General features: G+C 40.4%; 4 protein-coding genes across 5 annotated transcripts in view; 1 reads left to right on the forward strand and 3 right to left on the reverse strand.

Moving 5' to 3' along the window:
* Positions 1–234, reverse strand: part of foxq1a (forkhead box Q1a) — a 1,224-nt gene extending 990 nt beyond the window's left edge. Inside the window, exon 1 of the mRNA XM_015956800.3 lies at positions 1–234. This exon is cut by the window's left edge and continues 990 nt beyond it. Within this exon, the coding sequence (XP_015812286.3) occupies positions 1–87 (87 nt within the window). The 5' untranslated portion in view covers positions 88–234.
* Positions 235–38,381: 38,147 nt separating this feature from the next.
* irf4a (interferon regulatory factor 4a) lies at positions 38,382–51,963 on the reverse strand. Its single transcript, XM_015956801.3, has 9 exons — positions 51,678–51,963; positions 50,921–51,120; positions 50,539–50,725; positions 49,821–49,900; positions 49,557–49,731; positions 49,063–49,143; positions 48,094–48,492; positions 46,679–46,791; positions 38,382–41,981 (listed from the first exon to the last, which is right to left on the reverse strand). The coding sequence occupies exons 2-9, from the start codon at positions 51,110–51,112 to the stop codon at positions 41,832–41,834; spliced, it is 1,377 nt and encodes a 458-aa protein (XP_015812287.1). The 5' UTR covers positions 51,113–51,120; positions 51,678–51,963; the 3' UTR covers positions 38,382–41,831.
* Positions 51,964–52,097: 134 nt separating this feature from the next.
* On the reverse strand, positions 52,098–57,223 carry LOC129164865 (dual specificity protein phosphatase 22-B-like). Its single transcript, XM_070541855.1, is given in 5 exon segments — positions 52,098–52,745; positions 52,809–52,926; positions 52,928–52,978; positions 55,291–55,365; positions 57,177–57,223. Coding segments are annotated over 5 exon segments (417 nt in total). The 3' UTR covers positions 52,098–52,619.
* Positions 57,224–70,356: 13,133 nt separating this feature from the next.
* Positions 70,357–72,089, forward strand: part of ripk1l (receptor (TNFRSF)-interacting serine-threonine kinase 1, like) — a 7,016-nt gene continuing 5,283 nt past the window's right edge. Inside the window, exons 1-4 of one of the 2 annotated variants that reach the window (XM_015956802.3) lie at positions 70,357–70,444; positions 70,763–70,925; positions 71,717–71,873; positions 72,018–72,089. The exon at positions 72,018–72,089 is cut by the window's right edge and continues 66 nt beyond it. In XM_015956802.3, coding sequence (XP_015812288.1) covers positions 70,765–70,925; positions 71,717–71,873; positions 72,018–72,089 — 390 coding nt within the window. In that variant the 5' untranslated portion in view covers positions 70,357–70,444; positions 70,763–70,764. Of the gene's footprint in view, positions 70,445–70,536; positions 70,926–71,716; positions 71,874–72,017 lie in introns of those variants that run through there. The other variant, XM_054740825.2, reaches the window with a different exon arrangement.

Genomic DNA, 72,089 nt, shown 5'->3' on the forward strand with positions numbered 1-72,089 from the left:
AGCAAGAGACCTCGGTTTCCTCTCTGCTTCCCCGGTCGCCTCCAAGTGTTTCACGTTATGACATCCACACAACACCTCCAACTTCATCCTCAGAGGTTTTGCAGCAGAAAACAATAACTAGCAGACTTCTGTGCGTAAAGCTCTTTGTGCGTCAGGACGCGTAGTGTCTAACGCAGTCTCCAAAGAAACGTGAATCTGCCGTCATACCTGCCCGAGCACTGAAGCCCGTCTCACCTAAACTGTGAGTGAGCTGAGGTTTATATGAGTCTCACCTTATAGGACCAACCCAAATGGGGCGGAGCAAGAGGGTTTAGAAACATTTGGAACGCCAAAAATCATAACAGCGCAAGTTATGATTGATTATTCGATTAAATTAAACATAAATTTTTAAAAAAATATTATTTGAAGCAATTTACCTGTAAAATGTGATCAGATAGGTTAGTTGTACCTGAAACAACCAGGGGGCGTCAATCCTCAATCTAAAACATAATCCAGGATGCAATATGACCACTTTATGGAGTAAAACTTCCTCAGATGACAAATTCCCTCATCAGGCTGTTGTTGTGAACATTTAAACAGTGCACTTCCAGTCCAGGTGAGAACCTAAATGGCCAGTGTCAACTTTCACTTGCTGCCCAGTGTTGCTCTGTTTTTACAGCTTTGTGCCAGGAAGGTTCATGCATCTATAACAAATCACCTGTCGGGATTTATCATCCGATTAAGATTATCAAAGTTTCATCAAACTCAAACTAAAGGGGAGATCCTTGTAAATGTGGCCAATTAACCAATTAGGCAACTTATCCATCTCCGACTGAACATGTTTGTGTCTAGCAGAACAAATATAAGCACCTTTCGGTTGTGCAGAAAAAAACAACAGAAAAAAAAACACTACCCCCATCCAACACCTGCAAGTCGAGGTTGACATCATACTCATACCCTGGAAACATTGTCACTGAGTGCTGTTGCACGTGCAAACTGTTTCTTTATTAAAGTGTAGCTTCTATGTGTTTGTGTTGGTGCTGCGTGTTTTGATTTTCAGGTAATGATGTGTTTTTATGTGACACAGACGCTGAGGTAAAGTCATCGTTTTCAACAGTGGCATGTCAAGCAAGTCCTTTAAGTTAACCACACAATGACAAGAGCCCAAACAGCAGGCATTCATCTGCTTCACCACAAGTAGCAGCTTGTGTGTGATCGGCTCTTCACTAAGCAGAGCTTAAGTTGTCTCTTTCGGCTTCATATTGGAATTATGAGTCCTGTAAAGCAGAAACTTGTACACTTTATACATACTTGGTATTTTTAAACTCCTGTCAACTCCCTTAAAGGACACAATGAATAACGTGTTTCTCTTTTTGCAAAAACATGAGTTCAGCTTACGCCCTTCCCTTTTCATGAACTTATTTTTTAAAGTGTGCACATTGCTGGCGAGCAATACAGTGAAAGAATGTTCTTGTCTGAGCTGAACAATAATGACAACTATGCATTCTCCGTGCAATGGATGTGAATGCACCGCAGACAAATTGATTCTGAGATTTTAGATTAAATGGTTTCACTGCAGCCAAGGCAGCTCTTGGTGTCTTGTTGGCACGAAGAAAACAATAACGCAGATCCTCAGATTTCTCTGAACAAACGATCAAAACTTGCAAATAAAAATCATTAGCACAGATGCTGAATCATTCCTCAAACTCGTGTCAAAGTAATTAACTGCATATTTGTTTTATTAACAGCAGGCATCTACGCACACAGTAGTCACATAAAACCAGTGTTATTGGCTCAAAGCCAGTACCTGATCTCTAAGTTTAACAACACTTGTTTGTTTGTGAAAACTAATAAATGTGTTTGTTCATTCAGAAAGGGTGTGTCAGTGCATGAACCTGAGCAGCGGAAATAAAACCAAGTTAGTATCTAACTTCAATAAAATGTATTGAAGAGACTGGTTGTTCTCAAATTATTAAAACTATCCAATATCAGGGGAAAATACTACAAATAGGAATAAAGTTTAAAGTTAAAATGTCTAGATGGGTTTGGTCACTTGAGTTAAACTGTTTACCTGAAGATCTGAGATGGAAATCCAGCTTAATCTCCTGTCTAATACAAAGTTCGAAACATTTCTCTGTTGTTTTTAGTGTTTTTTACAATTAATAAAAAAATATGCTCATTAGTTCCATGCATTTAAAAATATAAATATAAGAGCATTATTAAATCCGTTAAATAAACCTTCTCCTGTTTCTAACAAGGGACCTGTTGAATTGTGACGCTGTGTATTTTCTCTGGCAATAGGGGCAGAACATACCTAATTAACTGCAAGAAAGCAGTTTTTTGTGTCAAGTAAGACAATACCAACGGATGGCCATTAGGGTCAAAAATCTCTGGGAGCGAAACCTCCAGCTAAATAACAAGCACACGGACTCCCTTTCATCACTTGCAACAAGCGAAGAGGTAAATGTGTAAAACAACAACATTTATGGATGACTAAAGTTTTGTAACCGTTTGTCACGAATCAGTAAATGTGTTTTGTCCTCACAGGCTCCTGTAGAAGAAATCAGCAGGTGTAATATGGTGCCACCCAGAGCCTAACCCCGGTTTCACATCGGAAGCATCAGCTGTGCGAAACTGCAGCGGAATTGTTTACTTGTGAACTTCAAAGTGGTCCTTTTTGCACCGGGAGAGTCTTGGCCGTGGCACGGCTCCCTCACTGTGCTCTTTGCTGGACTTCAAAGGTCACGGTTTGTTTATGCAATCTGCCATTAAACCAAAAAGAAGGAAATGCACATTTGATGTAGCTGTTTGATGTAATTGTTTGTCTGCACTGCCAGGATTAGCGCCGTTAAAAACACACCGCTGCACTTCTGGAATGATTCCTGGAGTAAATAAGTCGCTGGGTTACACATGCTACTTATAAATGAAATTTCATCGCTGCAGTACTTTTATTTAGAGAACTACCAGGGATTTTACACCGTATGATTTCCTGTCCAGCCATATATTAACTGCAGAAATGGACATGGCCCAGAAGTGGCTGGCGGCAAAAATAAAACCGGATCCTGTCTTTAGTGACGTGGCGTGCTGCTTCTGGGATGCACCTGAAAATTGTCGCATTGCGGCTCCACTCCATAGACTATAATGGGTTCTATCTGAAGCAGTGCCATTTCGTACCGCTGATGCTTTCAATGTGAAACCGGGGTAAGACCCGCTCCCATGTATTTTATGGCAGATTTTTTTTGGTTATATTTTACAAAGCCACCATTATTTTTCAACAACTGGGTGTCATTTAATTTTTTTCAACAACACTTCGATGGATATTTCCAGATATAAAAGCTACACATTGTCTCTTTAAAGCCAAATAAATTCATTGAGACATAAGATCATTAATGAGGGTTTATATTTGGCTCAGTATGTCACATTTTGGGTCAAACCTGCATGATGATAAATCTGATAACACCAACCAAGTTTGAGTTTGACAATGTTTTTAATACAGTTGTTATTGTTTATATTTTATTTTATTGATGTATGTTACACGAGGCTTGGTTTAAACTCATAAAAACAATAAGATAATCAAGTGCATTCCTCCTGTCAATAGAAAAAAATGGTTTTCCAGTCAGCTGTTTACAGGTATGAGGAAGACAACGTGTTGTTTTAGATTGCAGCAAAACCTGAGCTATTGCTGAATTCATCTTATCAGGAGCTACAGAATCTGTCGGGACGTTTCGTCAGCTCAGTGAAAAGTTCTCTGATTTAACCCTCTCAGGCTCAAAATAAGTTTTGATAAAAGGACGAACAACTAAGTCCTTCAGGGCTACTTCTGAGTTAAAAAATGCTCATGAAATACGTATGTGGAGTAACCAGGTAGGTAGGTTCTAATGTTGCAAATCTGCAACGCCTGCCTCCAGAGGGTTAAAAGATTAGACATTTATGATCGATTTACTTTGAGAGGGAACTATTCCAGACGATTATTGTTTTATTTTTTCTCTACGTGCCCCTTTTCATAATGTACAGTTGCAACTGTCTGACCATTTTCTTCTAGGTTCAGAATGAAAGACGCATGTCTAAAATAAATGAGCTATTTAAACTTTGCCCAGAATTTCAACAATGTAAAACGTTGTGACAAAGTCTAAACAAAGGTCTAAAAATAACCCAGTGAACAAGTCAGCAGAGCCTGCTGCAAGCCTTACGAATTACTTTTTAAAAAAGGTCTTTGCATGCAGAGATAGGCCTTTTAGATTTTCTTCTTCACGTTTGAAACGTCAGTTGATTCTAACATTATTTTCCAAGTTTTTATCAAATCAATTCAATCAAAAATAATGTATCACTTAGTAATTTTCTAAGTTGGACCACCACGTGTTGTGCAAGTCTGACTTTCAGATTATCTGTGAAACTTTTGGGAAACTCGTTGAAAACTGCAACACACACACACAGTGTGGGTGGTGGCGTACTGGAAGAAGGTTTCCCACAGACATGGAAACACTTTCCAGACTGGATGCGGGTCTAACATCATAACAACGTGAGCGATGATGGTGAAAGCATAAAGAAAAGTCTTTTTGTGTTTGTTCTCTTTGAAGTTCTGACGTCTGTGTTTCAGTGTGTAAGCAGACAAACGCCCATAAGCTGTTACTGACAAGTAGCAGAGCTACAAGTCTGCAAACAGCATTGTGAAAGTCCAGCTAAACATAGTCTGTGTGTTTCAGTAACAGATGTAGGGCATTCACAGTCTGCTGAACTCTTGCAGTCAGAAAACAGTCACCTGACAGGTTTCCCCAGATCTGCTGCAACTGCATTTATTTGAAAGTTAGAACATTTATTCTGGGTTCCGCTGTTTCATGCATAACTATTGTTGTCTTGTTTGAAAAAATGATCTCTAATTAACATTTGTGTCTATGATATGTGCCATTTCTGTAGCCTGGCAAGCCATCCTATAAAGGAAAACACAATGCAATGCCACAAGCCATTGACAAAACCGAGTCATGAGCCATAATCTACGGTTGTCTTTCAAACTGTCACACAATTGGTCAGTGCTAGGACCAATGGGAGCAACAAAGTGACATATTCCTCCCTATGGAAATCAGTAAACAAGGCAGTCCACCACACACCTACAAAGAAGAATTATACACCCTTTCTTCCTAAATAGATGGCTTAAGTTCCTCTATATGCTCATGTCTCAAAGAAAAGCCCAAGTCGTTTCCCGAGCCACCGCCATCTTTGTAGTTTTCCTTCATGGCCGCTCAAGTATTAAGCCCCACTTATGAACTAAGAGTTCTGTGATTGGACACAAAACTGCTCAGTCTACTGGTAGTAGGGCTGCCAACTCTCAAGCATTTAGTGCAAGATACACGCATTTGACCTTCACACGCTATCACTCAACACCTCCAGTAGCTCACGCTGAAGAATCAAACCCCCCAGCGCTCTTACGGTCAGCAGACGAGGGCAAAACGGTCCACGTACCCCTCATGCTCTCATGCATTATTGAGACTGCAGTGGAGCGTAGATCGACCTGCAGAGCAAAATCTTTTGCTAATGCTATGGTTGGTCTAGATTTCTATGCTACTACTTTCCAATTCCACCTCGTTTTTACTACCTGAGCAGATTTATCTTCTCTTTCATCTTTTCTTATGTTTCAAAATTAATTTAAAGGAGTAGTTGACACTTTTATTCAATGGGAATGAATGCCTCGTTCTCGCAGGGAAAAATATACCAGTGCTCCATTTCTCTGACCTAAAAGTTGCCCACATCACAGCTGAGCTTCTGTTGGCAGGTTTTGGAGTCTTATTTTCTGGTAATTGGACATCTCGCCTTGGATTGGATGACAGAAACACCACCCTGCCAATGACTTGCATCACTGATGTTTTATCGCCACAAATAACACAAATCTGGAGGCCCTTCTGCCACGTGGTGATGTTGCTAACCGTTAGCTTAAACTAGCCAAGATGTCCGCCGCAGTTCACTGGAAGTTAAAACAACAACAGGCTTCCCCGTTGTGTGTCAAGGTTCGTGAGACTGTGAATGCTAATTCACAGTGTGATGTAGATCTGTCAGGCTTTTCAAATCCTAGAGTTTCACCATCTATTGTCTCTCCAAAGCTAATGCAGGAGAAAGGTGTAGGAAACTATTTTCATGTTCACCCTGCACAAAAATCTCAGTGACTATAATCAGTGATTATAATCAGAAAAAACATTTAAAAATGTTTTTTTCAGCCCACCACACCTTTAAGCATTGCCACATTTCCTGTTGCTACTTGGCTGATTTTAGACTAATTCAAGATGGTTACCATCCAACTTTAGTAAATACAAAACTTGCTAGAACTCTCAGTTTAGCATATATTGAGTTAAAATTTGATGTGGCAGTAGAAAATTCTCAATCCCAACACAGATTTCAAGCACTAACGCACTGGCCTGCCAGACTCCTCCTCTGTTTAATTCTGCACAGAGAAGGGTCTGGGAAGTCTCCTATTCAAATAACCCGCCCCGGGAGAATTCTAACTGAGCCAATCAGCGCTGAGTAGCGTACGTCACACACCATAACGCCGAGTCATGGCGACTGAAGTGGAGTTCACTGCGGCTCTTTCCTTTGTTCTAAATGACTTGGGCACGTCTTAAAAACAACAAGTAGAAGCACTAAAAGCCTTTTTTCTAAAGAAAGATGTTTGCGCTGTCGCTAGACGCTATTTTTGACCCAGTTAAGAAACTACAGTGTCGCGGACATCACACACAGCAACGCTCAGTTTCTCATAAACAACGAAGACAGCGGCGGAGTTCGCTGTGGCTCTTTCCTCTGTTCTAAATGACTTGAAAGTCTTTAAAACCACAAGTAGAAGCGCTAAAAGCATTTCTTCTAAAAAAAATAAAAGATGTTTGCGCCGTTGCTAGATGACTTTTGTTTACTACAGCTAAAATAAACTGCAGCATTGCGCTCTACAGTCGACAGTTCAGTCTTTTTTGTGATTGGATAATTTTGAGCTGCCTGGTCCCGCCCCTCAAGTGCCTCTCTGCCTGTGAGTTACCAAACTCTTTCTCTGTGCAGAAATAAACAGAGGACAAGTCTGGCAGGCCAGGCTACTGAGTAGTATCTTCGCTAAAACCTTTGCCATTAACTATTGGTGCCAACAATTTCTGCCCATTAACAAAATTATTCAGTGAACTGTTGGATGGATTTTAAATAAACTCTCAGAATGTAAACATTCTGCAACTTCGAGGTGGCTGCCACTGCTAATTAACCGTTGCCAAAACCAAAATTGGGTATAATTCCATCACCAGGTTTTGTACCAAAATTCCAATTAAAATACACACATTTTGTCAATTTTACTTAAAATTTAGCTTACGGCTACTTTCAAGGTTTGACAAAAATGTCTATAACTTTATTTATCAACAATAAGTCATCTTTGTAATAAAAGTTGGCATAAAAGGCTTAGGATGATCTGCATTCCTTCAAAGGAATGTCTTTTGTCTTGCTCTCTATTTTAGTGCAACAAAAACATCTTCAGAACAAGTTTCCAATGAACCTGAAACTATTTGCATGCTTTGACAAATATCTTTAAATACCAGCAGTTATGTCATCTCAGAGTCAGAGAGCTTAAAATTCAACTATGCATCAAGCAAGGGCTTAAAACGTAAACTCATATCATTTACAAGCACCGTGACTAAAGCCAAGCAGCAAAATAAAAAACTCAATATAACTTAACATCATAGCTTTTAAAAAGGATCAGACTTATTATAGTTCAACAACAAAAAACACTGAACTTTAACCTGCTGGCAGCCCACGCATGACACCTAATAGGTTTTTGTTTCGCCTGTCTACCGACTTTCACTAAAATCCATCATGTCATTGTTTTTAAAAGTGACAGACGAACAAACAGCAATAGAACCAGGTTCGCCTTTAAAGGTCAACCTTACTCATATTTTTAATACATTGCAGTGGTCTCTAGTAGGAATTAAATCATTTTCTGGGGAATAAAAGCTCCAGTGCATCTGTTTGAGGACATAGAAGTCAGCTGGTGGAGATAGTAGCTTCACACGCCTTTTCCTTGTATTTGGACATCTTGTTTCAGATTGGCTAACAGCAACGCAACTCTACCGTTGACTCTGTTTGCTTTGCAGCTTTGATGTTTTACCTCCACAAATAATTCAGGCCTGCAGGTATTCCGCCGTGTGGTGGAGTTGCTAACGCTAACGGTTAGTTTCTTCTAGTCGAGACGTTCTCTGCTGTTTCCTGGACCCTCATTCATCAAGCGTTCATAGAAATATTCCTATATATTCCTTCCTATGAATGGAATTTAGAATGTTCATACGAACGGTCAAAATCCTGATTTATGAAACAAGCGATGGCCTCTCGTACACATGTTCCTCCGAGATAAATCTCACCCGTGCGTACCCAGGTGCTTGTGTCCGTTCTCTGTCATTTACATACAGAAACACCCTCAATTAACCATATTTGGTCATGCTACGTCCTCAGCACGTGAGGGGATATCCTGTGTTCTACCCGTGAAAAAAGAAAACGTTGTTGTGAGATCGAGATACATGGCTGCCGAAGTGCAAAAAAATCAAACAAGTTGCAGAGGTTATAAACGAGGTCGGGACAGAGGAGAGGTTCCCATCAGGAATAAACAAAAAACAAACTGAATATGATCATTTGTAGATTAACAGGTCTTCATTTACATTTTACATTTAAGGAGTCGTTTGGTTTGGAGTTAATTTTATTTGGAAATGTTGTCTGAGTGTACAGCCTGTTCTGATCTGTCATTCAGTTTGGTTACCTTGGCAATGCGTGTATGACTGGGGAGCAGAGGAGGTTCTGGGGGGTTGTCGTAGCTGTAAAATAGAACATGGGCTGGAGTCGGATTCGTGCGGTTTATCTGTCACTCCAAAAGAGTCCCAAACCACAGTATAGTTCCAGACGGATCTCCCGTCAGTGCACGTTTACCCCAGAGAGCACGCTCTGACAAATCCTTAATAATAATAATAATAATAATAATAATAATAATTATTATTATTATTATTATTATTATCATTATTATTATTATTATTATTATAAGTAACAATCTTTTGTCTAATGCATCTCAAGAAAAAGCATGAAGCATTTCACAAAGACAAAAATATAATAAAATAAAATCAAACTCTAAATATTAATTAATATTAATTAAAAACAACGAAGAACATCATTAAAATAGGAAGAGTAACAATTTTGATCACAAAAATACACAAAATCCATTCTACAATGTCAGATTCACATCGGGTGTTTTAACACTAATTATGTGACACGGCTGTTTTTCCACCATGTTTTTTTATTAGGTTCAGTAATTTGTGGACGATTGAGACCTTCGGTGTTGTGGTTCCACCGTTCTACCACTAGATGCTGTCCCTATGCATGGTCTGAAGTTTTCTTATATTTAGGTACATTTTAATACAAAAGAATGAATACCACACAATGTGTAACTTTGTTCCTACGCACGATATACACACAGCTGTAAGTACGGTTGATAAATGAGTCCCCTGGACTCTAAATAAACAACAGCCTTCCCTTGTCGCTATTGGCGAGTCCATGAAAGTTAATTGACAGTGTGACGTAGATTTGTCAGGGTTTTCTGAACCAGATGTTTTTTCGTCTATTTTCTGTCAGAATCCAATATAGAAAATTTGGATAAAAGATTATGTTCACATTCAGCCTGCATGTTAAACTCAGTCACTATTTATTTTCTGAAATAACAAGTAAAACGTGGTTTCTCAGTAGACCTGCTCTTTTAAGAAAAGAATTGAATGATGAACAGAAACCGTTGATTAGTTTTTAGTGTGAAAATCCGGTGTGACCACTCCCCTGGAATCTACAACTTTGATCGTCAAGGCCAAGATCTGCGTGAGACCATGGTCTGGTGAAATGTACCTAAACATTTAAGGTTGCTTTCGTAAATCTGCATGTGGGGATCTTGATAGCAGTGGTTGATACCATCAACATTTTACTCACACTGTTTTTGAATCCTTTGAAGTTAAACACCAACAAAAACAGACATTTTACAGAGCCAAAAGTTTAATTTTCACACTTCGGGGTGAAAAATCTTGATGTTTCTGTGTGCCTTTTTTCACCTTGTATCTGCTGGTTGTTTGAAACTCACCGAGGAAAAGTTCATGACACCTCGCGTGTGTTTAACATGTGAAATCTCGTCAACCTGTTAACAAAACAATCTGAAAGTTGTTAACAGGATTTTACCTGCCCCAAGTGTGCTCAACCTGTTTTGATTGCCTTCAGGCTTCCAAGTCATATTTATGAAGACAAAAAAAAAAAAAAAAAAAAAAAATTGCACATTGGGATTCCCTTCAAATGAACTGTGCTTAGATAATATCTGTGTCTGCATTTTTTGTTTGGGTTACTTAAAATGAGCAAACAAAAAAAAAGGATGAGGGAAGAAATAGTTTTTAGTAGCGACAACAAAAGAGCCCTGCGTGCAAACAAGAGGAGAAACTCCCATTAGGTGAGTTAGTCGCTTTGCACGAAACTGACACAGTTATGCTAACACACACCTTCTTTCCACCTACTCAGACAGGAGTCATTTAGAGGCCAAATGCCATCTTGTCAGAATGATTTAATGTTATATGAATCCTGGATGATCATAATCATAATGATCACTCTTATTTTTTAGTGTTAGGTGTCAACGTTGTGTTTGTTGCCCTCGTTGCTAGGGGTTCCTCTGCTCATTTCATTGCTGTTTCTAGAAAACACCACAAGGCAATATTTACCATCATAAAACAAGCCATGAACCTGAATCTCCATTCCTGGGAGCTTTGGTTCTAAAGTACAACATATTCAGAAAGAAGAAAATGAAAACGCTGAGGGCCGTTGGCAAGGTTTTTTGATTTTGTCAGGCTACGTAAACCAATCTCTCAGGTGGTCTAAATGTGTTTTGATGTGTGATGTTCATGAGCCTGACTGAACTCATGCTGTTTCTGTGAGTTGATGGGTGAATGTGTCTGCTGGAATGAGAGGAAACGGCTAGGACCAGCACCTCTAGCGAAGCAGAGATCTCAGATGGCAGTGTGTGATCTGACAGCTGGGGATAACGATATTTACTTCCAGACATCAAATTCCCAGACCTGTTCCAGATCCATTCTCCTTACTGGGCTCGGCTACAACACCTCAAGCTTTGTTGGCGTTTACTCCTAAATGAATAAGGAATGTTTACAGCATGTTTGATGAAGTGTGCTAACTGTGTGTGTCTGCACAGCAGTAGATATTTATGATATTTTATGACAGCTTAAATACACAATAAACTGCTCCTACCTGTCATTCTTTGAGGATTAAACATCTCAGCTGCAGTTTGCACATTTATGTTCCTATGGCTGAGTGCCTCAGCACTCATATGTTAATGTTTATGCATCTGACATACGCTTTTGTCCAAACTGACTTGTCAATGAGGATGAGAGGCACATAGCCAGAACCAGTTTTAGGTGCAAAGCTACAACGCCTGCTGGTATTCTCATACCAGGGAGTTGTCGGTCCACCACACTAGTGCAAAAACAAAATGCTAAATTCCAAAGAAAAAAATGACCAAAAAGAACATCTAAAGCACTACAGGCTCAAGGCTGCTGTTAGAATCAATGATTCAATAGTAACAGAAAATGGCATCCATGTGAGCATTCCAAAGTGAGAACCTCTGTTGACCAAAAACCCATCTTGCACCATCTAAAGATCATCTTGATGATTCCAATGATTTGGGGAAAATATTCTGTTGACTGACAAGACAAAGTGAAATGTTTCTTGTTGTAACTGGTGTAAAATTAACTCTGCATTTCAGAAATAAAAGAGTACTAGTCAAACATGGCAGCGGCGGTGTGATGGTATGGGGATAATTTTCTACCTCTACCAGAAAACATGAAAGGGAAGCTCTAACCTTTGACCTCAAATTGGCCTTTTTTACTACAAACTCTTCTCTCTCTCTCTCTCTCTCTCTCTCTCTCTCTCTCTCTCTCTCTCTCTCTCTCTCTCTCTCTCTCTCTCTCTCTCTCTCTCTCTCTCTCTCTCTCTAAAACATTCAAATGACAAGAAAGCAAAAGAAATAGGAAAACAAATCACCAGGAAAAAAGTGCTTTTCCACAGGACTGTTGCATTTGAAGAGCTGACAAAAGATCACAAACAAAACTGTACAGAAGCAAAGCCACATTTGTCAAACAAGCACAAGTAGTTCAACAACACCTTCTCCACACGTTCCAACAGTTTTGAATGAAAAGTTGTTTTCAGTGTTCATAATAAAATTCCAAGTAATTAGCCGTACAAAGTTTTGTTACAAGTTGGAGCAGCGACTTTTTAACTTCCACCAACACTTATTCTAATATTACAAATGTGTTTCACACACTTTTGTGATATCTTTTCAGAAGCTTGACATCCAATTATTTTAATGACAGCACATGAAAAAAGCCTTCTCATCCTATCAGGATGATCCAAATGTGAAGCTGGTAGAATTTTAGATGAGGGTTTAGGATGATTACCTCACATACAGAGGGCAGCGATGGGTCATTCTGATGCCAGATGTTTACTTTGATTACGTGTTTAGACCACTGTCATCGTTCTCGGGTCTAGGTGAGTCCTCCTCCTCAATTAACAATCTTTGGGGTTCTGTGTTCCACAGGTGAGGAGCGGAGAGGTACCAGCTGTTCTGAGTTAATCATTTGGAGCTCGGGTTTAAAAGGAGGATGGAGACACTACTCGAAGCCGGATGATTACTCCAGTTTTGGTAACGCCTGCCACTCGTACTTGTTTGACCTCGCATGTTTGGATTACTTGGATTTTGACCTTGGACTGTTTATTGGATTACGGCTTTGAACTTGCTCCTGAAGCTCCGTTTGTTTGCCCTCCTAGGATTACCACCCCAACCTTCACCAAATTCTGCTAAGAACCACGGATCCTCATTCACGTCTCATCCTCCTCCACCGCTCCTGCATTTCTCCTCTCTGCTTCCTCACCTCCCGTCCGGCTGGATCACTACACTCGTCTCCTTGGCACCCCGCAGCTCGCTGAGCTAAGAACTCTGAACAATCGCCCTCGGCATCATTCACTGGATTTCAGTGCTACTTTAGTTCCCGTTTGTTTAAATAAAGACTTTAATTTCTTACCTCCTGACTCCTGAGCTGATTCTGCATGTCTTGGGTTAAACGCCTTCCACAAGCCATGACAACCACTAAGGTTCTTTTTAAAAACTTTTCCAGCCAACAGGGTTAGGATTTATCAGACAGCATGAACATCATAAAATCCTATGTTGCAATAGATTTTGACATTTTATTTTGTGAAAGTGTTAGTCTAATTCACAAAAGCATGAGAACATTAAAAAAAACTCCCGAGTTTATCAGTTTTCTTCTTGAATCACCAGAATGGTTTGCTGCTGTATAATTTTAGTAAAAATATTCAACATGGTTTAAAGTGGTCTTTAGTTTGTGAAATAAACATTTTATTTTTATAGACCTTTTGTGTTGAGATCACCTTTGCCACCTGTCTACATTACTTAGAACCACAGCAATCTAATTTTGCTAATATGCACAAAAAGTTTGCAATGAAGAGTACAAAAATCATAGATTATGTCCCTTGATGCATATCGAGTCAGTTGTACATTTTATGAACACAAACCAGCTTTAAAGGGTCAGTAAAACACTGTTTATTTACAACTGGAAACAGTTCCATTAGCATCTCTACAGCATAAGAAACTTTGTCGGGGCTCACAATGACCAAGGAGCCCCGGGGAAAATACTTGTTAATCCTGCCAACTTGGCCAGGATGTGTATGAAATAAGCTGGGGGAGGGCTAAAGTGAGTCTGTGTTTACATTGTCTTGGGCCAGTGTTAGCAGTAGCTCAAAAGTAGCATTGTTCTGCTGTTAGCATTATCGCGACCAACAGTTTGAAGTTAAAGTGGATTTGGACATACATGTTTAAGGGTGTGTGTCTTGCTATCGAGGTACTAAACCAGAATGAACCGTATGTCCATCACCTTAACAACATTACTAATTTTCATAGAAAAGCAGGTTGGAGATGGCACAGACAGACCGTTGGTCAGTGGCAGCTCATAGGCAGCTGCTAGGGCGCCACGTCACCTATCTCACAGGAAGAATAACAAGAAGAAAGGAATCACAAAACAAAAAAAACTTGGAAATTAAAATAACAGTCTTTGCATCATACAGAATATAAGTGTTGTGTATATTCTGCATTTAAGTATAGTTTAAAAATGTTTCCTCACATTTTTACTACAACTGAATCATCTTGTGACATATTTCCTGTTCCTTTTCAGGTGCAGCAATCTTTACCATAGACCTACGCTATAACTTGTTGGATCCATCTCCAATACAAAGAATAAGAGAGTCTTTGGTCGCAATTAGAACCAGGCTGAATCTCAGCTCAGCCTCTGGATGTCACCTGGAAGCTCCCCACAGTTCACATTTATTTATTTATTTATTTATTTATTTATTTATTTATTTATTTATTTATTTATTTATTTATTTATTTGTTTGTTTAGTTTTTAACTCATCACTGTTTGTAGTACAGAAACCAAGTACACCCTGTGGTGTTTTTACTTTTTATTATGGACAACCGTAAAATGATGGAATGGGGTGTCGGAGACAACACAGATCATTATGACCGTAAACAAGCAAAGATAAGATTGAATTGATGCTTTTGACTTCATGGAATTAGCTTTGTTTGCTTTTCATTCAGCAGCTTAATGACTACGCTTACATGCAGCCAATATCCGGGTTATGATCGGGTTAAGGTCGGCATTCGGGTTTCTGATTTGATCAGAATAACCCGTTTACAAGCACAAATAGAAAGAGTTACCCCTAACTTGCATAACCCAATGTAAATGCGGACGTTGGGGTAGCGTCAGGACGTATGGACTACGTCCAGACGCAATATGCGTCATTTCCGGTTCTTCTCGTTCCGGTATCCGTGAAAACAACAACATTTTTCCCAGTTCGGAAGAAATAGCGACAGCGTTTGTTTGCGCTTTAGTTTCCTCGTCACTCCAAAAGTGTGGTGCTGTGCTGCGACTCGCCATGTTGCTCCCAACTTGTTGTTTACTTCCGGTGTTCTGGCGCATACAAGACATCTCGCTACTCAAAAGACCAAGATTCCTTGCGAACAGAGCATGCGCAGAACACACGCTTTGATGGGGATATCCCGGTATGCGTTTACACGACCAAACATTCGGGTTAGAAAAGGGTTACCCCAGGTGTAGTAACCGGGTTTTTAAAAACCCGGTTATGAGCATATCCGGGTTTCTGGCGGTGTTTGCATGGACATGCGGAACCAGGTTATTGTGAATATTCGGGTTTTAAAAGGGTTACTGGCTGCATGTAAACGCACTGATTGTCAATGGGTGTTGTTGAAGTAGAAAGTGTGGATTCTATTGTTAAGATGATCCTCTTCCCGTTAAGTGCATGTGCAGTTTGCATATGTTGGTGAATATTTTCAAAGCAGTTTTGTTGCTGGAAGTGCTCATGAACCTGGTACTGGTCCGTTAGGTTCAAGTTGTGTGATGCATTATCTGGCGTCCCCTAGTGGTGATATGTGATTAGCGCATCTGAAAACAGACAGCAAATATACACCCCACCCTAAAAACAACTCATCAGCTGCCACTGCTGTTGGCATGCTACATTGACCATCCCAGGCTGCTTATATTCAACAAAACTACTTAAATGTGGTTTTAAATTCTACTGACCCTTTAACGATTACATTCACATGTGTTCCCTTGCTGCTTTTTTAATTATTATATCTTAAAATAACAGAGTTCAAAGGGTAAAACAAGGCAAACTTAGTGGAGAAACACATGTTCACTCAGCAACTCACAATCTTTGGGAATTTGTGGTTGTAAGTCTTCTAGAACAAGTATTTTGGTCAGTGGATATGGCTTATAAAAAGTCTCTACTCAAGGTAAAGTAATTGTTTTAATAAAATTTAGCACCTATGTTCATCCATGCATGACTATTTTCCCTCCAACTCCCTGGTGGCAACACCAGAATGTCAACTTGTTGGTATTTGGGTTCTAGTTTTAAACCATGACCCTACTGTCAAGCCTTGTAGGAAGAATATTAAAAAATCTCTAAAGCCATGAAAAAACATGTGCCTTTCTCACCAAGAAAACGCTCCCAACTCACTCTTCGGAGCAGTTACTATGAGTGGTATATGCAGTGAGGGGAATGTATGCATGTATGAATTTGAAAACATTAATTAAAAGCCAGTGTTAAAATATGACAAGTGACTGACTTTTCCCTCAGCAGTACTTGATATGGTAATGTGTGCATGTTCTTTTGCTGAATGTTTGAAAACCAACAGACCACTAGATCAATCGCCTATGGCTTTTAGATCTTTCGGACAAAATTTCATAATTATCTCATCAGTCGATGCCAGCTGGTAAGTGACGAACTCGGTTACACCCCATTTCCTACTCCAACTGATCAGCAACATAAATCAGGTCTTTATATAAACATTCCTGTTAGTGACTGGTCTGGGGAAGGTGCGAGATTTGAACATCAGCCAAGCCTGCTCATTATTCACAAGGGTAAGGCTGAAAGCTGGAGATGGTTCCAGGTTCCTGTGAGCCAGAATCTGTTCTATCTGTATAGAAAGTCATTCTGCTGTCAGTCTGTTACAATGACAAGGACTTGGGCAGAGTTTTGAAAGGTATTCTAACCTTTTATTCATTTTCTTTGGTTCTGTGTCTGATGTTGGAATAAGACACCTCATTCTCTCAGTGGCCACGCCTTTTACTCTAAACTGGTATTTTACTGATCCGTAAAATAACAAGAAACAAATCCAATAGTAAATGTTTTTGTGTTTTAGTTTAACAAGCAAATGGGTCTTAACTCAGAACCACTCCTGTTTTTTATTATTATTATTCTAAAGGTTTGACATTGGGTCATTTTTGTAAGTTGGATAAAATTGTTCTTTTACTTCTTTTACATCTAAACCAGTTGTGTCCAACCCTTGCCCTCACTGGCCCACTATCCTGCTAAATTTAAAGGGTTTGCTGCTCCAGCACAACTGATTTCAATCAGTGGGTGATTAACAGGCTTCTGCATAGATGACATAATGAACAGGTAATTAAACTATTGAATCAGGTGTGTTGGAACAGGGAAACAACTAAACATGCCACATGGTGAAGACCAGCAGTAGAGACCACTGATCTAATTCAGTTCTGATCACTGTGCTTTCCCATGACCTCCCATCCACCTGTGGATTCAGTTGGCCGAGCGCCACACAGGCTGCTCCCGCTGAGGAAACCAGGGTCCCAGCCCATCCCCCCAACCTACCGGGTCTCATGTTGTGAACTGTGACATTCGTGCTGATATGTAGAGGTGTTTTTTTGCATAGTAGAGCTACACCCTGCCGGTGTAACTCTGTTAATGCCTTTTTCTCCCTCCCTGAACTCTCCTCATATAATCCCATCTTCATCTATTGAAATGAGCGCCGTTATGGCTGCTCTCGTGGTCTGCCTGTATCTGTCCTGTCTATATGTGTGTGTGTAATCTTGGTCAGGCTGTTCTGTGGAGTCAAGTTCCTATGCTCTGGTTCGCTGGAGCGCTGGCAATAAAATTCTCTCTGATTCTGATTCTCTGATTAAACTCCTCCATATCTGTTTTTCAGCCCCAGACTTACCTGCCCCTCATCATGCTCAATGATCTCAACTAGTTTTCCTCTTCTGAACCTTTAATCTCCCACTACTTCTTAGTTTCGACTCAGATCCTGATGTTTTCATCATGGATTTCTGCCTCCTCTTTTACATAATTTAGCTGCTCCTGTTTTAAAAATAAATCCTAATCTTGTTTGCATCTTTATTTTTATTTATTTAGTAGATTATATTAGTGACTTTTACCTTTTAAGAGAACAGTGCAGTGGATTAATCCACACCAAATTAAGGGCTTCTGCATAATTTGCATATGGTTCTTTTCTAAACATGACTCACTTAAAGGTGCATAAGTAAGAATATTACAGTGAAATAATCACAAAATAGTTTAATGTCTCATTCATGTTGAAGGAAGATTACATTGAAACAGACTTCCTTCTCAGCTGGCTGGGGGTTGCCAGTTTTTCTCCTTTCAAAAAGGCAGAAGAGGGACACAGGCCCTGTTCCAGTACTTGCACTTCCACCAATTGTGCATTTCTGTACTGTGTGCAAGTGGGTTTCCCAAATCTTTGCACTCTAGATCTGCACTTCACTAAAGCCTGCTTTGGTACAGATTTCGGTGAAGGATGTTACCCACAATCCATTGCTGCAAGGGAATCTTGAGTGGTGGAGGAATGGCTCAATGCCCCTTCTGAAAATATGTATTTTCAAGTATATATTAATCGAAATGTGAAATACTTGTGTATAGTTATGATTGTACTCAGATGTTTCTCTACTGAAAAGATGCATTACATGTCTGTTGGAAAATGTAATCAATAGTTTTATTATCATTCAGTTTTAATATGATTTCAAGCAGCAAATGAGCACAAACAGCGACTAACATCCCAATTTAGGAAGGGGCAGTTGATGCCACTATGCCCACTGTCCCAATTTAGCAATTCTTTGCGAGCTTGTTTACTGTGGACTCAAAGCCTTACATGCACTTCCTCCTAGTGCAACTCAGAGAACAGCAGGCTAGAGTGGGAGTATTGGGACAGGAACATTTTCTTTGACACTGGTAAGCCTCCCTGGTAAGGTCTATTTAGGAGTTCTGGAGAAGAGGTTGCATCAGCTTGTCGGACCTCAGATTCAGGAGGAGCAGTGTGGCTTTTGCCCTGGCTGTGGAAGACTGGACCAGAAAGTTCTTTACCCTGGAGGGTGTGTGGGAGTTCACCCAACCAATCTATATGCGTTTTGTGAATTTGGAGAAGGCGTTCGACCGTGTGGGGAGTACTCAGAGGGTACCAGGCCCTTGATGTGGACTGTAGGTCCCTGTGTGACTGGTGCCAGAGCTTGATCCAGGCTCGTTCCAGTGAGAGTGTGACTCCTCCAAGGCTGCCCTTTGTCACAATTAGAAAAAAAGAAAAGAAACAAAGAAAACAATCTTTTATATGGTGCCTCTCAAGATACAAATTGTGAGGTGCTTCACAAAAATAATAAAAAATTAAAGAATAAAAAAGATTTTAAAAAATTATTGAAAATCTGTTTAAAATGAGAAAAAAATATAAATTGTGATAAAAAATTATAATGTAAGAAAAGGGAGAGAGGCGGAATAAGTAGAGTACCGTAAACCCTCTAATGCCTGTATTTTACTCAAGCTCATCAAGCCCCAGGCCTTTATTGGAAGGAGGACCAAAATTAGAGGCAGGCCTCAATTTCTATTTGAGCAAAATGAACTAATGGTTCGCTGGAGTTTTTGACAATTAAAATTTCGCCCACATTTTCAAAGTTAAACACATTTCTTTTAATAATGGTAGTTTCTGCTTCAGCCCTCTCCCCCCTCCCCCTGCGCAGCGGCCACAAACTCACTGATGCGCCTGCAGCCTCTCAGAGTTCCTGCTGCTCTAAACATTAAAATAATTATTTCATTTTCTGTTCCTCACTTCTGATTACCTTCAATGGTGTTTGTTGCAACCACCAGGTACAAAAACTAACTTGTTTTTATTTGACTATTTTTCTGTCCTGCCTGTTTATTATCTTCCTGCATCTCCTCTCAATCCTAAAGAAAAACTGCTACCTGGGTTCATATATATTCACCTTATGAGTTACCTTTGAACTGCAGTTCTAAAAGATCTACCGACCGCAAAAACAGCGGAGTGCCGCTGCTCGCCACATCAGTTAGGTGCGTCACCGAGGACAAAATGGGTGATGCGCCCCGCTCCACAGCAGCGAAAAGCATCAGGCACAAATAAAAGAATAAAAGACAGAAAACATAAAAGGAAATGAGCCAACATGAACGATCGCGTGTTAAATTAGTTTTTGAGGTGGCAACACCTGATTTGATAATGTTACTGTGGCCGTGCTCAGGACGCAGATGTCTGGAGCGCGTCAACGATCAGAGCTTTGCATGCGCAAGCTGGTTAAGGTTAGGATGGGGGTGAGGGGAAGGTTAAATTGCAAGAGGGTAAACGTCACAATTTGGTTAAATGTCCGTTTTACGGCGGGTGTCAGTACCGACGCTCTGGCACAGCGCGTTGCCTCCTGACGCGCAGGAGCTTGTCACCTGCTGACAGCAGGCTGCTGTCTTTTCCGAGGACTGCATCTTGCCGGTCATTATCACGTGACAGCGACTAGTCGATGACAGGCATAAAAAGTCACTATAGAGCGGTGAAGTCGACTAGTGACTAGTTCATACAACCCCTGCTACTGCTCCCCAGAGTGTTCTGCAGCATAATCAGCACGTTCTCTTTGAACTTGATATCAAATTTTCGCCTCCTCTTCGTCTCTGCACGGTTAAAGTTACCCTCGCGATCTATCACTGGCAAATCAAAAGTGAGACGGATGACACAACCACCCCCCGTACTTGCTTGTTACCACATTCCACCCGGCCACAATGAAAAACCGGCCATTATTCACCTCCGCCGACACCGGCCAAAATATGATACCCGGCAGTTAATTAAATACAGGCTAATATTAGAGGATTTACGGTAAGTAAGTATTTATGTTCATGTCGATTATGGTGAGGATTTCTAGGTGCAGCTACATGCTGAGGGGATCTGTTTTGTTGGCCTAAGGGTCAGTTGTCTGCTTTTTGCAGAAGATGTGGACCTGTTGGCTTCATCAGACCATGAATTCGAGACCATGGGCTTGAATTGGAAAAGGATAGAATGTCGTCTCCAGTTCAGGGATGAGGTTCTCCTCAACTGGATGAGTTTAAGTATCTCAAGGTCTTGTTCCCAAATGAGGGAAAAACTGAGTGATTGATCAATAGGTGGAATGGTGCTGTGTCTGCAGCATTGTACTGGTCAGTTGAGGTGAAGCGAGAGCTGAGCCGGAAGGCCACACTCTTGATTTGCCTGTCAATCTTGAGTATGAGACTGCAGATAGAAATAGTCTAAATTAGTTTTCACCGCAGTGTTTGTGCTCTCCCTTAGAGACCTAAAGGAGGACCAGGATATGCTGGAGGGACTATGTTTCTTGGCAGACCTGGACTTGCCTTGGGATTCCCCCAAAGGAGCTTGCCCAGTGTTGTTTAAAAAATGTTAATATTGAAAGAAAAAAGGAGAAAAAAATGTTGCCTGTAGAAGAAGTGTCAAACTCCAGTCCTCGAGGGCCGGTATCCTGCATCTTTCTGTTGTTTCCCTGTTCCAACACAGTTGATTCACCTGTGCAGCAGCTCATCATGCTCTCCAGAAGCCTGGTAATCACCTGCTGATTGAAATCAGGTGTGTTGAAAAAGGAAAAACACTAAAACATGTGGAAAGGCAGCCCTCGAGAACTGGAGTTTGACACCTGTAGTTCTCTTTTAACACAACATTTCCTTTTCTATTAAAAAACAGCTGTTTCTTTTTGGAAGCTACTTTCTGTTGATGGACAAACTAAATACATTTTCTTCAGAATTTTCTTCACTTTTTTGTATCATCAAATCTATTTTTGTTGGATTCAGGTGGGGACATCGTTGTGAATAATGACAGCTGTTCTGATTGTGGGAGGTGCGGTAGGACTACAGGAGATAATTGAATATGGCATCACTTTGACAATTACAACGCCAACATGGATTATTTGACTCCATGATTTCATTGTGTCCTTCAGGTGTGGACAGACTTTGGTTCAAGTTTTCTTCAAGTTCTGTAGACGTCTGTTGGTCATCAAATCAGGCGTGTAGGTGCTGCCAATTTAATATATTGCACAATTCTTTCTTTAAAAGCAGGATTATGGAAATAATTCAGTAAATTATCCAATAAAAATCCTAATTCAAGTGAGTAAAAGTGTACATTTCCAATATGAGGACTCGTCTGGCTTTTTAAGCTAGCATGGCTCAGTTCTAAAACATTCTTCTAGACTCTGGGTATACCTTATGGAAACAGGCAACAAAACTACTTGAAAGAATGTTTTCTTTGCTCCGCCCATTGTTTATCAGGTCTGAGAAGGGAAGATGGGTTACGATGAGGTCACAGGAAAGCTTGGGAGAATAGTGATTTCTATTTCAGTCCTATTGAGCAACAAAGATATATTTAGGCATGTGGTGTGTCTCTTGTCTTTCACCCAGGCGGTGGCAAAAGGATGGATTCAAAACAAGCAGGGATGGCAACGAGTGGAAACCAAATTTTGATTGTTTATTTCTTTCATATGTTTCTTGTCTCAAATAAAAACCTTGATTTCATAGTTTTGTGTCATCTATTTACATTTTGTCTGTCAAGGTGTAATTTACCTATAAAACTCATGACCTGTATAAGAAGTCAGGTGTAGTTGATGCATCCTTTGATGGTGGCGACTCCACCTGAAAATCAAAGTACACAAACAATGCAGGGCCACAGCAATAAAAGCGTGTCCCATTCATTGACTTTATCATTCCCAGCCCAAGAGGTCTAAATGTCTTTGTAATCTGATCCTCATTCAGCATCAAACAGACACCAACAACAAAGCACAAAACGTTGAGGAGAAGGGCACAAAATGTTTGGGAAAATTCACAACACAATGCCAGCAAGGAAAGAAAAACTAGACTGGGATTCTTTTGAAGTTTGACACATCCTGCTTTATTTCTCAATTCAGTTATTTGCAGAATTACACTGCCAGTTCAAAAAAGTGCCACACACACATACTATAACATTTTGTCAGACTGCCTTTAGCATTGATTATGGCAAGCGTTTGCTGTGGCAGTGTTTCGATAAATTACACAACTGTAACAAGATTTATGTCCATCCAGAGTTGCATTAATGTTTCCCCAAGATGATGATGATGATGGTGGAGTCTGACCACTGCTCAAAGCCCTCTCCAGCACATCCCAATGATTCCCAATGGGGTTAAGGTCTGGACTCTGTGGTGGCCAATCCATGTGTGAAAATGATGTCTCATGCTCCCTGAACCACTTGTTCAATCTTTGAGCCAGATGAATCCTGGCATTGTCTTCGAATATACCTGTGTCATCAGGGAAGATGGAATAACCTGGACATTCAGTATATTCAGGTAGTCAGCTGACCTCATTCTTGGAGCAAATCCTGTTGCAGAACACAGACCTGATCAACTGCAGCAACCCCACATCATAGCACTGCCCCCACAGCCTTGTACAGTAGGCACTATAGGCCTGATGGGTGCTGCCTCTCTTCTTACCCTGTTGCACCCATCACTCTGGAACTGGGTCCATCTGGACTCATCAGACCAGTTTTAATAATGCGTTGGACAGTTTGTAACCACATTTTAGTCGTTGCTGCATCTCCTTAGATGTTTTCTCTGCTTGATGCATGCCAATGATTTGACCCTTCTCAAAGAGACTAATATCTTTTTCACAACCCCAGACGTGTCTTTCCACATGGTTGTTTAAGAAATGAGAAGAAACTCATTGCACCAGTTGAGGTGAAATAACTTGTTGCCAGCTGAAAGAATCACCCATGCAGTAATGATCCAATAGGAGGCTCTTACCTATTTGCTTAGTTAAATCCAGGTTACGACTTATTTTTTGTCCGGGCGGTGCATCATCAGCTTTTAAAATGGTTTAATCTGGATGAGAATAAGCCTTTGATTCTGAGAGGACTTAAAAGGAAAACAGCACAACATTTTCTCTCAAATACTGATTATTCTAAAGTGAAAGTAAAAACAACTGTCTAATTTATTCTGTATAATTACATAATTTATGAAATAGCCTAAATCTACCTGGTTTGGTAGCTGAAACAGAGGCAATCTGACCCCAAACCTTTGAACATGTAGCATAAATCTTAAAAAAAAGAGACAAAGATTCCCTCCTATACTCCAACAGTTGAAAAACCAGCACACACTCCCCGATTGTGGGAGGTGATAATGTCCTTTTAGAAAACTGTAAACACAGGATGACTCATCGTGACTCATTTGGGTAACTTTAGAAAAACATTTTCACCTGGCTTCCCTCAGTAAACAGACCATTCAGAGAAGGGTGTTGTGACATAAAAAGAACAGAACAATAAAAGATGTGATAATAAAGCTGTTTTTAGGAGCATTGGAATGCATTTATTCTTTGTTGGATTGTTAAGTTTTATTGTTCAAATACAGTCCACATTAATTTTGCTTAGATGTCTTAAAATACAGAACTTATTAAAAACAGTGATCATATGATTTATATTTTCTAATTACTTGCTAAGTAACCAAATTTAGATTTTATTATTTTAGCCTAATTGCAATTTATTGCGTTATCAGAGGTCATGGTAACAATATATAAAACTAAGAAAATCACAAGTAATGTTAAAGTGGCTGTGTGTAGTTTCCTGGCGGGGGAAGTACAGACATGCATTTCAGGGTAGTTTTAGACCAGCATATTTTAGTTTCAACCCTGCTTCAACACACCTGATTTCAATCAGCAGGTGATTAACAGGCTTCTGCAGAGCCTGATGAGCTGCTGAACAGGTGAATCAACCACTGAATCAGAAGTATTGGAGCAAAGACATGCAGGATACCGGCCCTCGAGGACCAGGGTTCCCACGCCTGTTTTAGACCATACCGCTGTGACTGTTGCTAGTTTAAAAATGTCAGGCTAAATGTCGTCACTTGTGGAGCAGAAAGCGTGCAACCTTGGCGTGACTCCTCAGATTTTTATGGTTCTTCAGCAATGCTGATGCTAGTTTTATGGCGTTGTAGTTTCCAGATCTGTTCGGTGTCCTGTACCTGCCGATGACGTTAAACAACAGCAATACCGCTTAGCCAAAATATATTGCATCTCCTTTTTCGATTCTATTCTTTCACAAATGCTTTGGAAAGAGTTCAGCAGGTACGTGTTTCTTACTACCTAAATATTTTTGAACATGGTAACGTAAATTCTGTAAGTTGCACGTCCAGCCAATCATCTAGTGTGACATCAGTGTCCGACGCAGGACCCCAAGTAAACCAGAAATAAACATAGGGTCTAATATTGCATGCCCCAGAGACTTAGACCTGCACCCTATATATTTATATACAAAGCTGCCAATATTTTTCAACAACTGGACACCATTTTATTCATTACATTTCAATGAATATTTCCAGAAAGTAACGGTAAAAACTACACATTGTCTCATTAAACTAGAACTGCATCAATATAAACAAGCTTATGAAAAACTGACTTCTTTCTTCAGCATGAGCTCAACACGGCCTTGGACTTAGAACAGAACACAGTAAACATTTACAAGACGGAGCAGGTCAGATAGTTTTGTGTGTGTGTGTGTGTGTGTGTGTGTGTGTGTGTGTGTGTGTGTGTGTATGTTGATACTTGTAATTATGCAGAAGCAGAATAGGTGTCATGCAGTTCTTTGGAAACTTTAATTGCTGCTGTGCGTGGATTCTGAATGATGTTGTATCTCTGACTGTTAAATCCTTGTTGTCATAGCAACCACTTTCCGTTAAACTGAAAACAACGTTATGTCACCTATAGCTGCAAACACCTTCTCATTATAATTTTTTAGTCAAAGCCTGACTATAGTAAATGCATCTTTGTGGTGTGAAATTATATGATTCGTGAGTCACCGTTGTGTTATCTTTGTGAACAAACTGTAATGAAGAGAATTTATTGCCTGGCACAAATACATAAGCTCCCATTTGAAAGAAAGATGGCTGTAGAATGTTTTTTCAGAGAAACTGTTACTGATGTCAGTTGGGGTGAAGCCCGTATCCAAACAGTCAGATGGGAGTTCAGTGACGCACTCATTTTACAAGCAGTCCTGCAATTCTTCATTGCCATTCTTCTGGGGATTAACTTAATAAGCTAGCTGATGAGGAAGTTACAAAATAATGACTCAAACGATGCCCGTAGTAAACAGAAATGACTGTTTCTTTGGAAGGGGATTCTGTGCTTTGCAACTGGTGTTGACATAGGTGACTGCTGTCTGGCACGCGATGTGGGATTAAGGACATAAATAAACCTGCTTCTGACTCCGCCCAAGTCTCGCATGCCTGAACTCCCTCACACAGGAATGTCTCACCGGCTCAGCACATGGACTGGTTCTGCATGTTACCCAGCCGAGACCTTTCTAAACCCAAACATGCAAGGGTGTGAATTATAGCCAACTAAATGCAGTGTTAAATTATGTTAAATATAAAAAGATAAAACAACATGTAAGTGATCAATTTAGTCAAAATTACTAAATATTTTATGCCCCATCTGCACAGATGTCCTTAGATTCAGTTTTATTTAAAACTGTTAACATATGTATAAAATCAAATGAACAAGTTTCTAAATTACGAAAGATCATCTTTATGACTTTTAAATAAGTAACTTGTTTAAACAGGTTTTTGTGAAACAAAGGGCACACCCAGAGTAAGAAACTGTTTAGATGCAATTAAAATGAGTATAAATGAATCCAAAGTGGTTCGAAAGAAAGCAACTGGGCCAGTTGCTTTCTTTCGAACCACTTTGGATAACTGTGATCTGGATGACTGCGAACCTTCACCAGAGTAAAAGTTACATTAACAGTTTCTGGGTGGAAGGAAACATGGTTCAGAATGTTGATTTGAGTGAATGCATCAGACATATCCACATGCCATCTATTTTATTATTTTTTTAACTTCATTTCAACATGTAAGCTCACAAGAGACTGACTGACTTGATAAAGTAGAAAAACAACTATACAAGATTATATAGCTAGAAACTTAATACAGTTAAAAATAAACTACACCCTTAGAGATCTCTGGGAGGGGCTCAGAGTAGATCTGCTGCTTCTCCACATCGCCAGTTGAGGTGGCTCAGGTATCTAGTTAGGATGCTTTCTGGACACCTACCTGGTGAGGTTTTCCGGGCACGCTCAACAGGGAGGAGACCTAAAGGAAGACCCAGGACACGCTAGAGGGACTATGTCTCTTGGCTGGCCAGGGAATGCCTTAGGATTATCCCTGAAGTGCTGATGCCAGTGGCTGGGGAGAGGGAAATCAGGGCTTCCCTGCTTAGGATGCTGCCCCCCGCGACCCGACCCCAGGTAAGTGGAAGAGAATGGATGGATGGATGGATGGATGAAAGTTATGAACTGGAGAAGCTAAATCTAAGTAATGCTTTTTTGTTTGCTCTTTTAAATCCTTCAGGAAACAAACATTACCCTTGTAGTTTGATCAAAAACAAGGAAACTATTCCAGAGACTGCTTTGTGCAGTATGATAAATGATTGCACTAAAATGAAGCGACAAATAAAAATTGTTAAGACACATATTGAAAAATGCCCTGCAAAAAACGAAATTATACCAATGCAAATGTTTATAGAACCAACAAGAGCATATCAACAAAACTGACTATCAGAGGAAAGATGGTGGCAGCTATAAAGTTTCTCGACATGTAAAACAAGTAATTTCTGTTAGGAAAGTTAAAAGAACACGTGGCAAAAGATATTTTGCAGAGTGACCTGTTGGGTCTTTGTAAAGTAAAAACAACTCAATCGTGGTTTTGTTAGGATTTTGTGCTGCTTTAAGATGAAACAAAGCAAAAACAAAATAATTTTAAATCAAACAGCTTTGTCAGTGACAACAAGCAATTATGTCATAGGCATAAAGATGCTACAATTGATCCCACATTATTAAACCAATTGTAAAAAGAGGAGACCCTAAACACAGCCTTGGGGCACACCTTTTTTGATATTCAGATAACAGAGGAAGAGACCAATGACTTTCAAAGACTGCATATATACAGCAATCACTTTTGTGACATATGTGATCCTAAAATTGTGAAAAACGGGGTCATACTTTTATACTAAAAGTTTAACTCGCATGACCTAGAATGCTTACCGGTACTTTAAATCATGGCTCAAATTTTAAACATGATAAAAAAAAGAGAAAAAAAAACCAGTAAAACACAATGTAATACTTTATGCCACATCACATCACTAACGTGTTACAATTTCATACAGTTATGTTTTGTGACCAGTTGTTATATGGATGTACTCTAGACTCATTAACATTTTATTAGCACCGAGTTTGCCGAAAGTAATAACGCTGACTAACTGATGTCATTTAAATGTGGACAGGCTTTATAAGGCAATAAAAGTCAGATGATGGTAAAGCCCCTGGATTTCTGTTTGTTGGACCCGCTATCAGCATTTTGGATTGCTTGTGTGAGCAGTTACTTGTCAATCATTATCACTGCCTAGAACAAAAAAAAGTGTTTCTCGGAAGCTGTCTAAATAAACAATTGGTGCACGTTATGACTGTAATCAGATTTTGGCTTCTCGTTAAAATAATTTAGGTTGTTTAAAGATTTAAATAAACTTACTGGATCTAGTTAGAGATTTGCAGCGATGCACTGAGAGAGTTTTTGACTTTATGCTTTTTGATGGAGATATACAGAAACTTAGCAGTGTCGTCTTGTTTTGTGTTCTGCACATGTTGTGTTTTTTAATGTTTTTTTCAGCATATAATGTTTGTAGAGAAACGGGTGCTAATTAGAGATTAGCCATAACTAAGATTCTCCTAGCTTTGGTAACTGAACCAGAACTCCATGTCTCACCCTGTAGCTGTGCAATGACACCACAAAAGACAACTCACACCACCTAAATATGCATTCTCTGAACATGACAAAAGGTTCTGGTTAACTAAATCTCCACTGAAACAAATATGTGTATTATTTGCATCTGTGAGCCATCAGATGTCCTCTCCAACAAACATCTTAGGACAGTGAATGGGTGGGATTTAAAATAAAAATGTGTGAGATGAACATATGCTGAAGGAGGAGATTAGAAAAACAAAACAAATGAGCATTTCAGATGGTTTATTCTGTGTACATGTGGTGAAGGACAAGGTGCAGATGTAGCAAAATTATCACCATCAAAGTTTGTCTAAATGCTCTAAACACACACACACACACACACACACACACACACACACACACACACACACACACACACACACACACACACACACACACACACACACACACACACACACACACACACACACACACTAGAGCCCATTACTGAATTATTTTAATGATTGAACAGAAAGATGCATGTTAAATTCTTGCTCTTTGTGTAAAATGCATTTGACAGAATCTGCCTCCTATAGAGCTCCGGACGTCACGTGACTCTCAGAGAGTAGACGCCATGTTGTTAGGCAACAAAGGTAAACAAAATGAACGGGATCGGCTTGGATTTTACTACGTCGGAGTTTACTTCACACTTTAAAACCAAATAAATCGTTTTATATAGTCAGAAATTAAATAGACTAAACATCTCCAACCCTTACCGTGCTCCTGGGATACTTTTAAAAACGCCAGAAGCTGTCGTAGCGGACCTGGCCAAGGAACGGCTTGGGATTTCCCCGGAGGAGCCGGCCCAAGTGGCTGGGGAGAGGGAAGTCCCTCTCGACTTAGGCTACTGCCCCACAACCAGACTCCGGATAAGTGGATGAAAATGGATGGATGGATGGATGGACAAATACATGTAAGAAGTTTAAATAGAGTGCTGTGCTGTTTGAATGTATAAACTGAACGCCAAGAGAAATCACTAGTCAGATTTTTTACGTGAATAAAATAAATGTGTCAGGCAAGAGCGTCTCAGGATCTGTCTGAGATCTGTCTCGGTGAGACAGATAATAGCAATCCAAAGTGCTTTTTATGTGTGATCTGACAACTGATCAACCATTGCTTAAAAATTAAATACAGCTTAGCCGGTTAATTGCTGTGATCATAAGAAACGTAAACGGCAGCATGCATAAATCACGAGGCAACGTTTTACGTGATGTATACACAGTTGAGGGAACGTTAGTTTAAGTACCTGATATGAAGTAGTCGCTTCATAAGCAAAAACCTTTACTCTCGGGATCTCACAGTTTCATTTTAGCCTGGAAGCTAGCGCGTTTTATTACAATGATCCAATGTTTGCGGCGTTCCGGATCTTGGGGAATCCTTTAGATGGCTCATTCCTTATGTCGCCCGCTTCTGTTCTGCATCCTGGGGCACAACAGGAATCCACCATATTTCCCTTTTGATTGAGTTTTCTGACAATAACAAATAGCCCAGCTGCGGGCTTCTTCCTGCCAAGATGGCGCCGTTTCGATTTGAACTGTTGCATGCCGGGAGAAGTGACGTCAACTCCCGGAGCTCTATTGATCAAAAACAAAATTCAGAATCAGAATCAAGGGTTTTATTGCCATATGTGTGAGAATCACAACATTAGGAAACTGCTGCAGTACTTGGTGCAAAAAATGGAAGATAAAAATAAGAGATAAGAAAAAATTGAAGTAAGAATAAAACCATGACTAAATAATAATATAAAGTGGCAATACTTAGAGAAACGGCTGCTATATACGGTACAAGACATTGTAGGTACTAATTACATATTTATATTTTAAAAACTCAGTTCAGGTACAAACACAACACAGGGTCATGTGACTGGAACCAAGCAACCGGAGTGGGCAGCCCTAGGATTGTCATCCATGAGTCCGACGGGGAAGAAACTGTTCTTGTAGTAAGAGGTTCTGGTCCGAATGGATCTGAGCCTCCTGCCTGATGGGAGTGAGTCAAAAAGACTGTGTCCAGGGTGACACAGGTCAGCTGTTATCCGACCTGCAGGCCTCAATGTCCTGGAGGTGTAAAGGTCCTGTATGGAGGGGAGTTTGCAGCCATTGACCTTCTCAGCAGAGCGTACAACACGCTACAGTCTCTTCTTGTCCCTGGTGCTAGCTCCATTCACTGTGACTGAAGGTGAGGAGTGAAGGTGTGGAGCTTTACCTGCAAATACCTTTACCAAAAGCAATGTTGTCTTAATTTAACCTATTTGATTTGATTTTGCATACATTAAGAGGAAAAATCATTGGGTCACCAATTTAAACCTGACTTATATAATGATTGCATGTTGTTTGCTAAATCTTTCCTTCATTTTTTCTAAATGCACAAGTTGCATATCCATTCTATTGTATTGCTGATTTCTTAAGATATCATTCATGAAATAATTAAAATTTAATGTATATATATGTAGAAGGGATAACTATTGTTGCTTTTAAGCTTAATATATTACCTTTACTTATGACCAATAAGCTGTGATATTCTATATAAATATAGGATGTCAACCTTATTAGTCTTTGAATATTTAATCAGAAGGTTCTAGGATCTTTGCTTTTTCAGTGATCCAACACACTTCATATTAATTCAGACAAGTCAGGTTTATAAAAAGTAAGACATTTATTTTCTAAACAAATAAAAACAAGACAAGTTAAATAAGACGAGTGTGATGGACGAATATAAGTGGATGGAATGTGATGTATGATGATTGAATGTTGTGTGTTAATCAGAACCTTGTGTCAAGTAGAAACTATGTTCTGGGTGTGAAAGGAATTTGGTCTGCATTAAACTAACTAAGTTGGTTCTTATCAAAATGGCATCAGACGCAATCTTGCTGTGTTCTACTGAGGAGACTCTCTTTCGGATCTGAGATGTCGGGGGGTCGGGTGACCCCAAGGTACCGAAGTTCATAGAAAATACTGCAGTACGACCAGGTCGGTCCAGAGTCGTCTCCCGGATCACAACAGATGGACAAAATCATTTGCGTCTAGAACAGCTGATTCGGAATAGCAGAAAGAACCGTTTTGCTGTGTCAGCTGTAGCGTGTAGGTTTGACAGCTTGTCAAGAGATGCGGTGGTTAGAGAGTTTTCCCCCGGTGGCCAGTCCGGAGTTCTGCTCAAAATTAACTGAATCACTCAGCAAGTTTCTGTTTTAATATTTCCATATTATGATTACCTGGCCAATCGGGACGTGCCATGTTGAGAGGTGTTAACAAACAACCCTCAGAACATCATGCCTTCTTTCAGATAGAAGGTTCTCTGATTTGTGGGTAAGAGCATATCTATGTGCATGAAATTATTTTTACTTTATCATCTCATCATGTGTATAAGTGTATGGCTGATTAGCTTGTCAAGTCACGTACGCTGGTTATCAGACAAATGGATCATTGCAGGACAATATTCATTTCAACCTTATTAACTTAGGCACAGAATAATCGAAACATTTCATTTAACCATATTGTTCACTTCATTACATGAGTAATTAACTCATATGAGCTGAAAATGTTCACTTTATTCAGAGGCATGAGGAATCCTGTAGAAGTGATAAGGGAAGCTTAAGGCCTTGAAACGGGAACAGTTTGTTGACAATATGTATCATGTGTTCAGAGCTGCAGAGGCCCCGACTCCAGCTGATGGAATGGCAGGATCCGGCAGATTAAAGGTGACAAATATAGAGTCATGTCTCCATATGACCAAATACTGAAGAGGTCAAACTGTACATGAAAAACTGACCATTTCTGGATGATATCTATCTATCTATCTATCTATCTATCTATCTATATATATATATATATATATATATATATATATATAATACTTCTTTCAATATTGTTTAGACAACTTTTTCCTGCCGTGCACTGAAAGCATCAAGGTCATGTTTGAACTTTGTTAAACTCATGTTGCCACACAAATGCTCCTTTCATAATGTCATGACAGAAAAAAAGGTGTTGCTTCTCTTTATTATCATACAGTAATTTAATGTTGTCTCACTAAATCCTCATTATGTTTTTGTTTATGATCTTCAGCAGGTTGTTCAATCCCTCAATCTACTATTTTTCTGCTGTACTGGACTGCAGCTTGTTTTTGTAACCCAGGTTGTTAAAGCCAGTACACTGCTGTTAAGAACAAATCGCCCCAAGGATTTTGTGAGGACTCAACATCTCAGCTTTAAGCCTTTTTAACAGAATGTCAATATTAGTGTATGGTAATAGTGAGTTAGTTTGTTTGTTTACCTTGAAGGGTGTGATTTTGTCTGAATGTGTGATTCAGAATCGATGTCTTATGTTTGTTTGCAACTTTATTTAAGTATTAAAGTGTCTTAGATTCGGTTAGAACTCTTTAAATATTTGACTTTGTGGAATTTAAAGACGAAATTTTAATTTCATAATTTATTTCCACCTTTACAAAAAATGCAAACTTTGTTTATCAAGTAGTTAAAGAACTTGCACCTTATTAATGAACCCTCTGACTGAAACTTTTGTGTGGTTTTGAAATAAAATAAATCAAATTAATGTTTATTTTATTCAACAATTGAGTAAATCTGTTTAAAGCAATTGAAATACATATTTGAGTAGGTCTATGCAAAAAAATAAATAAACAAAAACAAAAAAAAGTCTCTGGAAAATGTTGCTAAATCACCAATATCTTTTCAAGTGATGGTTTTGGATGGTTGCAACACAAAAGTTCTGCAGCTCAGTTGAGGGAAGAGGATCTGCTTGTCCTTGTGTTTATGCTGCATGTTTCCTGTGTGGCTGTTCGGGACAGCGAGGGAAGAGTCGCTGCAGCGAGAGACCGATCACACATAAACTCCAAACAATGAACCACGGAAGAATAAGGAATCGGTCCAAAGAGACCGTGTTGAGGTATGTTATTGGTGCCGTTCTAGGACAGCTGAATATGACACTGTGCCATGTTTAACGTGTGTTCTGTGTGAAGACATGCGAGAAATAAATCCTTACATCTGGATGCTTCTATTTGGCTTTATCTAAATGAGCTCTGCCCTTTCCGGCTGAATTTTAGTCATTAGGACATTTCATGTTCTCCCTTACTGGCGTATCTTGGAGTGAAAGTGACTTTCATGGCTTTGACTCTCTGGGGTAATTACAGTAAGTTGTGTGTTTGTGTAAATTAATAAGCCCCACAATGGTTGCTAACTGACCACAGTGAAAGCAGCAGCCATTAGCTCAACGTAGGTCAGTCAGGATCAGACTTTGATTGGCAGATGCCATTTGGATCTCATTATCAAAGCACAATCTTTGTAAAGAAATCAAAGTTTGGTTTTCTTATCAGTAAAAGAACATTAAGTGTGATTTCACAACTTGACCAAATCTTCAGGGTGGTCCCGCAGCTTGGCTGCAAAAAAAACTGTGTCTGGCTTTTCCAGGAAGCAGTGGAATCCAGTGGGAATACCTCATTTCAGTCAAGCCGCATTCACAAGGCAGGACTTTTGCTTGCCAACTTTCACAGAACAAGAGACCACATGTGGTGATTAAAAAAAAATCATATACCAGTTTTGGTTCTACAGTGTGCAGCAACTCTGCAAAGACTACACACTACGCACAAACCGCTTCACTCACAGTCATTTCCCGTTCGGAAAGGACATTTTGCACAATAAAAATAAAACATGACTTCAGAGTTAACCAATGTGGTGGAGGAGCAGCACGCAACAGGATTATTTCTCCTCACTTTTTTTGATTAGCTAGACCCTGCATTTAAGAGGCAGCAAATCAGACCTAAACAAACACAACATGTTTGACAACCTAGATTTCTGATCAGAGAAGTCCTCAACGTTCTCCCAGGTGGACTAAAGAACTCGTAACACACCACACAAGGCAGGATTATCTGATAAGATTGTCTTTAGAGCCTTTGCGGCAATCGTGCACAACTTTAAGGTGAGGTAGTTTTGTTTTGTATAGCACATTTTGTACACAGAAGCAATTCATTGTGCTATTCAGGAGCGAGAGCAGCAAGAACATAAAACATTAAAATCAACATGACAACATAAAACGGCAGATTTTAAAATCGAATTTAAAATATGCAAATAAAATGAGATACAATTTAATTACACAAATAAAGTTCGATGTCAGAATTAAATAAAAGGCAAAGTCAAAGACTAAGCAGTTATAGTGCAGAAGGTGCAGCATAAGAAAATCATTCAAAGGCTAATGAATCAACACATTCTCACATCCGAAGCGGCTGAAACTGACGAGGGTGATCAAGCATTTTTTTTCTGACTCGTTGAGAGCCCCAACGCGTCAGGAAGCGATACGCTGCACCAAAGCGTCGCTTTCCGACGCCCACGGTAAAACAGACAGTTCACTGACATTTAACCTCTAACTTCTAGCGATTTACCCTTGCCCTCACCCCCATCCTAACCAGTTTATCTTTCTAAATTTCCCATTAACCGTGTTTGAGAGGAATGATACAACAAGATACCAAGTTTTCTATGCGAAAGTGGGTTAAGGTTAGGATGGGGGTGGGGGTAAAGGTCACAGTTTGCTAAAATCTCAGTTTTACCACGGGTGTCAGAAAGCAACACTCTGGCACAGCGTGTCACCTCCTGACGTGTTGGGGCTCCAAACAAACGCTTGGTCACCCTTCATCAGTTTCAGCCTCTGCGGGTGTGAGAATGTGTTGGATGAATACTTGAAAGTTTTCAGTCTTGATTTAAACGTTTCTAGAGTTGGGGCACATTTGAGGTCATGAGGAAGCTGATTCCATCTGTGTGCAGCATTGTAGCTAAAAGCAGCTTCACCTTGTTTGGTTCTGACCCGGGGTTCTACCAGCTGGCTGCTTTCTAAGGTTCTCAGAGCCTTGCTGGGTGAATATACTGCAAGGAGATCCAACATGTATTTTGGCCCCATGCCACTGAGTGATTTAGTCCATTGAAATCGGTTCTGTAGTTTACAGTAGGGATTGAAGAGCAGTGGTCCAAGATACAAACCTTGTGGGACCTCTCATGTCATGATAATCTGCTTTGATTTGTGATCACCAATAGAAAAAACATAACCATCGTCTTCACGATATGATCGGAAATAACTATGGACTGTGTCTAATGGTCCCACCCAGTTTATGAGCCTATCAAGAAGGATAAAACGTTGACATTAAGATCGAGCATCACCAGCACAGATGTTTTGTCTAAATTCATATTTACGCAAATATCATTTAAGATTGTTGATAAGAACCAGGGGTTGTCAAAAATCAACAAGATTACCCAGATTACTGAGCTTCAAATAGGAATCTCATTACCTTGATGGGGTTGAAAAGGTAAGCTAGTGTAAGACAAAGTTAAAAGTAGAAGGAAAAATCACTGATCAATAAGTTCTTCATATAGACAATTAATAAAAACTAAGTTTGAGGCATATTTTCAAACTCAACCCTGTTGATTTTTGTCTGGTCTCTGACTCAGACCTGTAGTCCATTTGGGAGCGGAGGAAGGTGCAGCCTAACCTTGCCTACCCCATTTCCTGCCTTCAACACAAGCTCTAATTGGAAATTTGGGTGGCCTTGTTTATTTACATGGCTGAAATGCAGCGAGGTTGTATTTATGTTTTCGTGGCGCTTTCTCAGCAGTGCAGCATTACAAAGCCTTCCCCTGAGATCCCTGTGGGAGACGGAGACGAGATTGGAGTTGAATACTAGAACACGAAAGTTGGTGAAGGTATAAAAAAATAATTAAAGTGGTTATGTTTTCTTTACCATCAACCAGATTTTCAATAATGTTGTATAAAAATGTCATGTCTTTAGCACTTAGTATTTCAGTGTATTTATAAATAAAAAACAATAGACTTAACTTACTAAATTTCTATCACAAGTTTTATCTTCTCGAGAAAACCTCATCAGATTTGCTGTAATCAAAAATAAAAAGATCTACAAAGTTCTGTGTTTCTACTCACAAAAAATCAGAAATCATAGGATCAGTTGTGCAAAACCTGCTCATTGGCAGAAATCATATGCAGCTTGAAACTAAAAGTCTCTCTGGTCACAAATGTCTAACGCAAATGTGGACAAACGTTCGTCTGCATGTTTAAGCAGGTCAGCTGAGCAGCAGAAGGAACAGCTTCCTCATGAAACTACGGCTGGACCCGACTTTGATAAGTAAACACTGGAGTGCGCACACGCACACACACACACACACACACACACACACACACACACACACACACGGTTCTACCATTCTCCTCCCAACCATCAGCTGGAGACCACACACAGAGTCTGAGAACAGCTCAATCTCACGCAGTCAGGCCTATGATCTCTCCCTCTGACCACTTCAGTTTCTGTCAGTGCTAAATTGGTACAGTATCTCTCATCAAACAAAACATCTCTGTTTTGAAAATTTTAAGTGAAGCATATACTTTTTACTTTACTTGCAGGATTTTCAAAATCACAATTCAGTTTTGCCAATTGATCAAATCCAGAATGTTTGACTTTGTCTTGCCGATCACCTTCGTGGGGATCACAGCCCAGCCCATACCATCTGCAGCTATTATGGTTCATCATTTTACTTTCTCCATCTCCACATACAGTAGACAACTATGACACAACACTCCCTGCTGGCCACATACCTCATTGCACCTTTATCCTCTGATTTGGGTCTCATTTCTTTGTCTTTGATCACTGTAGAAATCTAGATCACGCTAAAAATGTAGAATTTGCATCAGTTTTATTGTGAAATTCTTCATGGATCTCTCAAACCAAACACACAGTATCACCCTTGTGTCTTTGCCAGCTTATATTGTTATGCTTATCTGCTTTAATCCGTTTACAGTAACGGATCATGTGTTGGTCCAAAGCATTGTTGTCTGAAGACATGGGCATACACAAGGATATCTGAAACAATTCAAACTGATTATCTGTGCTTATAAAAAAAAGTTTAAAAGCAATTCTCCTGATTCCTGTAGGTCATTTCCAGAGACAAATTCCAATGTAATAACAAGCAGTAACAATTTAATTGTTGCCATAAAACATAAACTGGGAAATTATTGAGTAAACGATGGGCCTGCAGGTCAGTTTTATCGAAAGTCTTGTACTCTGCCCTGAATATTCTATGATAATAAATCTTTATTTGTAATGTAACAAACCTTGTGCTGAAATTCCTCTTTAGCTTGTGTTCTTCTACATAAATTGAAATATGCTTTTTGAAAACTGAATCATCATTTTAGTGAATAAGTCTTTATAATCAGACAGCACTGTAAATGCTTTTGGATTCTCATAAAAAAATAACCAACCAAAAAATCTAATCAACCCTTTTTTTGTTTGGATTTTTAAACACTTTTTAATTTCAAGTAAAAATTTAAATCACACGGGTCACTAAGACAACTCCTTAAAGACGTTTTATTATACAGCAGCAAGCCCCTGGAAGTAAAATGTCTAAATTAAATGAGGATTAGTCTTAACTTTCAACATCTCGGTAAAATTATGACAGAAGTCATCTATTCAGATACTTTAGGTCTTTTGGCACTGTACAGTTGCTCTACTGTAAATAATATGGGTGGCATTCTGAAGATCTTTAAATTTGATAAAACACTTTAGTGCTGTTGTAAAGGAAGATGTTTCCAGCTTGAAGCTATTAAGTTGAAGCCCTATCACACCATCAAATTCCATGAAATAGTTCTCCACACTTTTATTGTCTCACAACCACACTACAAAGTTCTAGACTGGTCATTCTGCAGCAAACACAACCTGCTGAACCTGGTGAATGCAGCTGCTCATCAACAAGCATCCAAAATGTATAACTCTCTGAATTATAATACATACATACATACATACATACATACATACATACATATATATATATATATATATATATATATATATATATATATATATATATATATATACTGTCATTTGGCTAAATCATAAAGCACTTGAGTAAAAATTTGTTTTAAAATAAGCTACATAAGCATTATTCACTGTTGGATTCAGAATCAGCATCAAGACTGATCACCGGGAGTCTTACCACACCATAAATAGACACTAATTAATCGGGAAAAGCAATTATGATGAGATTTTGATGTTCAATATACATTTAAAAAGTTCCTTTTTCATCACCTAAGTAGGGAAATGTTTTCTATTTTCTTTAACTGTTGTGTTTTATATTTGAGAGTTGTAACGACTGCAGAGACCAGCAGATGTCAGCAAAGTATTGTGTAGTTTTAAAGAAGAATGCATGTCAAACAAAAACAAACAGGTTCCTTTTTTTAAATCGTAAGTTCACTTTTGTAGTTTTGGAGTAAAGATGTATTGTTTTATTTGATTGAACACAGCTTTAAAGATAATGACAGTGAGTCACTGCTCTTTGAGAACAAGTCTAAATTCAAATTATGAGCAACCAGGTTAGTTATATAATAAATTAAACAATTAGCCATTAAAGTGACAATGTGTTTTTTTTACCTTTAATCTCTGGTAAAATCCATAGAAATGTCGAAAATGAAAAAAATGTGTTGAAAAACAATTGGGACTGAAGTTCATGGGGCGCAGGTTATGCGTTCTGCTCCACAGATAACATTTACCGTAATATTTTTTTTATTTTTATTAGTGACAGTCAGATTGTAAATCTATCCTGAAATGTAAACTGCCTCTAGTGCCAGGAAACTACACACTGCCACTTTAAACCACCAGGACCTGTTGTACCTTTAGAGCACACCAACAACAACGGGACTGTTAGATAATGATTGTAATTACAGAACGCTGACCTGTGTCCCATTCACATGGCCTACAGCTTTAAAAACACCATTAGGATGATCTGCCAATCTGTTCAAACATTGTTGGGATTGTTTGTCCGCTTGACTCCACAGATGCCAAATTATTCGCAAACACTCGATAAGTATAGTATGTAGTTAGTATGAAACCTGTTACATTGCAGGAGTGCCCTGTACAATGAGTGGAAGGAGCCTAGAACAAGGGTATTGGAGTTACTTTTGAATGCACTTGTGGTGGTTTCAGTGGTCCGGGCATGGTTCTCCAACATCTCGTATTTCTGCTTTCTGCCACGAGGATTCACCAAGGATACCCACAGATCCAGAACTTCCATTACATTGAAGCAGATTAATTACAGCAACAAAAAAACTGCACCAGGTATCAATACCACCATCAAAAACCTAAAACAGAGGCTACAATTCACACAGGCTTTCCAAAACTGGGAAAAGTTTCCTGGTCCGATGAGTCTCAATCCTTTAATTTAGGAATTGAAAAACATCATTTGATAATCTTTTCATTAAAAATTTTTCAGACATATAAGAGAATCACCAGACTAAGGCTTTCATCTCCAGAGCTTAAAGTGAAGCAAGCAGATAATGTCATGTTAGAAATGGAAAATCTAAAGCCCAACTACAAATGATGTGGCTTCCTGATGGGGGAGGAAATACCATGATAAATGTGTGTAAATGTTATGTTTTCTTTTTTCATCTCTTTCAAGACTCACTTTCTTGCTCTCTAATGTAAAATCCAAAATGGAGCAAACACCTTATGAAGGTCTTTTGTACGTTCTTGCTGTGTTCGTCTTTGAATTCCATTTTTGGTTCTTTTTTAAACACAGATAAGGTTTTTCTTTACCTTGCTGACGTTTCGTTTGCGGCTGCAAACATCTTCAGAGCTTATAAAGGCATTTTGAAGCTTAGTTTAATATTTCTATTAGGAAAAAAATACATACTATTGTAGAGTTTAAAATGTTTTGTAAGGGTTATTTTTAGGTGATTTCATGCCATTTGCTTTTTACTGTAAAATGTGATGTGAGATAGGTATGTGTCTCTGGATCTGAGTCATTGAGGTTGCAGGTGGAGAAGTCACATGTTTTATCCTGAGTCCATAAATGTCAATTTCTGATAACAGTAATACCAAAAGTGCGCGCGAGCACACACACACACACACACACGCACACACACACACACACACACACACACACACACACACACACACACACACACACACACACACACACACACACACACACACACACACACACAACTGAAGTCCTGATCATAAATCTTGGAACTAAGAGTGAACTGACATTTCATTTTGTTTTTCCTCTGTGGTCCAAAGTTTCGATCCCTACATTTACTTCCCTCACACGTAAACCACATAACTTTCACAAACTCTCAGAAAAATCACTGTCTGGGAGGATTTTTTTTCTGTTTTTTTTTTTTTTTTTATGAACAGAAAGTCATTTTTCCCCATAAATCTAGTCAGCAAGTGGCCCCAGTTTTCTGATGCACTCTGGTCAAAACTTAAAACTTGCACTCCAAGATGAGCTGTGTGTGTGTGTGTGTGTGTGTGTGTGTGTGTGTGTGTGTGTGTGTGTGTGTGTGTGTGTGTGTGTGTGTGTGTGTGTGTGTGTGTGTGTGTGTACCTCTGACTAGTTTTTGCAGGGCATTACATAGAATATAAGCCTCAACAAGAACAGCTGCATGCATGGAGACTCCTTTTAGTGTAAATCTGCACACTGACCATAGTTTTTCTTCCCACTTGTGAGGCCACTAGTTTCAGGTGAAGAGGAACAGGTATCAATTCCCTGTAAGTTACAGGATGAGTGTAGATTTCCAGTTAACGTGCCTCTTGGCTAGCGTTAGAACCACAGATTACCCCTCAGATAACAAATTGTCAAACTGTTTGTGAGCAAAGAAATATTTAGCAGCACCATGATCACGTGTTTCAAACAAATTGAGCTTCTGAATTAGAGTGTCTTTTATGAATATTTATTACAAGACTTGAAGGAGAACTATATAATATTTCGCATAAAAGAGTGACAGAATTGTGATGAGTTTGTAGAAAACTACAATGTGTGTTTTGCATGTCAAGTATTGTAGATTATAAAGTATGTGAACCATAGAATGAGCTGTTTCAAAATGGAAAATTGCTGATGGTCCAAGGTCCCACTTAACTCTGTGCAAGTGTTACGCTTTAATTCTGGTGTCTGCAAATAAAAAAAGCATTCATTCATGCAGGTTTTTCTCATTGTAATATCAGCGTTTGTCTCAGGGGCCATTCTTCCTGTGCACCTGTTTTAGTACTTCCTGTCTGTGTGCCCTTCGCTCCCCTCATCTCCCCTGACCTCAAACCGCATCCTTCACTCTGTCACAATAATATTTGCAGAAGAAAAACAAAACAAAACAAAAAAACATCTTACTCCACAGCCACAGAAACAAAAACTACAATGCATACCTGTAGGTGTGCCTGAGAAACTGACAGGGTCTTCCCCATTTCTACCCCTCTGTGCAGCAATTTACAAACCTGAAGTTACAAGGCATTGTGGAAGGTCACAACTTGGAAGTCACAGTCATAATCTTCTGCTTGTGTTTGCTTTTACTCCTGAATATGCTGTAGAGGTTTCTGAGAAGCATAGTCCATTGGTGGAGGGGTGTTTTGCTCCTGGACATGATCATAAGGCCGCAGGTAGTGACCAGTGTTCTGTTGGTAATAGTACACCAGCTTCTTAGCAAACACAGGCTCCACCTGAAACGAGAGTTGGAATTTATGCAATATGCACACTAAATTTAATGAGTTGATGCGTTGATGCATTTTTTATTATATGTCTCCATAGTCATAAAAATATGGGAAATTTAATATTTAATAATGTAGATTACAGTAATTGTGGGCTGCACAGTGGTGCAGTGGCCAGTGCTGTTGCTTAGCAGCAAGAAGGCCCTGGGTTCAGATCTTGACCTGGGTCCTTTCTGCATGGAGTTTGCATGTATGAGCCCCCCCTCCACCCCAGCCCAAAGACACGACTGTCAGGTTGATTGGTCTCTCTATATTGTCCTTAGGTGTGTGTGCATGCATGGTTGTTTGTCGTGTGCAGCTGTGTTGCCCTGCAAAGGACTGGTGTTACAACCCCAACCAGGTCTAGGAAACCCTGGGAGGCTTAACACAAAAAGGTGGATAAAACAGACCAAGACCCAAACCAATCACCCTTAATCAAACGTTTGTTATTAACAAACGGTGTCCCAGTGGGAGAGGAAACTAAAACAACCACCTGTAAGGAAATAAATCAAACTAATATGACTGCTAAGTTTCCTACTACCTGTCCCTAAACAAAACACCTTGCCTTATGGGAGGAAATCTCAGGATCTTACAAAATAAGAGCTGGACCGAGCACCAAAAGAAAGCGCCCCACCTGACTCCACTCACTAAAGAGAACTGGTGGGGGAGCTTTACAAAACAGCTCTGTAAATATATCCAGCCAACTCAAGTCACCACTGGTGCCTACATTAAGCTAAAGTCCTTCTCTCTCTCTGCTTCCAGTATGTCTGCTCCCTTCTCCTCCTGAATGGGTAGACTTTATGCTGCAGCTGGGTGATTGCAGATGATTTGCAGCAGAGATCTGAGGGAAGAGAGCTCATCCTGATGGTGCTGGCTGGAGGGAAAAGCCAGAGATCATAACAGCTGGCAACCTGTCCAGGGTGTACCCTGCCTGTTTGCCCAGAGACTGCTGGAGATAGGCACCAGCCCCCTAAATGCAACACTGCATGGGCAAGCTGGCACAGATGATGGATGGATGGATTCATTGTTTGGCTCATTTCAGCTTTAGAAGAAGTTAAGAAATAAAGTTTTGTTCCTAAATATTTTAAATGGTAAATGGTCTGTGTTTACAGAACTGTGCAAACATTTTAGGAAGGTGGGAAAATGCTTTGAACAAAGAATGCTTTCAGAAATATAAAAACAATTGTTTGACTTTATCAATTTAGAAAGGGCAAAGTGAATGACCCCAATCATGCAACCAAAGTCATTAAGAACTATCTTCAGCATAAAGAACAAGAGATGGTCTGGCCCCCACAGAGCCCTGATCTCAATGTCATGGAATGTTTCTGGGATCACATGAAGAGACAGAAGGGTGTGAGGAAGACTACACCCACATAAGCTCTGTGGTTAGTTCTCCAAGATGTTTGGAACAGCCTACCAGCCGATCTCTTTCAACATCTGTAGAAGAACTGGATGGCCTTGCACTAACATACCTGTCTGACACGCTAAAGCCCTATGCACCGACGCACTCGCTGACCCCTTCTTTCCACCGGAGCAGTCAGCGGCACGTTACTGCAGCAGCACGTCTTGCTCGCGTATGCTGCTGCTTGGCCCTTCCCACGAGACGCGAAGCAGCAGGGGAGCAGCTGTCACCGACGGAGCACTAAACACAACAACAAGCAGGAGAAAACTACAACATGGCTCCAAAAGGTTTGTTTTTTATGTTCTGTCCATTTTATAATCGCCATACGGACCTGAAAAACAAAGGAGACAGCTAGCTAGATGATAACTTCTCACGGGGCCGCACAGTTAGTGACTTTTTTTTTTAAGTAAAGGAACCGGAAGGCAGTACGTTTCTTTATTCTGAAAATCTCGGGAAGCTTCGCTCCATTTCCGCGTCCGATTTCCTGTCTTTCCTTCCCCAAAAATGTCGAACTTGACCCGTTTCAGAGGCGTAGCGCGTAGGAAATAGAACCGGCGCGTAAAGGCCGCGACATGCTGCTTCACTGTTAAAAATCCAACTTGCAATTTGTTTGGAGGGTTTAAAGTTTTAAGTCAGTTGAATGTTTTAACTTGCAAAATGTTAAGTTAATACAGAAAAGCAAGCACCTAAAAAGTTGACTGAACTTAAAATTCTATTGCAACTGGTTGCTTTACTTTTTTAAGTTGACTGGACTTTTTTTTTCAGTGTTCTGAGACCTGGCCGACTCGCGCTGCTGACGGCTGCTGACGGCTCAGGTGGAAAGAAGGGGTGAAATCACCCGACTGCCTGTTGCTCTGCACCCTTTCAATGATCTATACAGTTAGGAGAGGAGCATGCCTTTGAGCATGCTGTGCCTGTTCTCTGGAATGCCTTGCCACAGTCAACATCCATTGCAGCTTTCAAGTCCTGATTGAATTCATGTTTTTATGACTTGGCTTTTAAGCCATGAATTGGTTCTTGTTAAATAATGTTTTAAGTGTTCTTATTTGTATTTGATTAGGTTTCTTTGATTGTACACTAGCCACTTTGGTGGTTTGTTTGTTTTCATCTGTTGCTGCTTTATGCTTTGATGATTGTCTCTCCTTTTCCTGTACTATAGGTAAAGCACTTAAGTGCTTTGGAAATGTGCTTGATAAATGAAGTGGGATGGTAACTGATGCTGTTTTGAAGGCAAAGGGTGCTCACAGCAATTATTGATTTAATTTAGATTTATCTTTAGTTCATTAACTGCTTTTTGTTCCATCCATCCATCCATCCATCCATTTTCATCCGCTTATCCGGAGTCAGGTCGCGGGGGCAGTAGCCTAAGGCGAGAGGCCTAGACTTCCCTCCCCCCAGCAACTTGGGCCAGCTTCTCCAGCGGAATCCCAAGGCGTTCCCTGGCCAGGTGAGAGACCGAGTCCCTCCATCGTGTCCCGGGTCTACCTTTAGGTCTCCTCCCGGTTGGACGTGCCCAGAAAACTTCACCAGGGAGGCGTCCAGGAGGCATCGTGACCAGATGCCTGAGCCACCTCAACTGGCTCCTCTCCATGTGGAGGAGCATCGGGTCTACTCCGAGCCCCTCCCGAATGACCGAGCTTCTCAACCTATCTCTAAGGGAGAGTCCAGCCACTCTTTAGAGAAAACTCATTTTGTTCGCTTGTATCCGCGATCTCGTTCTTTCGGTCACAACCCAAAGCTCGTGATCATAGGTGAGGGTAGGAACGTAGATCGACCGGTAAATCGAGAGCTTCACCTTCTGACTCAGCTCTCTCTTCACCACGACAGACCGGTACAACGCCTGCATCACTGCAGATGCAGCACTAATCCGCCTATCAATCTCACGCTCCAGTTTTCCCTCACTCTTGAACAAGACCCCGAGATACTTAAACTCCTCCACTTGGGGCAGGACCTCATCCCTGACCCAGAGAAGGCATTCTACCCTTTTCCGAATCAAGACCATGGTCTCAGATTTAGAGGAGCTGATTCTTATTCCAGCTGCTTCACACTCGGCTGCGAACCGCTCCAGCGAAAGCTGAAAATCACGTTCTGATGAAGCCGACAGGACCACATCATCTGCAAAAAGCAGAAACCTGATCCTCAGGCCACCAAAACGGATGCCTTCCACACCTTGGCTGCGCCTAAAAATCCTGTCCATAAAGGTTATGAACAGAATTGGTGACAAAGGGCAGCCTTGGTGGAGTCCAACTCTCACTGGGAACGAGCCCGACTTACTGCCGTGCCACTTTTATGCTAAAATATCAAATATGCTCAAGTCATCATCAAGTCAACAGATGCAAGTCGATTCAAGCCAATTCAAGTCGCAAGTCATTGGCGTTCAAGTTCGAGTCAAGTTGTAAGTCTTTATAGGTTTTATCAAGTCAAGTCAGAAGTCATTAAAATAATGACTCAAGTCTGACTCGAGTCCAAGTCATGTGACTCGAGTCCACACCTTTGTTATTTGGTACCTTCTGTATTGTTTGATGGTGTTACATGTGTTACTTTGTAGTGATAATATTATCAGAAGACCGCTTCCACAGTCTCATCACTTCCAGAAGGTGACTGTCCAGCCAACACCAGCTCAGATGAGTAGTTTACATGCAGAGCATGTTGGTTTCAAACTGCATTATCTGGGTACTTCAGCACAATAAGCAACTAGTTTCCCTCCAGTCAGACTAATGCAATTCCATACATTATTAAATGACTTAAATCAGCATGTAAATGCACTGACTGTGACTTAGATCTTTGTGGGCTTCTCTAATCCAAGCGTTTGCTCGTCTATTTTCTGTCAATAATACAGGAAGTAGGGGTAGAAGACTATTTTCACATTCAACCTGCATGTGAAACTCAGAGTTATTGATCATATTTCAAATATATCAAGTAAAAAATTGTTTCTAAGTGAACTTGATATTTTAAATCAGTGCAGTTATCGCAATTCGACTGACTTTGGGTGCAAATACAATACCAGTTGGAAAGAAATACAAAATTATTGACATTGACAATTCTGTGTTAAAATCATTACAATCTGTGATATTTTTCAATTGTTCATCAACTTTCAAACTGTAATATTGGTGAAATATCACAATAACTACTGACTTTTGAATGTGGGCAACAAAATCCCAGTTTGTAGACTTCAACCAGTCTGTTTTGACTCTGCTTAGAAAGAGATGTGGTCTACATTTAAAGTCTTAATACACCCCAAGAAGAAAAAAACACTTTTGGAGGGTACCTGTGCTGTGATCAGCTTACTCTGACGTTGTGGATCAGGATATTCATCTCCAAAACATAAAACCACCTGGTATCGAGGTGAACGACGACCATTATGAGCAAAATCTTGCAGGTCTAAGAGAAGAAGAACCAAAAAGAATAAGAGATACACATTGTATATGTCACTGATATGTGTGTGTGTGTGTGTGTGTGTGTGTGTGTGCGTGCGTGCGCGTGCGTGCGTGTGTGCGTGCGTGCGTGTGTGTGTGTGTGTGTGTGTGTGTGTGTGCGAGCGCATGTGTGTGTGTGTAAACTACATAAATCATTTCACCCTGAACACTTTGAGATAAGTCAACAGCCATCTTTGATGGTGTGACATTTTCCTGAATTATGGTGACTTTTTCTGGAAATTACTGATGAGAATGGTGGAAATTCAGAGTAAAAAAGCACAGAAAATACTATCTTGTCGCACAGTGTGGTAGACCACATGTGGGTGGGGACTCCACACACTTTTGGCCCCCCGCTAAAAAGATGAGTGCCTTCTCTTCTTGTGCTACCTAAATGCTGAGAAAGGGACTTACCCAGCTAATTCACCTGCAGCCCGTGTTTCATCATTATCCTCTTAACCATTGCAGCTCGTATCAGTGACTTCAGTCATTTACATCACGTTGATAGCTTAGGAACATATTGGGGCTATTTGGGTTTTTATTTCAATTAGTCACCATTCAGTTCTAAAATAGTTTTACCTAAAGTATAATTGCAACAACTTAAATATACAAATGACACGAGTTGTTGTTGTTGTTTAAAGGCGTAGTCCTGAAATGTATTGTCAGTAGCTATATTGTAAAAAAGCAGAAGGCAACAAAAAAGAAGACATCTAAAACTAACAGCATGAGTAAATTGTAGTTTAGGATACTGGATTTTTATTCATTGTCTTAGTCTTTCTCAAGTGCTTTTTTCATGTATGTGTATGATGACTATGTTAATTGTGCACATATAAGCACGACTTGATGAAAATCAAAGCGACAACTATGAAATTTCAAATTTAAAAGACATCTTCTGGCAATTAGATCAAAAAGTGTGTGTGTGTGTGTGTGTGTGTGTGTGTGTGTGTGTGTGTGTGTGTGTGCGTGCGTGCGTGCGTGCGTGCGTGCGTGTGTGTGTGTGTGTGATTCATTTCCATTTCTTTGGCTGAATCTGTGAGAAAAGCCAAACTAGTGACTAGCCATGAACTGGTGTCTGTATATTTTCTGTAGCGTGCTGAAAAAGTAAAAAAAAACTGGATGAGAGGACAACAAAAACAACAGATTAGCAGAATCATTTCTAAACTGGTTGCTTTTGGGAAATAGGAACAGTTAAAGCAAAGACCTAACACAGGAACTGAGAAATCCATCAGCTGATCCATCAGCTGTAGCTTAACCGTATTTTACTTCTTACCAACAAGAAATTGATGGATGTCGAAGAGTTTGCATGCTTGATCCTTCTCCAGCTTGTTGGGTTTATCCATAAATGGAGCCAGAGGTCCTTCCCAGTACACTCGACTCTGGCACAGGCGCTTAGCATACAGGCCATCAGCCGTCATCCAGACGAGCACGCCTTTCTCCAGTATGTTAGGAAGCATGTCAGCACCTTGTCTTTGAGACTCGGGGTAAGGGGATGGAAAAAGGACAACTTCTGCACCACTGTGAATCTTGTCATCTTGACATGGAGAAGAAGAGGATGAGGAGGATGGAGAAGAAGCAGAAGAAGAGGTGATTTGGCAACCTTCTGGGCTGGTGATGGTAACTTCTTTCACCAGAGAGTCTCTGTAGTATAGGGACACATGCAGGCTGAAATCTGCAAAAAGATTCAAAGGAAAATGCATGAAATTAAAATGTAGCGTGACTCAGCTTGGAGGTGTTTGAACCAAAAATGATATGTTAATTTTATTTAGCAGATTATTTTATACAGAGTGACTTACAAATTACCTAGCATGCATGTGTTTTAGCTTGTGGGAGAAAACCCTTGTATGCCTGGTGAAAACATGCAACCTTCAGATAGGCTGCAGCTAGGATTTAAACCCGCAACCTTCTTGCTGCGTAGCAGCAATGCAGCCCTCACCCAAAATCACACACATAGCATGCAACTTTCATGTTTTTTATTTTATTTGGTGTTCAATATTTTTGTTTCAAGCATAATCTTTACTCTATTTTATTCTTTCATCATGTGATTGAAACAATAAATAAATAAATAAATAGAAATAAACTACTCAATACCACTAAACTCTGGGTTTCAAAATATGGAAGTAAAAACTGTATGAGGTGTTAGTAGTTTCATATCAATAACTGAATAAAAAAATAAAATTTTGTAAAAATAGACATCAAATCAACCATTATGAATTTATGGGGTGCAGGTTTCAGTTCGTACCTGTTATGGCATTATTGTGATCCACTGCATACGTGGATGGTTGAGAGTCAGAAAGGTAGGTGTGGAATGAGAGCTGGAAGCCTAAATCCAAAAATGAACAGATAAAAGCGTTGTTTTGTTCACTGAATGTGAAATGACAGAAATCTGAGAAACTTGTGCAAAATGTGTGCAGAATTAAGGAAGCTCATAATGCATATGAACAAAATCAAAGATAAAAGTTATGCACATTGCTAAGGAAAGAAAATATTTGCTAAATAAAAGTTGTAAAAGGAAGAAACTGCAAATGAATTTTACATTTAATTTGCACTTTGCATAAAAAATTACTTCTTCAACTTATTTTCTATTCTTGTGTGAAAGGATATTTCCTGATAGACTTAATAAAAGCGCAAGCAGCTGATTGAATCCCAGTGTTATTGCATGCACATTTTGATTATAATTCTTGAGTTTCTTAACAGATCTAATGTCTCCTCTGAGGATAAATGGCTGTGTATTACCGTTTTCTGTGTGAGAGCCGGGCCAAACCCGGCTGATGGACGACTGGTAGTGGCACTGGCCGTACTGCAGGTCGGCAAGCTGGCCATGATAAGCATTAGAAAGAGATTGTTGCTCTGGTGGTGTGTGATAATCCCTCCAGTCCCTCCTCTCCTGAGAGACAACAAAGCCTGGAACCTAAAGCAGCAAAATGAGGACAGTTACTCAAAAAGCACAACTTTAATCACACTTTAAAATGATGACCAATTGCTTCAAAATCAGTTAACCTGGTTGTGCAGTGATGTGTATGAAGGAATATATCCAAGGCCATGGGGTTGCATCTCATCCATACGACTTATTTTCATTCCTATAAATATTCAGAGGCACACACATCATCCATGATGTTTCAGCTTTATTTTTGTAAACAACCACAAAGATTTATGGCTTTATTGTATTTAACAGATGAATAGCTTTTCATTTGGTGCAAAAACAAGTAGCGAATTTAAATATTCAAGTTTATTTGAGCAGGCCGAAACTGTTCCTGCTGTTGTTGTTTGATGTTGATTTGCAAAGCAAGTGCAACAGACTGCATTGTGCAGCTGATTTTTGTTTTTGTAAAGCCAAAACTGCTCTTCTGTGACAATAACTGCTGTACGATGGCAGAGACTTGGTTTTGCAAGGCTGAGTTTGTCTTCTGTTGTGTTGTGTGCACCCTGTGCTTAGTAACTGAAGCCCTCTAAAAAAAGCACTACGACCTTTTTGGTTCATGCTTTTGCTTCCTGCTTCCTGCCTTATAAGAATCAGCAGCAGTGGTGCAAATGTGTTTGAAAAAACAAAGATCACCAATAGTCGCAGTAACTTGCTGCATGATATGAAGCTCTGCACGTTTAGGTGAATGGATGCAGCTGCAAGGATTTAGTGTATGCAGTCAAAACCCAGATGTGGTTATTTTGCACCACATGTGGATTTAAATCTTTCCAGCAAAGTACGACGTTAAAAACTCACCTTTTTTGGTTCCCTCTTGGATGATTCTGTAAACTTTGTACGGTTCTGAGATGTCCAGTTGGCTTCGCTCCACTATTTCATCAAAGTCGTTGCTTTTATTGAGAGCACAGCGTAGTCTGGTTTTCCACGTGGGGGGGTCTGGCTTATCGACACCTTCTTTGAATTTTCCCTTAAACATCGCCCATGCCTGAGACAACAGGATCAACCAAATGAGCAAGTGAATAGATTTTTTTCTTTACACTTCCTCTTTGGCCGTGCCAAACCATAAATCAAGTTAATTCATCTTGTAAAATGGAATCTGTTAAACTTTATTAGCTGCTGGGGATTAACTCGTGTGCACCGTTAGTGGTTTTAGGTGTGGTGTGAGACAAGATAGTCTAACCTTGAAGAGAGCAGCATCCTCTTCCCTGTTGTAGTCTTGCTTCCCTGCATGTTTCCACGGAATCCTAAAGATGCTCTTCTCATCGTTTTCCCAAACCAGACCAGGATATCGCCCGCTGTCGATCTGATCAATCAGCCACTGCCTCAGCTTGCCATTGCCACAGCCTACTGACAGACCGCCGTCTTCATCCATGCTCACCTCTGCAGAATGAATCAAACCAAGTGCAAAAACTGACTCGGTGGCAGCTTTTAGAATGCAAATTTATTTCATTTTTAACCTGCTAAAGTTGCAATTTTCTAATTTCAAACTGAAACGAAATGCATCTATTTTGATAAAGAACTAGTTAACTATTTGTGTTCCACCTTCCACATAACTTTTGCCAGATTATATATAGTTTTAAATGAAGGAGTGCCTCTGATTCAGGCTGAAAGGAGAAATAGTCACGTTTGGCAGCTTTCTATTCTGTCCGGGGAACTTTGTGACTCATCTGAGATGCATGCATGAATATTAACATAAGCTATAAAAAGTTAAAACACAAAAATTGAGACTTTTGGGAAGATTTAATAAGATTTTAGCCAATGAATGATGTCTAAAAGCAAACTTTTTAATTATAAATCAAATAATTTTAATTTTTACCCCTCAAATTAGATCTTGGCTTTAAGGAAACATTTTTCTGGCTTAAACGACTTGGTGAACTTGATCAAAGTAAATCAGATGACTCAAATGAAGTAACTGAGTCTTCTCTGCTGCTGCTTACCTGTGGAGAAGTTAAGTCCACCACGGAAATCTGTTCGGAAGCTGTCAGGGTCCTATTCTTAAAACTTATCACATCTTGATTTTTTTTAACAGGGAGGAGCCTCTGTGAAGTTCAGGAGATGCATGCCTTCTTTTCTGTAAAAACCGAGTGCCCACGCAGAACTGTGGAGGGGAATCCCTCTGTAGTGACACCCTGCGCGCAGATCAGAATGGAATGGAACAATTACCTGTTAAAAAAGATCCCCAACCTTTTTTTTTCTAAGGGCCTGAAGGTGTAACTAGTTTTCCACTGAAATATTTAGTCTTTGTAGACATCTAGAAAGACTTGATCATAAATAAGGAAAATGTTAAAGAAACATGCACATAATCAGTTTACATAAGATGAACATCTTGTCTTACATTCAATATATTTTAAGGTGATTTTAGTTAGTAATACTGCCCTCAGGTGGCTGCACATCCACACATCCTGCTGTTAAAGCATTGTGCATGATGTCCAATAAGGTATATAGTTGTTATTCGTTATGAAACGGTAACTGAGCTAAAAGGCTGATTCAAGAACATGCTTTTGGTGTTTTTGGTGCCATCATGCATGACCTCCCTTGCACATTAGACAAACAGGAAAAGAACCAGGAAACAGAGCACATAAGTGTCTTATCACATGACAGACCACCAACCAACAACCTCGCAAAGCACTCACGGCTTTCAATTACCAAATTGAAATATAAGAAACAAAAGGGGGGAAAGGTTATAAATTCAAATTCTGCTTTAGCAACACGAGTTAAAAGTGTATTTTACAAAGTTTAATTGTCATCCAGCGTTTATGTCCAGGTGATTGTTTGATGTGTAAGAAACATCCTCAGATCCATTCAGTTCGGACAAACGTCTACATCACATAATCAGTTGTGCTGAACTGCAAAGTTTCTCATCAATAGTTTAAATGTCTTCAGGATGAGAAGATGCAGGACCTTCTACCTCGCCAATGACTGGGCATTCTGGAGAGCAGTTTGCAGAGATCAGCCTCATCATTAAAGGGGTTCTCTTTATATTTATGTTGAAGTCATTCTCTGAGCTATAAGGAAAACAAACTGTTGTTATCAGAGGGCTACTTTGCAGTGGAATGTTTAATTTATACCTCTGCAGCGTGAGTCGTCTCAAACTCCTGGAGCTGGTGCTGGAAGCCCAGGTTGGGTGCAGCACAGAGCCGCACCACCTTCACAGCAGCCAATACATCCTGCCAGCCCAGTCCGGTTAGTCTTGATGTCAGTTACCACCAAGGTGATGCTACGGGACACTCCTGTCAAGCTGAAGGAAAAAAAGAATATTTCATTCCATGTATCTATCATGCAAGCTTTTATGTACAGTGTGTTTTCCATCACATTATTAGGATACATGGGTTAAACAGCCACATTGTCAAAATTCCTTGCATATCAAGGTCATCATTGTAGTTGCGATGACATATTTAACAAAAAAGTGGTTCCATATTTTTTGAAAATGAGTCTTCTCACTTTGCATGTTGCTCCACTGCATGCAGAAACATCAAGCTGCAGTAGTTTTTAAATGCAGACAAAACCCATACGTGTTCCTGGGCGTTTCTGCAACAGTGCAAACATTTTTTAAAAGGCAGCACACAGTTTCAGTTTAAATACTATCAAGTTATTTATTCTCAGACTGACCAGGGAGAAGGTAGGATTAGTGACTAATGAGAAAAAAGTGAATAAAAGTATGGTCTGCTAGTTTATTCAATACATTTGCAGTGTTCTCTAGTGTAAATCAATGCCTTATGAGTCATTAAAAAAGCTATGATGCTCATGTTATGAGAAGTTTGCTGGTGCAGGGGTGGGCTGAAAACAGCAGGATTGCTCCTTATTAGTAATGATATGATCACTTCTGATTGGCTGAGAGAACATGTTCAACCATGTGTGCAAAGTCACCATCATCAAAAAACTCATCTTTCTCTCCTTGCTACAAAAAAAAAAGAATAATTAAAAATTTAAAATAACTTTCCTGTGGGCAGGCACGAACCAAAATGGGTGAGGATATGAATGCCAATTCACAGTGTGACATAGATATGTGAGGATTTTCAAATCTTAGTATGTCACCATCTATTTTCCATCAGAAGCTAACACAGGAGATAGGTGTAGAAGACTATTTTCATGTTCAACGTTCAGCCTGCATGAAAAACTCAGAGTGACCCATTATAATAAGAAATAATAAAATGTGATTTTCAGTCAACCACACCACAATCCTTATAAATGCATTAATTCGGTTTCAGCCCAAAGTTTTAATTTTCATATTTAGGTAATTAAATGCAGACGTGTACAAAAATAATATAGTTTACTTTATTTCTGATTTGCATTTTTTAAATAAACTAGAACATTTGTTTAGAATGGGAAAGGGTAGAAATTTCTTCTCCAGGCCAGGGATGAGGTCCTGCCCCAAGTGGAGGAGTTTTAGTATCTCGGGGTCTTGTTCACGAGTGTGGGAAAACTGGAGTGTGACATCGATAGGTGCTGCATCTGCAGTGATGCGGGCGTTGTGCCGGTCTGTCGTGGTGAAGAGAGAGCTGAGTCAGAAGGCGAAGCTCTCGATTTACCGGACGATCTACGTTCCTACCCTCACCTATGGTCATGAGCTTTGGGTAGTGACCGAAAGAACAAGATTGCGGATACAAGCGGCCGAAATGAGTTTTCTCCGCAGAGTGACTGGGCTCTCCCTTAGAGATAGGGTGAGAAGCTTGGTCATCTGGGAGGGGCTCGGAGTAGATTCGCTGCTCCTCCACATCGAGAGGAGCCAGTTAAGGTGGCTCGGGCATCTGGTCAGGATGCCTCCTGGACGCCTCCCTGGTGAGGTTTTCCGGACACGTCCAACCGGGAGGAGACCTAAAGGTAGACCCAGGACACGTTGGAGGGACTATGTCTCTCACCTGGCCAAGGAACGCCTCGGGATTCCGCCGGAGGAGCTGGCCCAAGTGGCTGGGGAGAGGGAAGTCTGGGCCTCTCGACTTAGGCTACTGCCCTCGCGACCTGACTCCGGATAAGCGGATGAAAATGGATGGATGGCATATGTTTAGAACATTCAGATTGAAAATGTGTTGTTTCCATGCATTTCAAAACCTGACTGAATAAAAAACATAATAGTACAATTTTAAAACAAATTTTAACGTGATATTTTGCCGGTTTATTTTGGAAAAGAAGCTACAAACAGTAAAAATCGGATTTAAATTAGGATTAAATACAGACATTAGGTATAAAGTTCACGTTTAGAACAATTCCTCAAGAAGAGAAAAGATTTGTCACGGCAGGCTAAAGTTTACCCTATAAAAACTTTCAGCACTATCACACAAACATACTGTGGCAAGACTCATTACCGTACACTGTTTGGGGAAGTTCAAGAATAGGCCTTCCCTTTTCATTTTAATCTCGCCTGTGCAGTCGTTACACAAGGCTTCATTCAGGCACTTTAACATTCTGTGATCTCAGTTTTTCTCTGAATAAAGAGTACATGTGTACATAGAAAATCAGTCCAGTGCAGTCGCTGAAACAACATTCATCATCCTGTGTGAGTGATGCTAGATGTTGGCTTCCAGACAAACACAAAACAGATTTATCGCTCACCAATGAATGATGCAACCTTCTCCCTTAAGGCAGGACTCGTGCACGGACGTTATACTCTGTTTAAAGAATTGAGCCCTATTGAGCAACAGAAACAATAGTTACCAAAGGTCATGAATGCTCAAAAACATCAGGAAAACTTGATTTACCATTGCAAAAGAATAGAATAGACTTTATTGATCACACAGTGTGGCAATTCACTTGTTACAGCAGCACTAACACTTAAGAGAATAATTTGAAGAAAAATAATAAAGGTACATATATACATACATTATATATATATATATATATATATAGGCAATAAGCTTCAATTGTAACCTTTAGCCACTAAAAACCACTAATAAAAATGAAAAACTTGGGTTCCAACACTATGCAGTATACTGTAAGGGAACGCAGACACACTATGTAAACGCGGTATTGTACATTTAACGCATACTGAGTATTGCATTGGTGTTATTGTGTACCAGAATAATGCCGGTACAACTTAAACTGAGGACTCTTACTGCAGAGGGGATGAATGACCTACGGTAGTGTTCAGTTTTACATCTGGGATGTCTGCCTCTGAAGGAGCTGTCCTTGGTCTCCACAGTGGAATGCAATGGGTGGGAGTTTTTTTTTCAAGATGGAGGTCATCTTCCCCAGCATCCTCCTTTCACATGTCTCCTCAACCGAATCCAGTCTAGAACCGAGCTAGCTTGGTAACGCTCCTGATTCTCTCCCAAAGATGACCATTATTCAGTAAGTTCATATAAAATTGTTTTATACGGAAAAGTGGTACAAACAATACAATGCAACTGCCCTGAAGCCACCCCCTCATGGTCATCAGTCAACAAAGGCCCCAATCCTCTCAGACATTAGTTTTTATCTTTAGCTTGGCTCGATATTTTCCTGTATTTTATATAGAGTCTTAAAGATCCGGAACCCCCCAAAGTGCTTTACAACACAATCAGTCATTCACACACTTTCACTCTCTGGTGGTGATGAGCTACAATGTCGCCACTGCTGCCCTGGGGCGCACTGACAGAGGCGAGGCTTCTGAGCATTGGGGCCACCAGTCCCTCCAACCATCATCAGCAGACAATGTGGGTGAAGTGTCTTGCCCAAGGACGCAACAGTAGCACTCTCTGCCTGGAGCCGGGATTGATCCTAAAACCTTGCAAATGCTGGACAACCCACTCTACCTCCGGTTGCCCACAAGGCAGTGACTTGATGCAACCTGCTGGATTTTCTTACACAGGAAACATGGCATAATGAACTGAACTCAGTGCATTGATAAGTAGGTTCAAGTGCCTTGAGAAGACTTGTGTTGAAATTTAGCGCTATATAAATAAACTAAATTGAATTTTACAACCATGTCCTTGCTTGTCTAAATGATTTCAGAAAGCAGCTGACAGCCAACGTTGTCATGGAAACTTTTCTCAAATTGATGAAAATACTTTAGATAATTTAGTATTTTCTATGTGTGTAAGTTTACAGTAAAGTTATTTTAGCAGCTAACCATTACCATGCCTCAACTTAAGACATAAGCTGTAAGATCAGTTCAACTAAAAAAACTGCAAAATTTAACACATCTGGTTTTTTTCCGCATGCTTAGAAAATACACACAAGCCTTTGGAGATGTCATGCATCAAAATATCACAGCTACTCACAAACGGCTGAATGCAACTGTGATACTTTTTCCCATGCGTGAGAATGAGTTCGCAGCTAAACAATGAGCTTGTGAAAGCACATCATTCACATGTTAGCTTAAAGAGAATAAACCTCAGACACCCACACAGCGCAGCTCAAAACAAACAAACAAAAAAAAACCTAAATAATGTGATCTGCTTTTCTGTCTACTTGGCTTGGATTTTTGTTGTTGTGTTGCAGTTCTGTGTACTGCTACTTACAGGTTTTGTGTGGGCAGATCAGCCGCTGAAATGCACGGATAGGTCATCATCAGGCAAACAAAGCACATGGCTTACATCTCAGCAGTCAGCTGCTTTGAAGTAGTTAGCACAAACCTTTTTAAGAATTAGCAATGCAGAGATTCCTGTTCTACATCTTTCTGAACATCTTAGCAGATGGGCAGTTCGACTAATTCAGCCAATCAGTGTCTTCAGCTACTTCCTTAAAGATAAAGCAGAAACTTGAGCAAACGTTATCACAAGACATGATCAGAGAGCCTCTCACCGGCAGGACAGGAGCTGCATTTTCATGATGTGTGTAATGTTGTTTCTGGCCAGCTGTTCTACATTTCTCGCATCTGAGGAACAAAAATTGAAGCACAATGAATGGGTGGATTTGTGTGATCATAAACATTTAAAAAGGTAGAATACCGATAAATTCTGACACACTTTTTACATTTCCCAGGTCTAAATAAGATTAGAAGACCAAAAACTGGACAGATGATTTAGGGTGGTTTCATTTAATTGTTGTAGCTATCATAACATAACGTAAGAAGAAGCACTAATCCCTAAAATCCACCACTAAAACAAACACAATATCCAGTAGACATCTTACCTTGTTCATGCCATTACCCATGCTGAAGAGACCCTCTGAAAAAAGACACAACAGAGAATAGAAACTGTGTGTGTCCGTGTGCTTTTAACATGTTTGCTTCTCAAACCTACAGGGGTTAAAAGCGGCTGATCTGTGTGAGCAATGCTGCCAAAGCTTCTCTCGTTGAATCCTGGGATTTGTAGTTTTCCTATGCAGAAGAGAATGGATAAATAGAGCCTTTTATGCTTGAATAACCTTCTTGTTTCTTAACAAGCTGAAACTACCTATAAATACCCCTCCTCCCCACCCCCTGAGGAGTCTTTGAAGTCATTAGGCTCTCAGCTTTGCTTTCCCATCCTTACTCAATATCCTTGTTGTTCCTAACCAAGTAAGACTCCACTTTTCTAACACTCGAACAAAACCTCATACAGTTTTTTTTTTCATAATTAATTATTAAATGTAAGGTATAAGTCAATAATTTGGCAGAGCTATTTGTAAAATGATCGTCGTCATCGTCTTCCTCCGCTTATCCGGGTCCGGGTCGCGGGGGCAGCATCCCAACTAGGGAGCTCCAGACCGTTCTCTCCCTGGCCACCTCCACCAGCTCCTCCGGCAGGACCCCAAGGCGTTCCCGGACCAGATTGGAGATGTAACCACTCCAACGTGTCCTGGGTCGACCCGGGGGGCAGGACATGCGCGAAACACCTCCCCGGGGAGGAGTCCAGGATGCATCCTGACCAGAAGCCCAAACCACCTCAACTGGCTCCTTTCGATCCAGAGGAGCAGCGGTTCTACTCCGAGTCCCTCCCGAATGTCCGAGCTCCTCACCCTATCTCTAAGGCTGAGCCCGGCCACCCTACGGAGGAAACTCATTTCGGCCGCTTGTATTCACAATCTCGTTCTTTCGGTCATTACCCAAAGCTCATGACCATAGGTGAGGATTGGGACGTAGATCGACCGGTAAATCAAGAGCCTGGCTTTCTGGCTCAGCTCCCTCTTCACCACGACAGATCGGCTCAGCGTCCGCATCACTGCAGGCACTGAACCAATCCGCCTGTCGATCTCGCGATCCCTCCTACCCTCACTCATGAACAAGACCCTGAGATACTTAAACTCCTCCACTTGAGGTAGGACCTCTCCCCCGACCCGGAGTTGGCAAGCCACCCTTTTCCGGTCGAGAACCATGGTCTCAGATTTGGAGGTGCTGATCCTCATCCCAGCCGCTTCACACTCGGCCGCGAACCTACCCAGCAAGAGCTGAAGGTCAGAGCTGGATGAAGCTAGGAGGACCACATCATCCGCAAAAAGTAGAGACGAGATTCTCCTGCCACCAAACTCGACACACTCCGTACCATGGCTGCGCCTAGAAATTCTGTCCATAAAGCTAATGAACAGAACCGGTGACAAAGGGCAGCCCTGGTGGAGTCCAACCCTCACCGGGAACAGGTCCGACTTACTACCAGCTATGCGGACCAAACTCACGCTCCTCTGGTAAAGGGACTGAATGGCCCTTAACAGAAAGCCACCCACCCCATACTCCTGGAGCATCACCCACAGGGTGTCCCTGGGGACATGGTCATAAGCCTTCTCCAAATCCACAGAACACATGCGGATTGGTTGGACAAACTTCCATGCCCCCTCCATCACCCTTGCAAGGGTATAGAGCTGGTCCACAGTTCCACGGCCAGGACGAAAACCACATTGCTCCTCCTCAATCTGAGATTCAACTATTGATCGGACCCTCCTCTCCAGTACCTTGGAGTAGACCTTTCCAGGGAGGCTGAGGAGTGTGATCCCCCTATAGTTGGAACACACCCTCAGGTCACCCTTCTTAAAGATGGGGACCACCACCCCGGTCTGCCACTCAACAGGAACTGCCCCCAATGACCACGCAATGTTGCAGAGACGTGTCAACCATGACAGCCCTACAACATCCATAGCCTTCAGATACCCAGGACGAACCTCATCCGCCCCCGGGGCTCCGCCGCTGTGTAGTTGTTTGACTACCTCAGTAACTTCTGCCCCCGAGATTGAACAGTCCATCCCCAGGTCTCCCAGCTCTGGTTCCTCCTCGGAATGCACATAGGTAGGATTGAGGAGCTCCTCAAAGTATTCCTTCCACCGTCCGACTATAGCCCCAGTTGACGTCAGCAGCTCCCCATCCCCACTGTTAACAGTGTGAGCGAGTTGCTGCCTTCCTCTCCTGAGGCGCCGGACAGTTTGCCAGAACCTCTTTGGAGCCGATCGATAGTCTTTCTCCATGGCCTCACCAAACTCCTCCCACGCCCGCGATTTTGCCTCGGCAACTGCCACTGCTGCACCCCGCTTGGCTATCCGGTACCTGTCTGCTGCCTCCGGAGACCCACAGACCAGCCACGCCCTGTAGGCCTCCTTCTTCAGCCTGACGGCTCCCCGAACCTCTGATGTCCACCAGCGGATACGGGGGTTGCCACCACGACTGGCACCGGCCACCTTGCGACCACAGCTAGCAACAGCCGCCTCAACAAACGCAGAGTGGAACAAGGCCCACGGAGTCAATGTCCCCCACTGCTCCCGGGACGTGGTCAAAGCTCTGCCGGAGGAGGAAGTTGAAGACCGTCTTAACAGGTTCTTCTGCCAGGCATTCCCAGCAGACCCTCACTATGCGTTTGGGTCTGCCAGGTCTACGCGGCATCTTCCCTTGCCATCTGATCCAACTCACCACCAGGTGGTGATCAGTTGACAGCTCCGCTCCTCTCTTCACTTGGGTGTCCAAAACATACGGCCGCAGGTCAGATGATACGACTACAAAGTCTATCATCGACCTGCGACCTAGGCTGCCCTGGTACCAAGTGTACCGATGGGCATCCTCATGTTCGAACATGGTAATCGTTATGGCAAAACTGCGGCTTGCACAGAAGTCCAATAACGCAACACCACTTGAGTTCAGATCAGGCGGGCCATTCCTCCCAATCACACCCCTCCAGGTCAAGCTGTCATTGCCCACGTGAGCATTGAAGTCCCCCAGCAGGACAATGGCGTCCCCTGATGGAGTACTACCTAGCACTCGTCCCAGGGACTCCAAAAAGGGTGGGTGCTCTGAACTGATATTTTGCCCATAAGCACAAATGCACAGGCCAATGCATTGAGGCCCCATAAGACCAGCACAGAATAACTGAACACGACAGTGATCCGAGACATGATGTTCAAGAAAGATGTGGCAAACAAAAGGATATTGTAGTGGCCCAGATTTGAATGCCATTCAGATTTTGCAGATGAGAAAGACTGCAAGGAAACCCGCAAAAAAATTTGTTAACTTGAAGCCCTAAAGGCTGTACCAAGCATGTGGCAGTATCTGCAAGTGAAAACACAGACTTTGCAACAAATTACAAAAATAAAAGGATTAATAGCATGAAAATGTGATCACTTATTTCTTATACAGCTAAAATTTACAGTTATCGGCATACTCCTCCTCTCATTTAGCAAAAGGCCAATCTGAACACAAAAAAGCTCTGATGGCTGAGTGACTTTCGGAAGCCAGCCACAAACATTTGCAGCAACTCTGTTGAAGAAAATGTGGCACCTGGCAGTTCTATGTGCTGATTATCATCACTGCAAAAACATCAACAGGAAGTGATGGTACCCACTCCTCCACACTGACTGCACATTTACAAATCAGGCACCAGTTCGTTAACTTCCTGGTGATTTGTTGATGTGAGACCGCTACTACAGACTGAATGAAAGGAGGTGTCTGTGGCAGAAACACATCATGACATGAACTAAATACAGAGCTGATTGAGTTGTTTATTTGTCTAAACTGGTTAGTTTCAAAATGAAGATCAGTCAATCAGAACCACTTAATTTATAAATTAACCGTTTCTTCTTTTTATAGTTTAGAGTGTAGAGATTTGCTATTTTTAATTATAAAACCATTCGTGAATTAAGGTAAGATAAAGTACAAAGAAGTCAGACTGAAAAATAATGTATCAGCATATATTCAACATCCTTTCTAATTGTGAATTACATAGATCTGTTGTAAATGACACACTTAGTTATCCAGCTTGCTCACCTAATTGTCAGTAAACATGCTCGGTTACATGTCAACTGTAATAAAGAATGGAAGGGAAATTTTCTGAACAGCCTTCCAATTACGAGCAATGAACATGTACAACATCAAAAGAAGGGAAAAAAATGCATGCACGCCACAAACAAACTAAACACAAGCCAGGTAAACATGATACTGCTTTGTTGTGGTTTTAGTGTGCAAAAAAAAAAGAGGAATTTATAGTGTGGGTGTTTACAGATAGGCTGCCCAAAACATAGGCCTACCTGTCAATCATCGCCCACACTGCCAGAGGCTACAATTCAGGTGGTTTCCCGCTCTAGTTTCACATAAAAGCTTGATTTATCAATGAACTTGCTTTTTGTGTTTTCTGAGGTTGGGAATACATTTATTGTGGGTTGAGAAGTTTATAAAATTGATTTGATGTGGTGTGTAGTTTCAGCAGTCTTCAAAGATTGCCGAAGAGGATTGAACTCTGCCCGAGTGGCTATTCTTTTCTTAGCCAGCCCCGGGGTTTTGGCTGTGGTGGAGGCCTAGCCGTTGTTTTTAGAGACCATCTTCCATGTAGTTCTACAACCTCTGGTCACTTTGCTTCCTTTAAACTGCAGCTGATTAAAGTCGGGCGTAAGGACCCGTTCTACTGTACTGTGGTCCATCGTCCACCTGGTCCAAACGGTTCTTTCCTTCAGGAGCTTAGTGACTTTCTATCCTCCACTGTGAAGCTGTCCAGACTGGTAATTGTGGGTGACTTTAACATCCACGTTGATGATCCCTCTGATCACTTTGCCATGAATTTCTCCAGCCTTATGGACTCCTTCAGCTTTACCCAGCTGTGTGTTACGGTTAGTGGTAACGACACGCGGGGATATCTCCTCCTAAGACGGCCTCTGGAGCAGTCACCTAACTGTTCCGGCGAGCATCGCCACAACATCGACAGAACCAAGGCTGTTTTGCGGCAAAAGTTTTGGAGCAGAGCGTGTGTGAGCAACAAGCAGGAGCTGACGCTACACCGGACCTCCATCCCGGTACCGACGGAAGCACACAGGATTTGGCGCCGAACCCGGTGTGGTGACACCGGCCCAGCCCAGCCCAGCGGCACCGACCCTGACGTGGTTCTATCGGCCCAACCCAGTGGCACTGGGCCCGGCGTGGTTCCATCCGGCTGTGCCGTACCCAGCGTGGTTACGCCGGCCCAGCCCAACGGTACTGAGCCCGGCGCGCCTCCATCGGCCTGGCCCAACAGCGCCGAACCCGGCATAGTTCGGTCGACGGGGCCTAGCGACACCGACTACGGAGGGGTCCTGCTGAGCCAGGCCCAACAAACATTCATCACGTCGCGGAGACTAAACCACAACAGCCTTCCCCGTCGAGAGACAAGAAGGGCCCGGAGCTGGCCTATGGATTGAGGCTGCAGTAAAAAAAATAAATAAAAATAAAAAAAAGAAGAGGCACAAGTATTCAAGTATTCAGAAGATGCCGCCTAAAAGAGGTAATATCAATGAGGAAGAACTGGAGGACATAAAGAAATCTTTGAACTTTATGTCAGAAGAGATTACAACCATTGCAAAACAACAAAAACTGATCATTAATTTAATTGAGGATATTAAAGAATTAAGAAGGCAAAGTGAGGAAAAGGACAAGAAGATTAATATGTTGGAAGTACGAGTGGCAGAATTGGAACAATATTCAAGGATATCTGATGTAATAGTAATGGGTCTGGAAACCAAGCACCAGACATATGCACGGGCAGCAGCTGAAGAGAGAGGGGAGCCGCCTGAGCAAGAGTTGCGCTCCCTGGAAGAGCAGGTAATAGCATTTTTCAATAGTAAAGGTATTGAAATGGATAGTAGGGACATTGAGGGGTGCCATACTCTTCCAAGGAAAAACAAGAATCAAAAACCTGCCATTATTATAAGATTTGTGAATAGGAAGCAGAAAAAAGAACTACTGAAGCAAGGAAGAAAGTTGAAAGGAACGAATGTGTATGTTAATGAACATCTAACCAAGAAAAATGCAGATATTGCAAGACAAGCGAGATTATTAAGAAAACAGAAGAAAATACAGTCAACCTGGACATCAGATTGTAAGGTGTTCATTAAGTTAAATGGAACACCGGAGCAGGCAAAGGTCTTGGTCATTAAAGAGCTGATGGAACTGGAAAAATATGGCTGATAAATGTAAGGCAAAGCATGGGGATGGTTGATGGTACTTTTAATGAATTGTCAAATAGGATAGTACTAGGCCTAGACGAAGTGTTGTTAGAGGTGATGGTGTGTGGATAAGATATATAACAAAGTCAGATGGCTGACAGATTTCAAGTAACAAATCAAATGGATGCTGAAACTGGGACATTGGGGTATGATAGCAATATAGATCCTGACTATAATTTTTTTTACTAAAATGTTAAAGGACTGTAATTATTATACAATGGAACAATTTAATAGGAACATAGAGGGGGGTAAGAATATAACTATGGTTCATTTCAATAGTAGAAGTCTATATGCAAACTTTCAATTTATTAAAGCATATATAGCACAGTTTAATCAACCATTTGATGTGATAGCAATATCAGAGACTTGGATGAACACTGGAAAAGAAGAGGATTTTGAGATGGAGGGATATGAGCTCCTCCATCTAGATAGGACAAATAAAAAAGGAGGTGGGGTGGCACTCTATGTTGATAAAAATTTAAGGTTTGAAAAAATGAGTAGAATGACAAGGGTGGTAGATGGAGTGAAGGAATGTATAACAGTGGAAATAAATATGAACAAACAGAAAAATATCATTGTTAGTTGCATATATAGAACACCAGGATCAAAGATTGAGACTTTTAAGGACATTATGGAGGACTTGTACACAAATCTGAATCAGAAAAGAATTTTTATTTGTGGAGACTTTAATATTGATTTACTGAACCCAAATCATAATAAGAGTACTGAAGAATTTATTGAGTCAATGTATTGTATGGGATTATTTCCCCTGATAACAAGACCAACGAGAATAACCACTCATGGTGCAACTCTATTAGATAATATTTTTACAAATGTAATGGAAGAAAATATAAAAGCCGGGATATTGATAAATGATATAAGTGACCACTTACCAGTCTTTGTAACTTATGACTGTTGCTATAAAGTTCATAGAAATGTAGGTAAGATGATATATAAAACAATTAGAACAGAAAAGGCAATGCAGTGTCTCAAAAATGAGTTAATAAAACAAGATTGGACTATTGTACATAAATATAAGGATGTCAATAAAGCCTATGAGGCATTCTTAAGTATATTCATGGCCTTATTAGAGAAAAATAGCCTACTTATTGAAGTCAACAGGAAAGACAAATATACAGGAAGACCATGGATGACGAAGGGACTGCAAAATGCCTGTAAAAAAAAGAACAGCTTATATAGAGAATTCATTAAAAAGAGAACTACAGAATCTGAAAAGAAATATAAAAGTAAATTAACTAACATAATGAGAACTTGTAAAAAAGAATACTTCATCCAAAGGTTAGAAGATAATAAAGATAGCATGAAAGGGATATGGAATGTATTGAATAGTATAATAAAAAATGCACCAAGGACTAATGACTACCCTGGGTATTTTATGGAAGGGACAAATACTATTAGTAAAATGAATGAAGTAGTAGATGGATTTAATGATTTTTTTTGTACATATAGGGCCAAAACTAGCCGCAGAAATAAAGGTTGATATGATAGAAAAGGAGACTGGAGGACACATTGAAAGGAATGCAAGTTCAATGTTTTTAAGAGCAGTGGAAGAGAAGGAGATATATGATATTGTCAGTGGACTTAAGAACAAAACAAGTACTGACTTCCATGATATTGATATGTTAACAGTAAAGAGAGTAATTGATGGTATTGTAAAACCGCTACAATATATTTTTAATTTGTCTTTCCAGGAAGGGGTTTTTCCACAAAAAATGAAAGTAGCAAAAATTATTCCCATTTATAAATCAGGTGAAAAGCATTGTTTTACAAATTATAGACCAGTGTCGGTACTCTGCCAGTTTTCTAAAATACTGGAAAAACTATTTCTAAAAAGACTTGATAACTTTGTGGAAAAGCATGATCTGTTGGCAAATTGCCAGTATGGGTTTAGAAATAACAGATCAACAGTTTTGGCATTGATGGATTTAATGGAAGAAATAACTGAATGTATGGATAACAAGAAGTATGCACTTGGAGTTTTTCTAGATCTAAAAAAAGCATTTGATACTGTTGACCACAAAATTTTAATAATCAAACTGGAGAAATATGGGTTTAGGGGTGTGGTATTGGATTGGATAAAAAGCTATGTGATGAATCGACAGCAATATGTACAAATAAATGAGTTTAAATCTAAATTGATGGATATTGAATGTGGAGTACCTCAAGGATCAGTATTGGGACCAAAATTGTTTATAATGTATATAAATGATATTTGTAAAGTATCGAAGATCCTAAAGTTTGTAATTTTTGCAGATGATACCAATATACTTTGTTCAAGTGGGGAATTTCAACTGGTTGAGGAGGTGATCACACAGGAGTTAAAGATATTAAAGACGTGGTTTGATAGAAACAAATTGTCCTTAAATTTAAATAAAACAAAATTTATGTTATTCGGAAACCATAAGAAAGATATTAACATTGAAATTTGTGTTGATAATGTATATCTAGAAAGGGTTAATACCATAAAATTTCTTGGTGTGATCATTGATCATAAGGCCTGTTGGAAATCACACATCACTTATGTGAGGGGAAAGTTAGCATGGGGCATTGCTGTCTTGGGGAAAGTGAAACTTTTTCTGGATAGGAAAACATTATATATGTTATATTGTGCTTTCATATTACCATACATGAGTTATTGTGTAGAAGTTTGGGGAAACACATATAAAAGTAATATTCAGACTATAATCATAATGCAGAAAAGGGCTATTAGACTAATAAATCAGGAGGGGTATAGGGCTCACACAAACGCACTCTTTATTAAGACGCAAGCTTTAAAATTCCAGGACCTGGTCAAGTTTAAAACTGTGCAAATAATATATAAGGTAAGGAAAGGGATGCTCCCAATTCAAATAAGTAAATGGTTCTTAGAAAGAGAAGGGAGGTATAATTTTAGAGGGAAGTGGAATTTAAAAGTACAAAGAGTAAGAACAACATTGAAAAGGATGTCTATTTCAATAGCGGGCGTTAAATTCTGGAATGAGTTAACAGAAGAAATAAAGGATAGTAGTAATGTAAACCAGTTTAAAATAAAACTCAAAAAAGAAATGTTAAATAAGTATAAGACTGAAGAAAATGCAATTAACCCAGGACGGCATGCAAACTGATGTTTAATCTCTTCTACAAATTAGAAAATCTAAATATAGTTCTAGTTGAACATGAGAATTTAATTTATTTATTATTATTGCTTTTTTTTTGTGGTTTTTTTTTTGAAGGCATTGTAACTGTTTTGTTGTTTACATTTTGATGATGAGGATGTAAACCTGAGGGGGTAGGGCTAAATAAGTATACACTTCTCCCTACTCCTTTTCAAACAATTGCGTGGAATGATTTTATGAAATGTTGGTGAATGTATATGTTTGAAATAAAGTGAACTGAACTGAACTGATTCTGGCCCCACACACATCAAGGGACACACTCTAGACCTTGTTTTTACCCTGAGTCTAAATGCTGACAGTGTTTGTCCTGAGGACGTTTATAATTCAGATCACCATGCATTTTCTTTAGCTTGTCAGTTTCTGCTTCCCCACCTCCTGCTGGCCGTGTGGTTAGTTCTCGTTTTCTTAATGAGAGCACAGCTAGCAATTTATTTGCTGCTTTTGATCAACCCTGTTCTTCTGATAATGACCCAGATTCCTTAACTTCTCAGTTTAACGAGCACTGCCTCTCCATTCTGTACAACATCTGTCCTGTCAGAACCAGATCAGTTCCTGCAGTGAACCCTACTCCCTGGTTTAATGACAGCCTTCGCAGCCCAACGCGCCAATGCAGAAAAATTGAGTGATTGTGGAAGAAAACCCATCTCCACGTCCATCTGCTGCACTTAAAGGATCTTCTGACATCCTTTAACTCTGCAGTCAGAGACGCTAGGGTTTCCTATTTTTCCAACCTGGTGTCCCAGAGCAAATGGAACCCCAAGGTGCTGTTTAACACCATCAGCAGTATCATCTCTCCTGCCTCTCCTACAGCCTCCATCCACTCTGTGGCAGACTGTGAGAACTTTCTTTCTTTGTGGACAAAGTCAAGAAGGTTAGATCTAGCATCTCTCCTTCAGCCTTAACGCCGCCTCTCCCGACTCCAACCAGGCCCATCATCCTAGATAGCTTTGCTCCTGTTTCTTTGCCTGAGTTAACCAAACTTGTTAAGTCTATGAAGACCTCTGCATGCCCCCTCAACATCTTACCCTCATCTTTGTTTAAAAGTGCTTTTCAGTCCATCGGTCCCAACGTGCTCTCTATAATTAATGCTTCTCTGGTTACTGATCAGGCCCCTGCTTACTTTAAGAACGCTTTAATCCACCCGCTTCTTAAAAAAACGAGTCTCGACCCCTCTCTCCATAGGAGCTTCATACCCATCTCTAAACTTCCGTTCATCTCCAAGATCTTGGAAAAGGTTGTGGCTAAACAGCTCACAGCTGCTCTTGATGAACATAACATCTATGATTACTTACAGTCAGGTTTTCATAGAGCTCATTCTACTGAAACAGCTCTTCTTAGGGTCTCTAATGACCTTCTGACTCACAGTGATGCAGAGGACTGTTCTGTTCTGGTCCTGCTGGACCTGACTGCAACCTTTGACACCGTTGGCCATCACCTGCTACTGGAGAGGCTGAGAGACTGGGTAGGCCTATCAGGAATTGCTCTGGAGTGGTTCTCCTCTTATCTCTCTGAGCGCTCCTTTTCTGTGGCCGTCTCCAAGTTTCGGTCCTCCACCACCTCCCTTACCCATGGTGTCCCACAAGGGTCTGTGCTGGGGCCTCTGCTCTTCCTCCTCTATCTGCTTCGTCTTAAGCACATCCTGAGCTCCTTCAAAGGAATCTCCTACCATCTTTATGCAGATGACATCCAACTGTACATCTCCTTTAAGCTCCATGAGCTGCTGCTGTTACACACCTGCTTAGACTCTATCAAAACCTGGATGGCTGGGAGCTTTCTACAGCTGAATGAAGATAAGACTGAGATCCTTATCTGTGCCCCAGACAAGCTGGTTCCCAAAGTCAGAGACTCTCTTGGTCAGCTTGCTTCTCACACCAAACCTTCCGTCAGGAATCTTGGCGTGACCTTTGACCCAGCTCTCACCCTGCATTCTCATGTAAGTTCTTGTTCGCTCTTCCTTCTTCCATCTCAGGAACATTGCTAAGCTGAGTCCCATTCTGTCCCGCTCTGAACTTGAGACTGTTCTCCACACCTTCATCTCCTCACGCTTAGACTACTGCAACTCTCTTTTCACGTGCCTGAGCAAAACCTCCCTGAACCGTCTACAGGTGGTTCAGAATGCCTGTGCTCAGCTTCTGACCAAGTCCTCCAAACACACCCACATCACCTCGCTTCATTGGCTGCCAGTCAACTTCAGGGTTCATTTCAAGATCCTGGTTCTGGTCTATAGGGTCATGGACAAGCACCTTCTTACATTGGTGATCTTCTTAGTCCCTACACCCCCAGCAGGTCCCTGAAGTCCAGTAATCAAAGCCTACTGGTTGTGCAGCGCACCAGGCTAAAGACCAAAGGTGACAGATCATTTGCTGCTGTGGCCCCCAGACTCTGGAACTCTCTCCCCCTGAGCCTGAGATCAGTGGACTCAGTGGACTCCTTTAAAAAACAGCTGAAGACTCACCTGTTCAAGCTGGCTTTTGTACGACCTTTTTCACCACTCTCTCTTTATTCTGCTCTCCCCACCTATTCCACCTTCCTCAGGATCCACTGATTTCCCACTTTCCTATTCACTCTCTCTCTTTCTTAACATTTTTTAAATCGCAATTGTCTATTTTTTGCTCATTTTAAATGTATTTGTTACCATTTTCTAAATTCTTTTTCATGCTTTTACATTTTTTGTTTTTGTGAAGCGCCTTGTGACTTTTATCTTGAGAGGCATTATAGAAATTATATTTTCTTCTTCTTGTTCTTCTTCAAAGATGTGATAGATCATCTTAAGAAATGTTCTTTATAAAAGTGGCGATTTTACAATAAAGTTGACAATAACTTTTGATTTTGTACCTCATTATCAAACTTCTGAAAACAAAATAAATATAAAAAAATGTGTCTGTGGTTCTACTTGAAGACCAGTTGAGTAAAATTCAGTTAGCAAATTTGGCCACTAGGTGGAGGCACCGTTACATGTAAATATGAATTTCAGACGAATTAATTTATACTAAATGAAGACACATATTTAAGTTATATAACATAGTTTTTTTCAACTGCATGTATTAGAGTTTCGTTTTTAATGCCTTTTTTAGTTATTTCAAACGCTTCGCAAACATGAATCTATTAACCAGCCTGGTGTATTAATCTGTTATCAACTTGTAAGGCTGTTTGTAGTCTTAAGCATTAGTTTCGCTCATCGGTTTGTTTCGCTTTATTACTAGTAGGACGTCGAGGAAACACCGGAAATACTGAGAAAGAATATTTAAGTGAGTTTTAGGATAACTTATTGACACTTTTAATTTTATATTTGTAATTGGAATGCATAATGAGGTTACTTTACGTCGTGGTTAATGAGTTTTTAAGCTATCATTAAGCTGCTTTATGATGCGTCTTGGCATGTCTTGCTAACTCAACTCGGGGCTGTGTTTTGAAAGTTACGGGTGGTTAATTCATCGGGTCAGTGCTTTAGTTTGAACGCTGCGTTTACTTACACACACATATATATAGTAGTGTAGCTAAATGTTAACTACATTGTTATGAGTGTAAACGAGCAAAGTCGGAAGTTTTTATGTCATTTGTATCAGAAATGGCAACCGCGCCTGAAACCTCGCTTCAGATGAGCTCGTCGGATCTCATCAAAAAGAAGCCGCTGGACTACGGAGGATTTGGAGAAGTTTATTTGTGCTACCATGTCACCCTCGGCCATGTGGCGCTGAAGACTGTGTACACAGGTCCTCTACGAAGCGAGTAAGTTATTATGTTTGTTACAGAGGGAGAACATTCCCGGGTATTCCCCTCCTTGTAACTTAAATCATGTGTCCAGATTGCTGGTTACAGACAGCTGTGGCTGGACTTTTTAATTTAGCATTAAGGGAGTAGGAAGTAATACCCTGATGTGAAAATAGACAACCGATGGTAAAATAAAGTGCACTGTTTTCCTTTTATTATCACGAATCTTTGTCAGGGTCAGATATTTTATTCCACAAGAGGATGCCTCCCATCTATTTCGTAGATCAGACCTGCACAGGTGCATGTTTTGCAAAGTCTTTTCAGCATCTGAGACACATCAAAGCTTCTAAATGCAACAATCTCAAATTCTAAACTGAATTTAAGTAAATCTTTTGACAGTGATCTTATACTAATCTTCTCTGCTTCTCTCTGCGTGTGCAAGTATGAGAGTCTCAAACTCAAAGTTTGTGAAGCATCTATAATCATTCAAGAAAAGTGTGATTGTGTGACTTTTACTGAACTGTGCAGTTTGTTTACCAACAAAGAAAACAATGTCAGTATTAGAATTCTTAATTTACAACTCAGAAATGTGTGTGACATTATCAACTGTTATCAAACAATTAAATAAAAATAAAACTTTACGTATTTTTGCTATGATGAATAAAAATAAATTTAGATCAAACAGGACATTTACCACAGCATATCAGATGATCATGCTTGTTCTTCTTGTTGTTTCTATTTTATTATATATATATATATATATATATATATATATATATATATATATATATATACACCATACTCATCAGAGACAGTAAAAGGTCGCTGCTGGAGGAAGGGAATATCATGGCAAGCCTCAATCATGAGCGTGTGGTAAAGCTGCTGGGTGTGATCATGGAGGATAGCGACTGCTCTCTCGTTATGGAGCTCCTGCCCAGAGGCAACCTGCTGGTCGTGCTGAAGAAGGTCAGTCACTCTAAAAATGCCCACTTGGCTTAAAAAAGCATTTTTTTTCAACTGTTTAATAGTGAAACCTGTGTTAGGCTTCAATAGATAAGGATGTGCTTTTATAAACTGTAATATTAATACACTAAATGATTGTTTTTGTAGGTCAATGTGCCGATGTCTGTCAAGGGAAGGATCATCTTAGAGATTTTGGATGGGATGGTGTACCTCACAGAG

This window comes from Nothobranchius furzeri, chromosome 11 (assembly GCF_043380555.1).
Source record: "Nothobranchius furzeri strain GRZ-AD chromosome 11, NfurGRZ-RIMD1, whole genome shotgun sequence".
In the NCBI taxonomy this organism is placed as follows: domain Eukaryota; kingdom Metazoa; phylum Chordata; class Actinopteri; order Cyprinodontiformes; family Nothobranchiidae; genus Nothobranchius; species Nothobranchius furzeri.

Coding starts and splice junctions, on each gene's coding strand:
- irf4a (XM_015956801.3), bottom strand. CDS start 51,112: ATGGATGAAGACGGCGGTCTGTCAGTAGGCTGTGGCAATGGCAAGCTG. Junction 49,732..49,820: donor ACACATCACTGCACAACCAG/GTTAACTGATTT, acceptor TTGCTGCTTTAG/GTTCCAGGCTTTGTTGTCTC. Junction 49,144..49,556: donor CGGCTCTCACACAGAAAACG/GTAATACACAGC, acceptor TTTTGGATTTAG/GCTTCCAGCTCTCATTCCAC.